General features: G+C 45.8%; 1 protein-coding gene across 2 annotated transcripts; it reads right to left on the reverse strand.

Moving 5' to 3' along the window:
* Positions 1 to 30,950: 30,950 nt before the first annotated feature.
* Positions 30,951 to 34,821, reverse strand: LOC123154079 (uncharacterized protein At1g66480). Of its 2 annotated transcripts, none has more exons than XM_044572879.1 (2): positions 33,881 to 34,814; positions 30,951 to 31,482 (listed from the first exon to the last, which is right to left on the reverse strand). In XM_044572879.1, exons 1-2 carry the CDS (start codon positions 34,685 to 34,687, stop codon positions 31,438 to 31,440), a joined length of 852 nt encoding a protein of 283 aa, XP_044428814.1. In that variant the 5' UTR covers positions 34,688 to 34,814; the 3' UTR covers positions 30,951 to 31,437. The 2 variants fall into 2 exon arrangements, with proteins under 2 accessions (XP_044428814.1, XP_044428813.1); XM_044572878.1 differs by lacking the exon at positions 30,951 to 31,482 and adding an exon at positions 31,495 to 32,418 and having other exon boundaries at positions 33,881 to 34,821.
* Between the last annotated feature and the right edge of the window lie 37,268 nt (positions 34,822 to 72,089).

A 72,089-nucleotide genomic window follows, 5' to 3' on the forward strand; every position in this document is an offset into this window, starting at 1 on the left:
TCTGATATTATATGTGGATGACATATTACTAATTGGAAATGATATAGAATTTCTGGATAGCATAAAGGGATACTTGAATAAGAGTTTTTCAATGAAAGACCTCGGTGAAGCTGCTTACATATTAGGCATTAAGATCTATAGAGATAGATCAAGACGCTTAATTGGACTTTCACAAAGCACATACCTTGACAAAGTTTTGAAGAAGTTCAAAATGGATCAAGCAAAGAAAGGGTTCTTGCCTGTGTTACAAGGTGTGAAGTTGAGTAAGACTCAATGCCCGACCACTGCAGAAGATAGAGAGAAAATGAAAGATGTTCCCTATGCTTCAGCCATAGGCTCTATCATGTATGCAATGCTGTGTACCAGACCTGATGTGTGCCTTGCTATAAGTCTAGCAGGGAGGTACCAAAGTGATCCAGGAGTGGATCACTGGACAGCGGTCAAGAACATCCTGAAATACCTGAAAAGGACTAAGGATATGTTTCTCATATATGGAGGTGACAAAGAGCTCATCGTAAAAGGTTACGTTGATGCAAGCTTTGACACTGATCCGGACGATTCTAAATCGCAAACCGGATACGTGTTTACATTAAACGGTGGAGCTGTCAGTTGGTGCAGTTCTAAACAAAGCGTTGTGGCGGGATCTACATGTGAAGCGGAGTACATAGCTGCTTCGGAAGCAGCAAATGAAGGAGTCTGGATGAAGGAGTTCATATCCGATCTAGGTGTCATACCTAGTGCATCGGGTCCAATGAAAATCTTTTGTGACAATACTGGTGCAATTGCCTTGGCAAAGGAATCCAGATTTCACAAGAGAACCAAGCACATCAAGAGACGCTTCAATTCCATCCGGGATCTAGTCCAGGTGGGAGACATAGAGATTTGCAAGATACATACGGATCTGAATGTTGCAGACCCGTTGACTAAGCCTCTTCCACGAGCAAAACATGATCAGCACCAAGGCTCCATGGGTGTTAGAATCATTACTGTGTAATCTAGATTATTGACTCTAGTGCAAGTGGGAGACTGAAGGAAATATGCCCTAGAGGCAATAATAAAGTTATTATTTATTTCCTTATATCATGATAAATGTTTATTATTCATGCTAGAATTGTATTAACCGGAAACATAATACATGTGTGAATACATAGACAAACGGAGTGTCACTAGTATGCCTCTACTTGACTAGCTCGTTAATCAAAGATGGTTATGTTTCCTAACCATGAACAAAGAGTTGTTATTTGATTAACGGGATCACATCATTAGGTGAATGATCTGATTGACATGACCCATTCCATTAGCTTAGCACCCGATCGTTTAGTATGTTGCTATTGCTTTCTTCATAACTTATACATGTTCCTATGACTATGAGATTATGCAACTCCCGTTTGCCGGAGGAACACTTTGTGTGCTACCAAACGTCACAACGTAAATGGGTGATTATAAAGGTACTCTACAGGTGTCTCCAAAGGTACATGTTGGGTTGGCGTATTTCGAGATTAGGATTTGTCACTCCGATTGTCGGAGAGGTATCTCTGGGCCCTCTCGGTAATGCACATCACATAAGCCTTGCAAGCATTGCAACTAATGAGTTAGTTGCGAGATGATGTATTACGGAACGAGTAAAGAGACTTGCCGGTAACGAGATTGAACTAGGTATTGAGATACCGACGATCGAATCTCGGGCAAGTAACATACCGATGACAAAGGGAACAACGTATGTTGTTATGCGGTCTGACCGATAAAGATCTTCGTAGAATATGTAGGAGCCAATATGAGCATCCAGGTTCCGCTATTGGTTATTGACCGGAGACGTGTCTCGGTCATGTCTACATTGTTCTCGAACCCGTAGGGTCCGCACGCTTAAGGTTTCGATGACAGTTATATTATGAGTTTATGAGTTTTGATGTACCGAAGTTAGTTCGGAGTCCCGGATGTGATCACGGACATGACGAGGAGTCTCGAAATGGTCGAGACATAAAGATTGATATATTGGACGGCTATATTCGGACACCGGAAGTGTTCCGGGTGATTTCGGAGAAAACCGGAGAGCCGGAGGGTTACCGGAACCCCCCCGGGAGAAGTAATGGGCCATATGGGCCTTAGTGGAGAGAGAGGGGCAGCCAAAGGTGGGTCGCGCGCCTCCTCCCCCCTGGTCCGAATTGGACTAGGAGAGGGGGGGCGGCGCCCCCCTTTCCTTCTCCCTCCCCACTTCTTTCCCCCTCCTAGTAGGAGTCCTACTCCTACTAGGAGGAGGACTCCTCCTTGGCGCGCCATAGGGGCCGGCCGGCCTCCTCCCCTTGATCCTTTATATACGGGGGCAGGGGGCACCCCTAGACACACAAGTTGATCCACGTGATCATATTCTTAGCCGTGTGTGGTGCCCCCTTCCACCATAATCCTCGATAATATTGTAGCAGTGCTTAGGCGAAGCCCTGCGACGATAGTACATGAAGATCATCACCACACCGTCGTGCTGATGGAACTCTTCCCCGACACTTTGCTGGATCGGAGTCTGGGGATCGTCATCGAGATGAACGTGTGCTAAAACTCGGAGGTGCCGTAGTATCGGTGCTTGATCGGTCGGGCCGTGAAGACGTACGACTACATCAACCGCGTTGTGCTAACGCTTCCGCTGTCGGTCTACAAGGGTACGTAGATCACACTCTCCCCTCTCGTTGCTGTGCATCACCATGATCTTGCGTGTGCGTAGGAAATTTTTTGAAATTACTACGTTCCCCAACACCCAGTGCCCAGTGCCAGTTTCTGTTTTTTTACCTTGTTTTAGAATATCGCAGAAAAGGAAAATCAAATGGAGTCCAATTGACATGAAACTTCATGGAACTTATTTTTAGAAGGAAAGCAACCCAAGAGACTTGGAATCCACTTAAGGGAAGCTTCAAGGAGGCCACGAGTTAGGGGGCGCGCCCTCCACCCTCGTGGGTCCCTCGTGGCCCCCCTGACGTACTTCTTCTGCCTATATATCTCCATATACCCTAAAAGCACCAGGGAGCACAATAGATCGGGAGTTCCGCCGCCAGAAGCCTCCGTAGCCATCGAAAGCCAATCTAGACCCGTTCCGGCACCCTGCCGGAGGGGGCAATCCTTCTCTGGTGGCCATCTTCATCATCCCGGTGCTCTCCATGACGAGGAGGGAGTTGTTCTCCCTCGGGGCTGAGGGTATGTACCAGTAGCTATGTGTTTGATCTCTCTCTCTCTCTCTCGTGCTCTTGAGGTGATACGATCTTGATGTATCGCGAGCTTTGCTATTATAGTTGCATCTTATGATGTTTCTCCCCCTCTACTCTCTTGTAATGGATTGAGTTTCCCCTTTGAAGTTATCTTATCGGATTGAGTCTTTAAAGATTTGAGAACACTTGATGTATGTCTTGCCGTGCGTATCTGTGGTGACAATGAGATATCACGTGATTCACTTGATGTATATTTTGGTGATCAACTTGCGGGTTCCACCCATGAACCTATGCATAGGGGTTGGCACACGTTTTCGTCATGATTCTCCGGTAGAAACTTTGGGGCACTCTTTGAGGTTCTATGTGTTGGTTGAATAGATGAATCTGAGATTGTGTGATGCATATCGTATAATCATACCCACGAATACTTGAGGTGACATTGGAGTATCTAGGTGACATTAGGGTTTTGTTTGATTTGTGTCTTAAGGTGTTATTCTAGTACGAACTCTAGGGCTGTTTGTGACACTTATAGGAATAGCCCAACAGTTTGATTGGAAAGAATAACTTTGAGGTGGTTTCGTACCCTACCATAATATCTTCGTTTGTTCTACGGTATTAGTGACTTTGGAGTGACTCTTTGTTGCATGTCGAGGGATAGTTATATGATCCAATTATGTTATTATTGTTGAGGGAACTTACACTAGCGAAAGTATGAACCCTAGGCCTTGTTTCCTATCATTGCAATACCGTTTACGCTCACTTTTATCATTAGTTACCTTGCTGTTTTTATATTTCCATATTACAAAAACCTTTATCTATTATCCATATACCACTTGTTTCACAATCTCTTCGCCGAACTAGTGCACCTATACAATTTACCATTGTATTGGGTGTGTTGGGGACACAAGAGACTCTTTGTTCCATGCCAGGCTCAAGATCAATAACGAATTCAACTGGCCGGTGCGGAGGCATTCCTGGAAGCTCTTCTGGAAAGACGTCTTGATATTCGCAAACGACTGGAATTTGTGAGATGGCATCGAGTTCACCCCTTTCATTGAGAGAAAACAGACGGATGGTATTATCCCGAGCGGCAAAGACAATTACATCCTCAAACGAATGAGTCAATTGAATCTGCCTGGCTCCACAATCAAGCTGAGCCTTATTCTTAGAAAGCCAATCCATCCCGAGAATAAGATCAATATCCGAGTCACCGAGAACCGTTGGAGAAGCCAAGAACTTGTAGTCACCCAAAGTGATAGGAACATCCGGAACGATGGAGTTAGCATGCATGCGCTTACCGGGAGAGACAACTGCTAAAGGACTAGGCAAAACTTGCGAAACCAATTCATGCCTATTTGTAAACGGTCTCGAGATGAAGCAATGCGATGCACCAGTGTCAAAAAGAACTTTAGCTGGAATATCATTAACAGGAAGGTTACCCATGATCACATCTGACGAGTCCTCTGCCTGAGCTGCATTCATCAAATTGACCTTGGCATGCTTGGGGTTATGCTTGACCACAGCTTTACTTGCCGATTTGACAGGAGGAGGAGGAGGAAGACGCCTCTGGTTGAGACACTTTTTGGCATAGTGACCCTTCTGTTGGCACTTGTTGCACGTGACCTCTGAAAGCGGACGGTGATACGGAGCACTCGATCTTGGAGCTTGAGACGAAGTCTTGTTCTGAAAGCCAGGGTTGGGTGGGTGGGAAGAACCACTGCCACCTTTGCTCTTCTGCTGATGCGGCTGACGGAACGAAGGAGGAGGAAGCCAAAACTTCTACTGCTTGGCCACTTGAGTAGAGGAAGAAGGAGTAACATCTCTGGCTTGCTTCTTGGAAGCATCACACCTCAACTGAGCAGCCTCTTGCTTCAGTGCCATGTTGTAGAACTCATCGTATCTCAAGGGCTCAAAGAGAACAAGAGCGAGCTGAATTTCTTCTCTGAGACCACCCCTGAACTGATATATCATGCTCTTCTCATCAGGGACGTCCTGCTTGGCAAAGCGGGCGAGCTTCTGGAACAACTTGTTGTAGTCATAGACAGATAAATAGCCTTGCTTCAGATTGCGGAATTCCTCACGCTTGCTTTCAACCACGCTCTGGGGAATATGATGAGCTCGGAAATCTCGACGGAAATCATCCCAAGTGATAACACGTCCACCTCTGGAATCCTTGTACTGCTGGAACCATTTTGCCGCTTGATCTTTGAGTTGGAAGGAAGCGAACTTAACAGAGTCCTCAGGCCTGACGTTACTGCACTCGAAATGCTTGCACAGATCCACTGGCCAATCGTCAGCATCGGTTACCTCAACACAATTGCTGAAAGTCTTTGGCCCATTAGCAAGGAACTGGTTGAGTGAAGCAAAGTGATTCTGATTGCTGTCTTGATTCCCTTGGTTGCCTTGATTGCGCTCTTGAAGAATTTGCATGATCAACTGTGTGTTTGCATTGGTTGCGGCCATCACAGCTTGCCATGCCTCCGGAGGAGGTGGAGGTGGTGGCGGATCAGGATTCGGAGTCGTGCACGTTGGAGGAGCCATCCTGAAGAGGTTGACCACCATTAGCACATTGATAGACAAATATTGAAGCTGAATCCAACGGAATGAAAATTGCAACATATAGTCTTCACATTCGAACAAAATGAACGAATGCATTCCTTTTGAAATGGTCACATATCCATAAATTGGGAAGCCACGTAGAATTAAGGTAGAGAAATAAATCAACAAGGTACGGATCAAGAACGAATAATCGGTAAGAAATCCCAATCTCAAACTAATATCCGTGGAAGAAGAACTAGAGCTACTAGAATTCCCACCTATGAAACTCCCGAACCTTTCCGGTTATGCAATCAGGTGTTGGGGATACAGGGGAAGCATAATATCTCACCCAAACTAGCAAATCCTACATCTAGCTGTATCCATCCTTCAACACATAACCAAGAAAACTGCGGAAACCATCTACCTCAACCTTCGAAAAGCATCCGTTATACAAGTTATGGTGATACTCCCGAACTCCCGCCCCAGTACTGGGTGGCGTCGAGGTTATCTCACCAACGAACTTCAAAAAAGAGATTTTCGATGTCGGCATACTAGACTCAGGTATTCCAGAACTGCAACGATAAAATTATGATGACAACACCTCAGAGCTCAACTCCCCGGGACACTTCCACTAAACCCCTGACAGGAGGCACCAAGACAATGTTCTCATCATAAAACCATCAGAACGATTCCAAGATACCCGCGTGATCCTAAATTTTTTTTAGTGAAATTTGAGAAGAGAAGAGTCAAAACTCTACGTCAGGATACCTTACCAGAGCGATGAGGAGACTGGGAAGTAAAAATAATTCCTAAACTCTCCGATATATAATTCCTAAATGACTCAAAACATTTTTCTAGACACAACTCGGCCGCTAATAACGATCAAGCAATGGGGCTCCTAAGGTCAGGGAAGGCTCTGATACCAACTTGTAACACCCTCGATGCGACTATATCTCCCACGTGTCGAGGCACGACTTAGAGGCATAATCGCATTGAAGGCATATGTCGCAAGTTAGGCAATCTTCACAACATCCCATGTAATATGAATAATAAAGGGGAGATAACATAGTTGGCTTACACTCGCCACGTCAATCAAGTACATAAATAACATTACATCATCGAAACACTCATGGCCCGACTACGGCGCCAAAATAAAAGAGAACCCAACATGCGACAACGGTCCCGTTCACCCCCAACTGGGCACCACTACTGATCATCGGGAAAGGAAACATAGTATTGTTGAGAGTCTTCGTCGAACTCCCACTTGAGCTCATATGCGTCTCCTGGAGCGGAATCATCAGGCCCTGCATCTGGTGTAATAGTAATCTGTGAGCCACAGGGACTCAGCAATCTCGCACCCTCGCGATCAAGACTATTTAAGCTTATAGGTAAGGCAAGGTAAATATGAGTGGAGCTGCAGCAAGCGACTAGCAAGTATGGTGGCTAGCTTATACGCAAAAGAGAGCGAGAAGAGGAGGCAAAGCGCGAGCGAGAAACTAAAGAGCAACCTGCGCAAACATTACTCCAACACCGTGTCCACTTCCCGGACTCCGCCAAGAAGAGGCCATCACGGTAACACACTCGGTTGATTCATTTTAATTAAGTTAAGGTTCAAGTTATCTACAACCGGACATTAACAAATTCCCATCTGCCCATAACCGCGGGCACGGCTTTCAAAAGTTCAAATCCCTGCAGGGGTGTCCCAACTTAGCCCATGACAAGCTCTCACGGTCAACGAAGGAATAGACCTCCTCCCAAGACGTTCCGATCAGACTCGGTATCTCGGTAATTCAAGACACTTCGACAGGTTAAAATAAGACCAGCAACACCGCCCGAATGTGCCGACAAATCCTGATAGGAGCTGCACATATCTCGTTCTCAGGGCACACTCAGATTGTCTAAACTTCCGGTAGGCCAACCCAGAGTTACCCCTGGTAGCCACCGGCGGCTGACAGTTTGGACCAACACTCAGAGGAGCACTGGCCCGGGGGGGGGGGGATAAAATAAGATGACCCTTGAGTCTGCAGAACCCAAGGGAAAGAAAAGGCTAGGTGGCAAATGGTAAAACCAAGGTTGGGCATTGCTGGAAAAGCTTTAATCAAGGTGAACTATCAAGGGGTTCCCATTATAACCCAACCGCGTAAGGAACGCAAAATCTGGGAACATAACACCGATATGACGGAAACTAGGGCGGCAAGAGTGGAACAAAACACTAGGCGAGAGGCCGAGCCTTCCACCCTTTACCAAGTATATAGATGCATTAAGATAACATAGCAATATAATGATATCCCAACAAGTAAATAAATGTTCCAACGAGGAACGGCCTCCAATCTTCACCTGCAACTAGCAACGCTATAAGAGGGGCTGAGCAAAGCGGTAACCAATCAACGGTTTGCTAGGACATGGTGGGTTAGAGGTTTGACATGGCAATTTGGGAGGCTTGCAAGCAAGTGGTAGGCATCTTAGCATTGGCATAGCAAAAGAGCGAGCAAACTAGCATAGCAAAGATAGTAGTGATTTCGAGGGTATGATCATCTTGCCTGCACAGTTGTCAGAGTTGACTGGATCCTCGAAAGCAAACTCAATGGGATCCTCGTTAGAGAAATCGTCTCCCGGCTCTACCCAAACAAGACAAACAAGCAACAAGGACACAATCAACCATGTGCAAACTCAAACAACGCAATGCAAAGATGGTATGCTATGCGGGGTGCGATGCGGGATGCGAAATGCAAGATATGACAGGAAATGCATGAACCTGGCCTCAACTTGGAAAACCAAGTGTGCCACTGGAACGATGAGATGAAATCGCTTGAAAACGATATAAAGAACACCAGAATCGGAGTTACGGTTTGGAAATGGCAAGCGATTCAAAAATGACACCGGTCTGCGATTTACAGCAAGTAGCCATCTAAATGCAATGAGATGAACATGCTACAGCACCCAAACATGACAACAAAATACATGGCAGGGATTCACACAAGATGCTTAACAAAAGTCTAGCACTGAGCTATGGCCAATTCATCCATTAACAGGTTCAAACAAGCATGGCAAAAATGCATATGACAAACAGATCTCAGACTTAGTGAAATCAACACTTGACTGGAATTTCAGATCAGATATCCCTCTTCGGAGCAATAAAACTACATGCTACAGGATCTGATCGTGGCAAAGTAAAGCATGGCACGGAGCTACTCAAAGAGCTTAATAAAAGTTCCTTAGTGACCTTGAGCCAAAAGGGATCAGAAAATACAATTGCAAGCATGTGAACATAGCAAAAACATAATCAGTTTTCAGACTTAGTGAAAAACTGACACATGCTGAAATATAACTCAAGTAGGCATATTTACGAGCTCGATGCACTCACTATGGTGCAAGTAAAGGCAAGACAAGCACACATACATCAAGAAGGCACAAAATGCAAGCTAGACATGGCAAGAACAATAACATAGCATGCACGGATAAACTACAACATCATCGGCAAAATTGCAAACAAGTTGACAATCTGCCCAGATTCACAAAGTAGCAAAAGTAGAGCTCGATTGACTCAAGCTAGGGTGCCCCATAATTGCAGACAAATACATGGATGGATAGAGCACTACAAGATTAACAAAACATCCTTACTGATCATCCTCAAAAGAGACACGGATCACTAGGAAACAACATGAACATATGGCAATATGAGATAAAATTATCAAGGACTTAGTGGAAATGCTAAGTCCCTGAAAACAGAATTATTAAGTGCACCACTTTGCAAGCTTGCATTAGTCACCACACACATCACAAAAATACATGGGTTGCACCTCTGGAAAGATGACAAAACCCTTAACAAAACACATGTAGAGCATCAGGGCATATCATGCACACATTAATCATGGCAAAAATGACAAAAAGCTAAATGGAGTAGCAGATCTGACAATTATCTCAAGTAGCCCTCTTCTAACAGCATTTCGGGCATCAAGATGAACCCAAATGAAAATGATGCAATGTAATGAAATGATGTACTCTCTGAGATGAACATTTCGATATGCTATATGCATGAATTGGAGCTACGGATGCAAAGTTAGGGGACTAGGAAGAAGGGCACATGGATCTGGAATTTTGGGACTTGGAGAAAATTCAACCTCCGGATTAGGGTTTACTGTTCACGGATCTGGATCTGGCGCACGGATCGAGGATCGCCGGATCCTCACCAGAGCTCGTCGCCGGAGTAGGAGGGGCCGGGCCGGTGGAGCTCACCGGAGTGGTGGCGGTGGTGGCCGGCCGACGCGGCGGGGCCGGACGAAGGGCGCGACGAGGTCGGCGCGGAGGCGGCGCCCGTTAGCGGCGGAGGCGCCGGCGAGAGGCGGGCGGCGCGGCGGCTGGGCGCCGGGGAGGCTCGGGCGGCGGCCACCGGAGTGGGGCGGCGCGGCAGGGCGGCGAGAGGCGGAGCGGGGCGGCGCGGGAAGGCGGCGGGAGGCGGCGCGAGAAGTGGGGCGCGGGGCCGGCCGTGGGCTCCCGGGCCGCGCGGTGGGAGTCGGCTGCGGGTGCCACATGGCGGGCGATGGTTGGTTGGCGGTGGCAACGCGGACGCGTCCGGTCCGTCCGGACGTGTCCGGCGGCGGCGGAGGAGAAATTTAGGGTTTCGGGGAGGAAGGAGATCCGAAAATCGGGGGGTGTTTAAATAGGCATAGAGGGAGCTAGGAGAGTCCAAATGAGGTGCGGTTTTCGGTCACGCGATCGTGATCGAACGCTCTAGATGATGGAGCAGAGTTAGGTGGGTTTTGGGTCAAATTGGAGGGGTGTTGGGCTGCAACACACAGGAGGCCTTTTCGGTCCCTCGGTTAACCGTTGGAGTATCAAACGAAGTCCAAATGGTACGAAACTTGACAGGCGGTCTACCGGTGGTAAACCAAGGCCGCTTGGCAAATCTCGGTCCAATCCGGAAATGTTTAATCTCCACACACGAAAGAAAGGTAAAAATGGCCACCAGAGGAGAACGAAGCGCCGGAATGCAAAACGGACAACGGGGAAAATGCTCGAATGCATGAGACGAACACGTATGCAGATGCAATGCACATGATGACATGATATGAGATGCATGACAACGACAACAACACACGGAGACAAAGAACCCGAACCCGAGGAAATAAATTAACTTAACGCCGGAAACGACAAGAGTTGGAGTACAAATAGGGAAAGTTACATCCGGGGTGTTACATCTAGCCTATGTTTAGATGTGGTTTTATGCTTTAAATTAGTGTTTGTACCAAGTAGAACCATTGGGAAGACTTGGGGAAAGTCTTGTTGATCTTGCTGTAAAAAACAAAAATTTTAGCGCTCACGAGAATTGCTGCCATTTTTATTTGGAGAGTGATATTTAGTTAATTCTTTTTGCATATGATTAATAGATAAATTCCTCAGGTCCATAAATTTATTTGATAATTTTATGAGTTCCAGAAGTATACATTTGATCCAGATTACTACAGACTGTTCTGTTTCTGACAGATTCTGTTTTTCATGTGTTGTTTACTTATTTTGATGAATCTATGGCTAGTAAAATAGTTTATAAACCATAGAGAAGTTGGAACACAGTAGGTTTAACACCAATATAAATAAAGAATGAGTTCATTACAGTACCTTGAAGTAGTGATTTATTTTCTTATACTAACGGAGCTTACGAGTTTTCTGTTAAGTCTTGTGTTGTGAAGTTTTCAAGTTTTGGGTAAGGATTCGATGGACTATGGAATAAGGATTGGCAAGAGCCTAAGCTTGGGGATGCCCAAGGCACCCCAAGGTAATATTCAAGGACAACCAAGACCCTAAGCTTGGGGATGCCCCGGAAGGCATCCCCTCTTTCGTCTTCGTTCATCAATAACTTTACTTGGAGCTATATTTTTATTCGCCACATGATATGTGTTTTGATTGGAGCGTAATTTTATTTACTTTTGGTTTTGCTTGATGTTTGAATAAAATACCAAGATCTGAAATTATTAATGTTAGAGAGTCCTCACATAGTTGCATAATTATTCGACTACTCATTGATCTTTACTTATATCTTTCGGAGTAGTTTGTCATTTGCTCTAGTGCTTCACTTATATCTTTTAGAGCATGGTGGTAGTTTTATTTTGAAGAAATAGGTGAACTCTCATGCTTCACTTAGATTATTTTGAGAGTCTTAAATAGCATGGTAATTTGCTTAAAATCCTAATATGCTAGGTATTCAAGATTAGTAAAATTTTCTTATGAGTGTTTTGAATACTAAGAGAAGTTTGATACTTGATGATTGTTTTGAGATATGAAGGTAATAATATCAAAGTCGTGCTAGTTGAGTAGTTGTGAATTTTAGAAATGCTAGTGTTGAAGTTGCAAGTCCTGTAGCATGCACGTATGGTAAACGTTGTGTAACAAATTTGAAACATGAGGTGTTATTTGATTGTCTTCCTTATGAGTGGCGGTCGGGGACGAGCGATGGTCTTTTCCTATCAATCTATCCCCCTAGGAGCATGCGCGTAGTGCCGAGGTTTTTGATGACTTGTAGATTTTTGCAATAAGTATGTGAGTTCTTTATGACTAATGTTGAGTCCATGGATTATACGCACTCTCACCCTTCCATCATTGCTAGCCTCTTCGGTACCGTGCATTGCCCTTTCTCACATTGAGAGTTGGTGCAAACTTCACCAGTGCATCCAAACCCCGTGATATGATACACTCTTTCACACATAAACCTCCTTATATCTTCCTCAAAACAGCCACCATACCTACCTATTATGGCATTTCCCTAGCCATTCCGAGATATATTGCCATGCAACTTTCCACCATTTCGTTTATTATGACACGCATCATCATTGTCATATTGCTTTGCATGATCATGTAGTTGACATCGTATTTGTGGCAAAGCCTCCATCCATAATTTTTCATACATGTCGCTCTTGATTCATCGCAATCCCGGTACACCACCGGAGGCACTCATATAGAGTCATACTTTGTTCTAGTATCGAGTTGTAATCATTGAGTTGTAAATAAATAGAAGTGTGATGATCATCATTTTCTAGAGCATTGTCCCAAGTGAGGAATAAAAAAAGGAGAAAGGCCATAAAAAAGAGAAGGCCCAAAAAAGAGAAAGGACATAAAAAAGGGAAAAGTCCCAAATTAAAAAATAAATAAAAAAGAGAGAAAAAGAGAGAAGGGACAATGCTACTATCCTTTGCCACACTTGTGCTTCAAAGTAGCACCATAATCTTCATGATAGAGAGTCTCTTGCTTTATCACTTTCATATACTAGTGGAAATTTTTATTATAGAACTTGGCTTGTATATTCCAACAATGGGCCTCCTCAGGTGCCCTAGGTCTTCGTGAGCAAGCAAGTTGGATGTACACCCACTTAGTTTCTTTTATTGCGCTTTCATACATTTATAGCTCTAGTGCATCTGTTGCATGGCAATCCCTACTCCTTGCATTAACATCAATCGGTGGGCATCTCCATAGCCCATTGATTAGCCTCGTTGATGTGAGACTTTCTCCTTTTTTGTCTTCTCCACATAACCCCCGTCATTATATTCTATTCCACCCATAGTGCTATGTCCATGGCTCGCGCTCATATATTGCGTGAAAGTTTATAGGTTTGAGATTACTAAAGTATGAAACAATTGCTTGGCTTGTCATCGGAGTTGTGGATGATGAGAGCATTCTTGTGTGAAGAAAATGGAGCATGACTAAACTATATGATTTTGTAGGGATGAACTTTCTTTGGCCATGTTATTTTAAGAGAACATAATTGCTTAGTTAGTATGCTTGAAGTATTATTATTTTTATGTCAATATGAACTTTTGTCTTGAATCTTTCGGATCTGAATATTCATGCCACAATTAAGAAGAATTACATTGAAATTATGCCAAGTAGCACTCCGCATCAAAAATTCTGTTTTTATCATTTACCTACTCGAGGATGAGCAGGAATTAAGCTTGGGGATGCTGATACGTCTTCAATGTATATATAATTTTTGATTGCTCCATGCTATATTATCTACTGTTTTGGATGTTTATGGGCTTTATTATACACTTTTATATCATTTTTGGGACTAACCTATTAACCCAGAGCCCAGTGCCAGTTTCTGTTTTTTTACCTTGTTTTAGAATATCGCAGAAAAGGAAAATCAAACAGAGTCCAATTGACCTGAAACTTCACGGAACTTATTTTTAGAAGGAAAGCAACCCAGCAGATTTGGAATCCACGTAAGGGAAGCTTCAAGGAGGCCACGAGGTAGGGGGCGCGCCCTCCACCCTCGTGGGCCCCTTGTGTCCCCCCTGACGTACTTCTTCCGCCTATATATCTCCATATACCCTAAAAACATCCGGGAGCACAATAGATCGGGAGTTCCGCCGCCAGAAGCCTCCGTAGCCACCGAAAGCCAACCTAGACCCGTTCCGGCACCCTGCCGGAGGGGGCAATCCTTCTTCGGTGGCCATCTTCGTCATCCCGGTGCTCTCCATGACGAGGAGGGAGTAGTTCTCCCTCGGGGCCGAGGGTATGCACCAGTAGCTATGTGTTTGATCTATCTCTCTCTCTCTCTCTCTCTCTCTCTCGTGTTCTTGAGGTGATACGATCTTGATGTATCGCGAGCTTTGCTATTATAGTTGCATCTTATGATGTTTGTCCCCCTCTACTCTCTTGTAATGGATTGAGTTTCCCCTTTGAAGTTATCTTATCGGATTGAGTTTTTAAAGATTTGAGAACACTTGATGTATGTCTTGCCGTGCGTATCTGTGGTGACAATGAGATATCACGTGATTCACTTGATGTATGTTTTGGTGATCAACTTGCAGGTTCCGCCCATGGATCTATGCATAGGGGTTGGCACATGTTTTCGTCGTGATTCTCCGGTAGAAACTTTGGGGCACTCTTTGAGGTTCTATGTGTTGGTTGAATAGATGAATCTGAGATTGTGTGATGCATATCGTATAATCATACCCATGGATACTTGAGGTGAGATTGGAGTATCTAGGTGACATTAGGGTTTTGGTTGATTTGTGTCTTAAGGTGTTATTCTAGTACGAACTCTAGGGTTGTTTGTGACACTTATAGGAATAGCCCAACGGATTGATTGGAAAGAATAACTTTGAGGTGGTTTCGTACCCTACCATAATCTCTTCGTTTGTTCTACGCTATTTAGTGACTTTGGAGTGACTCTTTGTTGCATGTCGAGGGATAGTTATATGATCCAATTATGTTATTATTGTTGAGGGAACTTACACTAGCGAAAGTATGAACCCTAGGCCTGGTTTCCTATCATTGCAATACCGTTTATGCTCACTTTTATCATTAGTTACCTTGCTGTTTTTATATTTCCATATTACAAAAACCTTTATCTATTATCCATATACCACTTGTTTCACCATCTCTTCGCCGAACTAGTGCACCTATACAATTTACCATTGTATTGGGTGTGTTGGGGACACAAGAGACTCTTTGTTATTTGGTTGCAGGGTTGCTTGAGAGAGACCATCTTCATCCTACGCCTCTTACGGATTGATAAACCTTAGGTCATCCACTTGAGGGAAATTTGCTACTGTCCTACAAACCTCTGCACTTGGAGTCCCAACAACGTCTACAAGAAGAAGGTTGTGTAGTAGACATCAACGTACTTAAACGTACCATCCTTAGCCCTCCCCATCACCATAGGGAGGCCTAAGTATCGTTCACTCAGGGCCTCCTCCGTTATTCCATGCACATGCTTGAGCTCGTTCTTGTCTTCATCCGGGGTGTCTTTACCAAAAAAGATCGTTGATTTATGAAGGTTTACTTTCTGGCCCGATGCTGCTTCAAAGTCATGCAATATGGAGCGTAGGGTCTCGAAATTTGCCCTTGAAACCTCCACAAAGACCACGCTATCGTCAGCAAAGAGAAGGTGGGTAACCGTTGGGCCACCACCTCCGAACGACACCCCCTTGATGTTTCCCTCTCTTTGAGCCTCCTTTAGTAATGCAGAGAAGCCCTCCACACAAAACAAGAAAAGGTATGGAGAAAGCGGATCCCCCTGTCGAAGCCCCCTGGTGGGATCAAAACTCTCAGAGAGCCCACCGTTAAGTTTCACCGAGAATTTTGCAGACTTCACACATCTCATGACCATCTCTATCCAGTGACCAGAGAAGCCAAACTTCAACAACATCTGTTCAAGAAAATCCCACTCAACTCTGTCATATGCCTTCATCATATCCAGCTTGACCGCACAGATAGGTTTCCTCCTTTTCCTCTTCTGAATAGCATGGACACACTCATATGCAACCAACACATTATTAGTTATAAGTCTGTCCGGTACAAACGCACTCTGCTCCTCATAGATCATGAAAGGGAGAACAACCTTCAAGCGATTGGCCAGTGCTTTCACCGCAATCTTATACAGTATGTTACATAAACTGATAGGGCGGAACTGCGCCAATAATTCAGGTGACTTTACTTTCGGGATCATTACAATTATCGTGTCATTGAAGCCATCGGGGGCCGCAGTTCTGGCGAGGAACTCACGAACCGCAGCACACACATCGTCCTTAACAAGCACCCAGTGGCGTTGGTAGAACATGGCCGGGAGGCCGGCCGGGCCCGGCGCCTTCGTAGGCCTCATCTGGAAGAGAGCGACCTACGACACCAATGATGCATGCAGTGGAATCCAGTGACACGTAACATGAGAACAACTACCCTGTAGCAAATATTCACAATTCTTTTATAGATAAATCAAACAATCACTGCTTTCTCAAAGAAAAAAGCAAACATTAACTACGGCCTTGTATCTAGAAAGCCCACTCTTTCATTCTTTTTTTACTGGTTTGATTTTTTTGTTGCTAAAAAAGGCAATTTCCTTTTAACCTCTAGCCCTTTGACCTCTAGTTGACCATTTTGACCTTTGGGGGAGAGGGAGAGAGGTCCCCACGGCTTGTTCATCCATGGCCTCCCCTAAGTTCTCCCCTCTGGTCGTTGGCCACCATGGTTCTCAAAGGGGCGGTAGCCTCTGTAAGATTGGATCTCTTTTCTCCGTCTCTCTGTTTTTTTCTCCTGTTTTCTGTCCAAACACTATTTCTTTTATTGACGGAGATCCATAAGTTCGATCAGGCTAACATTTTAAGGGGTTTTTCTCTGGAAATTAGCTTTCTTGCGGCAAAAGAAGGGCTCCAACCGACTTAAGAGCTAGCCACAAGGGCCCATAGCGCGGCCAGGGGGGTGCTGCTACTTGTGAACTGCGTTGGGATTTTCCCGAAGAGGAGAGAATGATGCAGTACAGTAGAGATAAGTATTTCCCTCAGTTAACAACGAAAGTTATCAATTCAGTAGGAGAACCAAGCAACACCTCATTAGTAGCACCTGCACAGAAACAACAAATCCCTGCAACACAACGCGAACAAGGGATTGTCAATCCCTACGGGCAAGATTAAATTGTATGGTGATAGATAGATAGATCAAACAAAAAATATATAAAATAAAATAAAGAAAGAAAAAACGCGGCAAGGTATTTTTTTTGTTTTAATATATGATAAAAGTAGACCCATGGGCCATAGTTTACACTAGAGGCTTCTCTCTTGAAAATAGCATACGATGGGTAAAAAAATTATGGTTGGACAATTGATAGAAAAGCAAATAATTATTATAGCTTTTACGCATGATTATTATTTGAGTCTTTTCTAAACTCTTTTATGCATGATTATTATATCTTTGTATTTTCCTCTGATCTATCTGTTTGGTTTGGCCAACTAGATCGATTTATCTTGCAATGGGAGAGATACTTTGTAATGGGTTCAATCTTGCGGTGATCTATATCCTAGTGACAGAAAGGAACAAGACACGTATTTGTATTGTTGTCATTAAGGATAAAACGATGGGGTTTATTCATGTTGCGTAAGTTAACTTTGTCTACATCATGTCATCTTGTTTAAGGCGTTACTCCATTCTTTATGAACTTATTACTATAGATGCATGCTGAATAGCGGTCGATGTGTGGAGTAATAGTAATAGATGCAGGAAGGAGTTCGTCTACTTGTCTCGGACGTGATGCCTATATACATGATTATTGTCTTGGATATTTTCATAACTATGCGTTTTTCTATTAATTGCCCAATAGTAATTTGTTTACCCACCGTATGCTTTTTGTTCAAAAGAAAAGTCTCTAGTGAAAATGATAGCCTCTGGGTCTATCTTTATCATATATTAGAATCCAAAAATACCTTGCTGCAATTTATTTACCGTTATTTTATTTTGTGTTTTTGTTTATCTATCTACCATTAACATACTTGATCCTTGCAATTAACCGCCTAGGGATTGACAACCCCCTTGATAACATCAGGTGCACGTATTTATTCTTTTGTGTGTAGGTGCTGTTCACGAGGTTTTGTGTGGTTCTCCTACAGGATTGATAGGCATGGTTCTTAACTGAGGAAATACTTATCTCTACTGTACTGCATCATCCTCTCCTCTTCAAGCAAATCCTAATGTAGCTCACAAATAGCACGCATTCCTGTACAAAAGATTTGATCTGCTTCCTCCAGGTCACATCAAACCCTTTCATACATAAGGTTTGTTGTAAGAATGGCCATTTCACCTTATCATTAAGCCTTTTCAAAATCCACTTTGAAAACCACTCCATCTAGTTTCTTCGACTGGATTTCATGTGGTGTTTCATGGAGGACGACCACCCCCTCAACTATGTGTTGTCCAGGCATGAAGGCAAATTGAGTCGGTTAAACCATAGAATGAGCAATGTGTGTCAAACGGTGATAACCCACAAGTATAGGGGATCGCAACAGCTTTCGAGGGTAGAGTATTCAACCCAAATTTATTAATTCGACACAAGGGGAGCCAAAGAATATTCTCAAGTATTAGCAGCTGAGTTGTCAATTCAACCACACTTGGAAACTTAGTATCTGCAGCAAAGTGTTTAGTAGCAAAGTAATATGATAGTGGTGGTAGCAGCAACAAAAGTAAAGACAGCAAAAATAATGTTTTTGGTATTTTGTAGTGATTGTAACAGTAGCAGCGGGAAAGTAAATAAGCGTAAACCAGTATATAGAAAACTCGTAGGCACCGGATGAGTGATGGATAATTATGCCGGATGCGGTTCATCATGTAACAGTCATAACATAGGGTGACACAGAACTAGCTCCAATTCATCAATGTAATGTAGGCATGTATTTCGTATATAGTCATACGTGCTTATGGAAAAGAACTTGCATGACATCTTTTGTCCTACCCTCCCGTGGCAGCGGGGTCCTATTGGAAACTAAGGGATATTAAGGCCTCCTTTTAATAGAGAACCGGAACAAAGCATTAGCACATAGTGAATACATGAACTCCTCAAACTAAGGTCATCACCGGGAGTGGTCCCGATTATTGTCACTTCGGGGTTGTCGGATCATAACACATAGTAGGTGACTATAGACTTGCAAGATAGGATCAAGAACTCACATATATTCATGAAAACATAATAGGTTCAGATTTGAAATCATGGCACTCGGGCCCTAGTGACAAGCATTAAGCATAGCAAAGTCATAGCAACATCAATCTCAGAACATAGTGGATACTAGGGATCAAACCCTAACAAAACTAACTTGATTACATGATAAATCTCATCCAACCCATCACCGTCCAGCAAGCCTATGATGGAATTACTCACGCACGGCGGTGAGCATCATGAAATTGGTGATGGAGGATGGTTGATGATGACGACGCCGACGAATCCCTCTCTCCGAAGCCCCGAACGGACTCCGGATCAGCCCTCCCGAGAGGTTTTAGGGCTTGGTGGCGGCTCCGCAACGTAAAACACGATGATTTCTTCTCTCTGATTTTTTTCTCTCTGAAAGCAAATATATAGAGTTGGAGTTGGTGTCGGAGGGCATGCAAGGGGCCCACGAGGTAGGGGGCACGCCCTAGGGGGGGCGCCCCCCACCCTCGTGAATAGGGTGTGGGCCCCCTGGTCTTCATCTTTGGCGAGGATTTTTTATTATTTTTGCTAAGATGTTCCACGGAGTTTCAGGTCATTCCGAGAATATTTGTTTTCTGCACATAAAACAACACCATGGCAATTCTGCTGAAAACAGCGTCAGTCCAGGTTAGTTCCATTCAAACCATACAAGTTAGAGTCCAAAACAAGGGCAAAAGTGTTTGGAAAATTAGATACGACGGAGATGTATCAACTCCCCCAAGCTTAAACCCTTGCTTGTCCTCAAGCAATTCAGTTGACAAACTGAAAGAAAGAAAGAAAAAATTTTACAAACTCTGTTTGCTCTTGTTGTTGTAACTATGTCAAGCCAGTATTCAAGTTTTCAGCATAGATCATAACTAACCACATTTGCAATAATTCTCAAGTCTCATAATTACTCATATCAATAGCATAATCAACTAGCAAGCCATAATAATAAATCTCAGATGACAACACTTTCTCAAAACAATCATAATATGATATAACAAGATGGTATCTCGCTAGCCCTTTCTGAGACCGCAAAACATAAATGCAGAGCACCTTTAAAGATCAAGGACTGACTAGACATTGTAATTCATGGTAAAAGAGATCCAATCATAGTCACACCCAATATAAATTAACAGTGATGAATGCAAATGACAGCTGTGCTCTCCAGCTAATGCTTTTTAATAAGAGGGTGATGACTCAACATAAAAGTAAATGGATAGGCCCTTCGCAGAGGGAAGCAGGGATTTGTAGAGGTGCCAGAGCTCAGTTTTGAAATAGAGATAAATTGTATTTTGAGCGGTATACTTTCATTGTCAACGTAACAACTAAGAGATGGCGATATCTTTCATGCTAAACACATTATAGGTGGTTCCCAAACAGAATGGTAAAGTTTACACTCCCCCTGCACCAACAAGCATCAATCCATGGCTTGCTCGAAACAACGAGTGCCTCCAACATACATCAGGTCCTAGGGGGAGTTTTGTTTGCAATTAATTTTGATTTAGTTTGCATAAAGCATGGGATTGGGCATCCCGGTGACCAGCCATTTTCTCGTGAGTGAGGAGCGGAGTCCACTCCTCTTGAGAATAACCCGCCTAACACGGAAGATAAGGACAACCTTGGTTGATACATGAGCTATTCGAGCATACAAAACAGAATGTTCATTTGAAGGTTTAGAGTTTGGCATATACAAATTTACTTGGAACGGCAGGTAGATACCGCATATAGGAAGGTATGGTGGACTCATCTGGAATAACTTTGGGGTTTAAGGGATTGGATGCACAAGCAGTATTCCCGCTTAGTACAGGTGAAGGCTAGCAAAAGACTGGGAAGTGACCAACTAGAGAGCGACAACAGCCATGTACATGCATTAAAATTAATAAACATTGGATGCAAGCATGAGTAGGATATAATCCATCATGAACATAAATACCATGAAGGCTATGTTGATTTTGTTTCAACTACATGCGTGAACATGTGCCAAGTAAAGTCACTTAAATCATTCAAAGGAGGATACCACCCCATCATACCACATCATAATCATCTCAATAGCATGTTGGCACACAAGGTAAATCATTATAACTCATAGCTAATCAAGCATGGCACAAGCAACTATGATCTCTAATTGTCATTGCAAACATGTTTATTCATAATAAGCTGAATCAAGAACGAGGGACTCATCATATTTTTACAAAAACAAAAAAGGTCGAGTTCATACCAGCTTTTCTCATCTCAGTCAGTCCATCATATATCATCATAATTGCCTTTCACTTGCACGACCAAACGATGTGAATAATAATAAGAGTGTACGTGCATTGGACTAAGCTGGAATCTGCGGGCATTCAATAATCAGGAGGAGACAAGGCAATATGGGCTCTTGGTTAAATCAACAATAATGCATAAAATAGCCACTTCAGCAATTTAATTATGGTCTTCTCCTACTGATCCCCAAAGAGAAGAAAAGAAATAAAACTATTTACAAGGGAAAGCTCCCAACAAGCAAAAGAAAAATGGGGAATATTTTTGGGTTTTCTTTTTAATTATTACTATTACAGCAGAAAAATAAACTACTACTCATTTTTTGATTTTTCTTAAGGTTTAACTAACACACAAGAAGAAAGCAGGAAAAAGAAAATAAACTAGCATGGATATTACAGTGAAAAAGTATGAGCACCGACATCTAGCAATGAGTGTGTGTGAACATAAATGTAATGTCGGTGAGAAATACATAATAATAGTTGTTGGGGTCGTACTGTGATGAGGAAGAATAGTTGGGATCATACTGATGTGCAGCGGTTATCGCCTGCTGAGCTGCAGCGTGGAGTCGAGCTGCCTCCGCTCTCCTCTCGTACTCTTCTGCCTCCTCTCTGGTAATAACATATCTTCTTTTTGTCTGTGAATCAAAGAAGGCAGGAGCAGGGAGAGTAATACGGAAAACGCGTCGTTTATCAAAAATTAAACGATATAAGAGAGGTGATTCAGGCCTCTCGACAAACTGGTGTGAAGCCATAGAGTCATAATCTAAATATGCAGGAGGCAACTCCGTGTCACCCTCACGAATGTCTATCTCAAGAAGATGGGCTAAGCGAGTTGCATAAATTCCTCCAAAGAAATCTCCATTATGTCTATTATGATGCAACCTACGAGCTACAATGGCTCCCATATGATAAGATTGGTCTCCTAACACAGCACTCCTGAGAATGCTAAGATCAGGGACACACATGTGACATGCTTCATCCTTAGCATTTATGCATCTGCCGATGAAGAGAGCAAAATAATGTATAGTAGGAAAGTGAATGCTCCCTATGGTAGCCTGCGTTATATCTCTAGATTCCCCCACAGTTATACTAGCAAGAAAGTTTCTAAATTCAGATTTAGGGGGATCCCTAACACTACCCCATGATGGAAGTTTGCAAGCAGAAGTGAAATCCTCTAAGTCCATGGTATAAGATTTGTCATGGAGATCAAACATGACTGAAGGAGAATTACGCGAAGATGAATACTCAAACCTCCTCACAAATGAACTTATGAGATCATGATACTGGGGGCATTTGTTAGCCTCAAAATCCTCAAGACCGGCATTGCACAAATATGCTTTGAATTCTTCTTTAATTCCCGCACGGTCCATAAAATTTTCCGACGGCCATTCGCAAGGCCGTACTGGAGCGTCTCTTGGTGGATCCTCGTCAGCCTCGCGTATAGCAATCCTTGGTCCTTGCTTCTTAGAGGAACCACCTTGGAACATCTTCCATAGCATATTGTTTTTCTCTGAAAAATTCTCAAATTTTTAGTAACTTCAAACAAAAGTAAACCAACTTCAATAATATTGATAGCAACTACTCCTACAAGTGCCTAGAGCCTATATCAAGCATTAGAACTACTTGGAACCATATATATTTGACATGGAAGCTCAAGAACATGGTCACTTATGCAGCACAAATTTGCAAAGAATAAAGAACTAGAACAAAAACTAATTGGACCAATGGAGGAGTCACATACCAAGGAACAATCTTCCCAAGCAGTTTTGCGAGAGGTGCTTTGAGCAAGGAGATCGAAAATCACAGCAAAAGTGGCTGGAACTCGTGCTTGAGTTGGTTTTTCGGGTTTGTGTGAGACAAAGGAAGAAGATGGGTGCTGGGATAAGTGGAGGAGGGCCACCGTGGGCCCACGAGGCAGGGGGTGCGCCCTAGAGGGGGGGCGCGCCCACCACCCTCGTGGCCAGGTGGCAGCTCCTCCTGCGGTAATTTTTGCAAAGTAAATCCTCAAATATTCCCGAAAAAATCATATTAAATTGGCATGTCATTCTGAGGACTTTTATTTTCGGGATATTTTTATGTTGCACGGATAAGTCAGGAAACAGACAGAAAAATACTATTTTTTACTTTATTTAATATAAATAACAGAATGTATAGAGAGGGTACAGAAGGTTGTGCTTCTAGTTTCATCTATCTCATGCTCATCAAAAAGAATCCACTAACAAGGTTGATCAAGTCTTGTTAACAAACTCATTCCGATAATCCTGAAACCGGAGAAATTTCGAATAGCACTAAGTTACCTCAACGGGGATATGCACATCCCCAATAATAAGTATATCATATGTCTTTTTGACAATAGGAAGAGGAAATTCAAAACCTCCAAATATAATCGATGGAATTTTTCCAATGGAATTGATACTATGAACTTGAGGTTGTTTCCTCGGAAAGTGTACCGTATGCTCATTACCATTAACATGAAAAGTGACATTGCCTTTGTTGCAATCAATAACAGTCCCTGCAGTATTAAGAAAAGGTCTTCCGAGAATAATAGACATACTATTATCCTCGGGAATATCAAGAATAACAAAGTCCGTTAAAATAGTAACGTTTGCAACCACAATAGGCACATCCTCACAAATACCGACAGGTGTAGCAGTTGATTTATCAGCCATTTGCAAAGATATTTTAGTAGGTGTCAGCTTATTCAAGTCAAGTCTACGATATAAAGAGAGAGGCATAACACTAACACCGGCTCCAAGATCACATAAAGTAGTTTTAATATAATTTCTTTTAATGGAGCAAGGTATAGTAGGTACTCCGGGGTCTCCGAGTTTCTTTGGTATTCCACCCTTAAAAGTATAATTAGCAAGCATGGTGGAAATTTCAGCTTTCGGTATCTTTCTTTTATTAGTAATGATATCCTTCATATATTTAGCATAAGGATTTGTTTTGAGCACATCAGTTAATCTCATACGCAAAAAGATAGGCCTAATCATTTCAACAAAGCGCTCAAAATCCTCATCATCCTTTTTCTTGGATGGTTTCGGAGGAAAAGGCATGGGTTTCTGAACCCAAGGTTCCCTTTCTTTACCATGTTTCCTAGCAACAAAGTCTCTTTTATCATAACATTGATTCTTTGATTGTGGGTTATCAAGATCAACAACAGGTTCAATTTCTACATCATTTTCATTACTAGGTTGAGCATCATCATGAACATCATTATTAATATTTTCATTAGGTTCATGTTCATTACCAGATTGTGTTTCAGCATCAGACATAGAAATATCATTTGGATTATCAGGTGGTTCAGCAATAGGTTCACTAGAAGTTTGTACAGTTCTATCATTTTTCTTCTTCTTCTTTTTAGAAGAACTAGGAACATCAATATTATTTCTTTGAGAATCTTGCTCGATTCTCTTAGGGTGGCCTCCAGGATACAAAGGTTCCTGAGTCATTCTACCAGTTCTAGTAGCCACTCTAACAGCATAATCATTTTTCTTACTATTCATTTCATCAAGCACTTCTTTTTGAGCCTTAAGTACTTGTTCTACTTGAGTGGTAACCATAGAAGCATGTTTGCTAACAAGTTTAAGTTCATCTTTAATATTAGCCATATAATCATCCAAGCATCTAATCATATAAGCATTTTCTTTTCATTGTCTACCAAAATAAGCATTGAAGTCGTCTTGCTTAAACATAAAGTTATCAAACTCATCCAAGCACTGACTAGCAATTTTAGTAGGAGGAATTTCAGCTTTATCATATCTATAGAGAGAATTTACCTTTACTACCTGTGTCGGGATATCGGGATCAGGAGGTTCTTCAGTAAATAAAGAATTGAGATCATATGTTTCTTCAACAGGCAGTGAATTAAGACCATGTATTTCTTCAATAAGAGGTAAATTCTTAACGTCTTCAGCTTTAATACCTTTCTCTTTCATAGATTTCTTTGCCTCTTGCATATCTTCGGGACTGAGGAATAAAACACCTCTCTTCTTCGGAGTTGGTTTATGAATATGCTCAGTAATTGGAGCAGGAGTTGGCTCATGAGCTGGCTCAGGAGGTGCCCAATTATTTTCATTTGTCAACATATTATTCAATAGAATTTCAGCTTCATCCGGTGTTCTTTCCTTGAAAAGAGAACCGGCACAACTATCCAGGTAATCTCTGGAAGCATCGGTTAGTCCATTATAAAAGATATCAAGTATTTCAGGTTTCTTAAGAGGATGATCAGGCAAAGCATTAACTAACTTGAGAAGCCTCCCGCAAGCTTGTGGGAGACTCTCTTCTTTAATTTGCACGAAGTTGTATATTTCCCTCAAAGCAGCTTGTTTCTTATGAGCAGGGAAATATTTAGCAGAGAAGTAATAAATCATATCCTGGGGACTACGCACACAACCAGGATCAATAGAATTAAACCATATCTTAGCATCACCCTTTAATGAGAACGGAAATATTTTGAGTATATAGAAGTAACGCGATCTCTCATCATTAGTAAATAGGGCAGCTATATCATTTAATTTAGTAAGATGTGCCACAACAGTTTCAGATTCATAGCCATAAAATGGATCAGATTCAACCAAAGTAATTATATCTGGATCAATAGAGAATTCACAATCCTTATTAGGAACACATATGGGTGAAGTAGCAAAAGGAGGGTCAAGTTTCATTTTATCTCTAAGTGATTCTTTGTTCCATTTAACTAATAACCTCTTAAGCTCATATCTATCTTTGCAAGCTAAAATAGCGGCATAAGATTCCATATCAAAAAGATAACCCTCGGGAATAACAGGCATATTTTCATCATCACTATCATCATCGTATTCAGATTCAATAATTTCTTTTTCTCTAGCCCTAGCAATTTGTTCATCAAGAAATTCACCAAGGGGCACAGTAGTATCAGGCATAGAAGCAGTTTCATCATAAGTATCATGCGTAGCAAAAGTAGCATCATCAATAACATGCGACATATCGGAACGAATGGCAGAAGGAGGTGTAGGTGTCGCAAACTTACTCATAACAGAAGGTGAATCAAGTGCAAAGCTAGATGGCAGTTCCTTACCTCCCCTCGTAGTTGAGGGATAGATCTTGGTTTTTGGATCTCTCAAGTTCTTCAAAGTGTCCAGCAAATATAAATCCCAAGTGACTCAAAGAATAGAGCTATGCTCCCTGGCAACGGCCCCAGAAATTAGTCTTGATAACCCACAAGTATAGGGGATCGCAACAGCTTTCGAGGGTAGAGTATTCAACCCAAATTTATTGATTCGACACAAGGGGAGCCAAAGAATATTCTCAAGTATTAGCAGCCGGGTTGTCAATTCAACCACACCTGGAAACTTAGTATCTGCAGCAAAGTGTTTAGTAGCAAATTAATATGATAGTGGTGGTAGCAGCAACAAAAGTAAAGACAGCAAAATTAATGTTTTTGGTATTTTGTAGTGATTGTAACAGTAGCAGTGGGAAAGTAAATAAGCGTAAACCAGTATATAGAAAACTCGTAGGCACCGGACCAGTGATGGATAATTATGTCGGATGCGGTTCATCATGTAACAGCCATAACATAGGGTGACACAGAACTAGCTCCAATTCATCAATGTAATGTAGGCATGTATTCCGTATATAGTCATACGTGCTTATGGAAAAGAACTTGCATGACATCTTTTGTCCTACCCTCCCGTGGCAGCTGAAGGAAATATGCCCTAGAGGCAATAATAAAGTTATTATTTATTTCCTTATATCATGATAAATGTTTATTATTCATGTGTGAATACATGTGTGAATACATAGACAAACAGTATGTCACTAGTATGCCTCTACTTGACTAGCTCGTTGAATCAAAGATGGTTAAGTTAGCCATAGACATGAGTTGTCATTTGATTAATGATGTCACATCATTAGAGAATGATGTGATTGACTTGACCCATTTCGTTAGCATAGCACTTGATCGTTTAGTTTGTTGCTATTGCTTTCTTCATGACTTATACATGTTCCTATGACGATGAGATTATGCAACTCCCGTTTACCGGAGGAACACTTTGTGTGCTACCAAACGTCACAACGGAACTGGGTGATTATAAAGGTGCTCTACAGGTGTCTCCGAAGATGCTTGTTGGGTTGGCGTATTTCGAGATTAGGATTTTTCACCCCGATTGTCGGAGAGGTATCTCTGGGCCCACTCGGTAATGCACATCACTATAAGCCTTGCAAGCATTGCAACTAATGAGTTAGTTGCGGGATGATGTGTTATGAAACGAGTAAAGAGACTTGCCGGTAACGAGATTGAACTAGGTATTGAGATACCGATGATCGAATCTCGGGCAAGTAACATACCGATGACAAAGGGAACAACGTATGTTGTTATGCGATTTGACCGATAAAGATCTTCGTAGAATATGTAGGAGCCAATATGAGCATCCAGGTTCCGCTATTGGTGATTGACAGGAGACGTGTCTCGGTCATGTCTACATAGTTCTCGAACCCGTAGGGTCCGCACGCTTAAAGTTCGATGACGGTTATATTATGAGTTTATATGTTTTGATGTACCGAAGGAGTTCGGAGTCCCAGATGTGATCGGGGACATGACGAGGAGTCTCGAAATGGTTGAGACGTAAAGATCGATATATTGGACGACTATATTCGGACATCGGAAAGGTTCCGAGTGATTCGGGTATTTTCGGGAGTTCCGGGGAGTTACGGGAATTCGTATTGGGCCTTAATGGGCCATACGAGAAAGGAGAGAAAGGCCTCAAAGGGTGGCCACACCCCTCCCCATGGGCTGGTCTGAATTGGACTAGGGAGGGGGGCGTCCCCTTCCTTCCTTCTCCTTTTCCCTTCCCTTTCCTTCCCTCCTACTCCTACTACATGGAAGGGCTCCTAGTTCTACTAGGAAAAGGGGAATCCTACTCCCGGTGGGAGCATGACTTCCCTAGGGCACGCCATAGAGAGGGACGACCCTCCCCCTCCTCCACTTCTTTATATACGGGGGCAGGGGGCACCCCAAAGACACAACAATTGATCTCTTGATCTCTTTGCCGTGTGCAGTGCCCCCCTCCACCATAATCCACCTCGATCATGTCGTAGTGGTGCTTAGGCGAAGCCCTGCGTCGGTAGAACATCATCATGGTCACCACGCCGCCGTGCTGACGAAACTCTCCCTCAACACTCGGCTGGATAGGAGTTCGAGGGACGTCATCGAGTTGAACGTGTGCAGAACTCGGAGGTGTCGTGCGTTCGGTACTTGATCAATCGGATCGTGAAGACGTACGACTACATCAACCACGTTGTACTAACTCTTCCGCTTTCGGTCTACGAGGGTACGTGGACAACACTCTCCCCTCTCGTTGCTATGCATCACCATGATCTTGCATGTGCGTAGGAATTTTTTTGAAATTACTATGTTCCCCAACAGCAGCGGGGTCCTATTGGAAACTAAGGGATATTAAGGCCTCCTTTTAATAGAGAACCGGAACAAAGCATTAGCACATAGTGAATACATGAACTCCTCAAACTAAGGTCATCACCGGGAGTGGTCTCGATTATTGTCACTTCGGGGTTGTCGGATCATAACACATAGTAGGTGACTATAGACTTGCAAGATGGGATCAAGAACTCACATATATTCATGAAAACATAATAGGTTCAGATCTGAAATCATAGCACTCGGGCCCTAGTGACAAGCATTAAGCATAGCAAATTCATAGCAACATCAATCTCAGAACATAGTGGATACTAGGGATCAAACCCTAACAAAACTAACTTGATTACATGATAAATCTCATCCAACCCATCACCGTCCAGCAAGCCTACGATGGAATTACTCACGCACGGCGGTGAGCATCATGAAATTGGTGATGGAGGATGGTTGATGATGACGACGGCGACGAATCCCTCTCTCCGGAGTCCCGAACGGACTCCAGATCAGCCCTCCCGAGAGGTTTTAGGGCTTGGCGGCGTATCGTAAAACGCGATAATTTCTTCTCTCTGATTTTTTCTCTCCGAAAGCAAATATATAGACTTGGAGTTGGCGTCAGAGGGCATCCAGGGGGCCCACGAGGTAGGGCTAGGGCACGCCCCCCACCCTCGTGAATAGGGTGTGGGCCCCCTGGTCTTCATCTTTGGTGAGGATTTATTATTATTTTTCCTAAGATGTTCCGCGGAGTTTCAGGTCATTCCGAGAATATGGCAATTCTGCTGAAAACAGCGTCAGTCCGGGTTAGTTTCATTGAAATCATACAAGTTAGAGTCCAAAACAAGGGCAAAAGTGTTTGGAAAAGTAGATACGACGGAGACGTATCAGACGGTTTGTACCAACTTTCGTGATCTCGAAGTTCACACTAATTAGACATATAGGTCTGAACTACTCAATGTGAACCGCTCTTCCTTCTTTTGTAACAACGTAATTGTTCCAAAGTTCAATTTAAAAAGCTATAAGTGACCATTAAACAAATCATGAAACATAGGCATCAAGTCGCCTTTAATAATATCCCAACACCTCAAGCACTTCCATCTCTGAAAAAGGGGCAGTAAGAACCTCATTCTCATCTTTGCCCAGTTGTGGTATATCCTCAACCAAACTCTCGTTTAGTGAGATATAATTGTCTACTCGGGCCCAAACAACTTTTTATGAAAGTTAGTATCTTAAGATTATCATGCCAACAATTGTATCTTCATGCTGTTCAAGTTGTATGATCCTCTTTTTCCTATGTTTCCCATTGGCAATCTTATGAAAAAATTGTGTATTATTATCTCAAGGAACCAGGCGACACACTTTAGCTTTAAGCGCCCATTTGATATCTTCTTCCCGAGAAGCTTCGCCAAACTGACCTTAGCCTCTCTTTTAGCCACCTGCTCATTTAATGTCGAGTGAGTTATTCTTGGCTTTTATATCGAGATCGTTAATGATGTTAAGCAACCTCTTTTTCTGCTGCTTATATATACCACTATTATTCTTAGCCCAACCCCTAAAAAACTGCCGCAAGTGTCTAATCTTAATTTGCCAGTTTTCGATATTCGACGCACCCCCTTGCTCTAAGGCCCATTCCCTTGCAATTAGCTCAAGGAAGTCCTCTCTTGAACCACACAGTTTCGAACAAGAAGATATTTTTGTTTCCATGATGCGCCGCATCACCGGAATCAACAAGAAGGGGTGTGTTGTCAGATATTCCTCTTTGTAACACACGCACTGTCAGTAGAGGAAATTTTTGTTCCCATTCGATACTCGTCAAAACTTTGTCTAACTTCTCATATGTTGGATTATGTAACTTGTTTGCCCAAGTGTATTGCCTACCCATGAGGTCAATCTCTCTCAGATATAGGCTTTCTATGATAGCATTAAACATGAATGACCATCGGGCATCGAAGTTGTCATTATTCTTTTCTTCTCCCCTCCTAATAATGTTACATGTTTATTTCATATTTGTGTTGCTGCTTATTATCAGTCTGGACGATACCGATAGCTATATTTACTAAGTGTGCACCCTTTTATTGTCATACCAAAGCCAATTTATAGTTCTCTTGATTACCGACAAATAGATGTCTATGTTTGGACAAAATTGAATATTTTTCATGTATTTATATATTTACTGTACAATAGACTGGCACGGCGACGCACGCCATCAATGATCTAATCTTCATCTACAAGCACCCATACGCACTTCGCCATGGTGCAGTCCACGAGCGAATTCCCCAATAAGTCGGGTTGCCTCCAAAGTATTGCCACATATTCGCCCAATTCTTCCCTTGCTTCCTAGTATCCGAGCTTGGTTTCGGTACTCCCGGGCATATTGTACGCTGAATGAATGCTGAACGTGCCTTTCTTGTCGAAAAAGCATGCCCAAAAATCACCTTTTCTCCATTGGGACGGGCTCTTGATCACCTCGACTTCCATTGGGATAAACTCTTCTTGCAGCCTCTGGACGTTCCACGAGGCGGAGTTACCGTCCATGAAATCACTAACCCTATCGTTCTCCACACTTTGAATCTGAAGAGGCCATCAACCAGCTCTCTCACTTCAGGCGGACGAAAAAAGTCATGCTATGATCTCATCCGGCAAGGCCACGAACCGCGTTCGCTTCTGAAACACCACAAACGAAATCACAGGAGAAGATGTCAGCAAAAGCGACGGACAATTCGTTTCAAGCCAAACGCTAATCTGTTTGCGCATTACGCGAAAATGATAGGCAAAGATTTGAACAGAAAGTGCAGGGAACCGAGATCGCGTGACGAAGCCAATGTTAATTTAGCGTACTTATTTGTGACAAAAAAATCAAAGGAAATCCTGATGAAAGGCTCTGCTGATGTATTATCCCTTAACTTCGAGCGAGAAAAATTGGCACATATTGAAAACTATTGCTGATGTTGTCATGGTGATAAAGTTAACTTCAAATCTTCAATTAGATAGTTACCCTAGAGAAAACTTCGGTGAGATAGTTATCATATCGTCATGGTGATAAGGTTAACTTCAATGAGATGGCACCCCGGAAAAAGCTCAGTGAGATGGTATCATATCATCATCTAACGGCTGCCCGCTGCTGCCTAAGCTAGTTTGATGGTCTGGATTGCCGGTTTGACGTTGAGGTGCTCAACAATAAGTCAAACAAGTAAGTTGCAACATTAGTGACGGTGACCCGGAAGAATCGGCCGGAGCTACACTAATAGTGGGCATAAAGCGGATCAAGCAACTTGGCTCGTTATGATCCCTGAAAATTTCTCGATCTAGACACTTGGTCAGACATGTGACGCTCAGCTTGTTTCTTCTGCTACCATAAAATTCAGGTAGGCCTAATGTTTTGAAACGGCAATTTAAGATCATCCTTGGTACACATAGACTTTCCACAACTCTGCTGTAGATCAGCTCCACTAGAGTAGTTATTATAAATGTGGAAGGAGCATCACAATTGCTGCTAAAATATCTGTTGACAACGTTTAAGATTCAGAGAACTTGCTCTGAAACTTCAGCATGTGAAGCATTTTCCATGGTAGATCTATGACTGCTACTGCTGTGATTCATCTGCAGCCAGAAAGTGAGAATGGTCTCATGCCGCCAGATATTCAAGTAGGAGTATGACAAGCAACTGTATTTTGTATCATCAATCCACCATTCAAATCCTAGAATTGATCGCCAACAAATAACTAACGTAGTACTCCCTCCGTTTCTTCTTAATCCGCATATAAGATTTGGTCAAAGTCAGGTTTTATTGAGTTTTACTTCCTCCGTCACAGTTTAGAAGGCACAGTTAAATTTGCGTGCGTTTCCATAATAGACAAGGTTTAGGGCGCATTGCATTTATGTCTAGTAGCTAATTAGTACTCCTATATACTATTTCTATATGCATGCATAGTGTGAATGCTATTTTCTAACCCATCTCACAACCAATAGATAACCACCTAGGTCCCAGAGAATTTCCAAGCGCGCCTTCTAAACCGTGACGAAGGGAGTACTAACTTTATATATAAAAATATAAACATTCACAATATGAAATCAATATTATCAGATGCACCATCAGACGTATTTTCATACTATATAGTTTTTGTATTGTAGACGTTCATATTTTTTTATATATTTAGTCAAAATTTGTGTAGTTTGACTTTGACTAAATCTTATATACGAAGTAAAAAAAAACGGAGGGAGCAACGTGTCAGAAAAAACCTCAAACACTCTTCTACTCAATACTACTTAAGACACATCTGCATCAGCCGAAAATACTGGTCACACCGTCAACAGCTCCAGATGGTGCCTCATTGGACACGTACGGATCCGATGGTGTACCAATATTTCTTACTCCCTCCGTTTTATAATATAAAAACATTTTTTGTACTGGTGTAGCGTCAAAAACGTTCTTATATTATAGGACGGAGAGAATAGTTTTTTCAGTTTTGACAGTCCATAGAGATAAACTCATGGCTTGTTTACATATTCCTACATGGACAGAGTGAAACAGAGAAAAATATTTTGCACACCATGTTTAAATTAGATTATAATGGTATGAATTAGTGTAAGATAAATTTCATAAGAAATTTTATTGGGCAAACTGTGTGAATTAAACCAGAGATCCATACAGCATACTAAAGGCATGTCCAGCAGAGTATCGAAAAATAGTACTTCTTTGTATCAAAATATAAGATGTTTTTGCAGAACAACAAAAACATCTTATTGTTAATTTATTAAAAACTGTGTTGGTCAAAATAAATAGTTGTAATACATACTTTTGGGTGAAAGTTTCCGTATTATTTTTTCAACCGGGCAATGAGATACCACCGTTGCTTGAAAGAAAAAACTTAGTTTCCCTTCCCGCAGAACTTTTTATTTAAATGCAGATGAATGAAAAGCAATGCAAAAGGACCAATAGCAGTGATTATTTTTAGATTGGAATCAAGTTATTTGATGCAGACCTTAATAGCATGGCTCTATCAAGATAATAAATACATAAATATATTTTGAATAAAAAACTTTGAAAGAAGCAGTGCATTACCTCCTTGCGGCTGGCATTGACGTCCGCTGATGCATACTCCGGCGTGCGGGGTAGAGCGGACCACCTATCCGGCGTCTTCGCCGTCTCTGCACCCCTCTCCGGCGTCGGCATCATGAACCTCGCACCCCACTCGGGCGTTACGGCGAATCTGGGACTCCTCTCTGGCTTCTCCGCGAACCTGCCGGCGCCCCAGTCCGGCGTAGGCACGAACCGAGGGCTCCGCTCTGGCGTCTGCGCGAGCCCTCCAGTGCCCCAGTCCGCCTTCGGCCATAACCGCGGGCTCCGCTCCGGCGTCAATGCGCCGTTCCCACCGTTGGCGGCGCAGAGCTGCATGATCTTAGCGGCCGCCTCGGCGGCGTCCCGGCTCTCGCCCATGAGCTTGGCGAGCTGCGCCTTGGGCAGGCGCATCCTGAGCTGGACCGGCCCGCCCTCGGAGGCGGTGGACATCGGGGAGGCCGGCGCGGTCGGGAAGGAGAGGTCGGAGGTGGAGCGGCGCGTGAGCATGAGCGACTCGAGCCTCTCGCGCGCGCCGACGTGGAGCGCGCCGGACCAGGCGCGGCGCGGGGGCACGGTGGGGCGCGGCAGCGCGACGAGGAAGTAGAGCCGGCCCGGGCGGAGCAGCGCGTCGTGGTCGAGCGGGCGCGCGCGGACGCCGAGCAGCTTGACCTGCTCCGACTCGAGCAGCTGGAAGCCCGGGTGGTCGCGCAGCACGGCGCCCGCGTGCGCCGGCGGCTTCACCCGGAACGCGGTGCCGTCCAGCTGCATCACCTTGGCGCCCTTGCGCCGCCCGCCGATGCTGTTGCCCATTGCCCGCCGGCTGCTGCTGCTCCTTGCTCCCACGCTACGCTCTGCTCTTCCCTTTGATGGTGTGAGGTGAGGCGGGGCGTGGGTTCGGTTCGCGGGGTTCTTCGCGGCGTTTGTGCTTGGTGGGGTGCCGGGATTTAAAACGGGCGAGAGAAAAGGGTACTACTGTACACAGGGTAGGGGAAGAGTTGGGAGTCAAAGGTTGTGGGGAGTCCACGCGAGTAGTGCTGTTGAGCTTGACGTGGACTGGAACTATATTATTTTCCTTGCTTGGGCGTCTACAAAGCTTCGCTAGCCGCCCACTATGGCTTAGCACTCTGAAAGTGGAAATGGAAGAGAGGAGGTTAAAGTGGGTTCTAGTGCATGCATGTCTAATTAACAATGAGCGAAGGATGAAAACACGTTTTGACCGTCCAATTAAGCTCGCAGTTCCAGAATCAGAGCAAGAACTCTACTTCGAGCGAAGCAAAACTTTGTAACTGCTATCTTTTACTACTGGTCTGAACGCCTTGGTTATTTTAGGGCTGCAAAGGGTAGGTTTGCTTCGTCTGTGCAGAACTGAAGAAGCATGCTGCATGCGTAAAACTTAAATTAGCCCGGTACGTACTTTGTGTGCAAAACTGACTTGGTACCTAATTTGGTGGGAGGAAATTAGCCAGAGACTTTAATTACCACGAGCGGCGTTTGTGGCACAGCTTGGAAAAAAATTATATGAGACCAGGTCAGCTTCTCCTCTCTCATGCTGGTTGTAGTGGGAGTATCATAAGTAGTATCATGCATGCCAACTAGATGTTTTGGATGATGTGGCACACAATTAGATGAGGAAAGAGAGGATGTAGTATCATATCATGATACCGTATCATATTAAATGCTCCGCTAGTTTGTGTCATGCATGGCAATTAATAAGTCAATCTAAGATACTAACTTATGATACTATGCATTACCGAGTTAATATCACACACTAGTATTATATGCATGATATTAGTATATGATACTTCCCATTACAACCAGCCTCAGCATGAGATCACATCATCCCATATTTACCGTGCTAGCAAACATATCAGGTTCCACCAGTCGACTGCCTGCCCTGTTATTTCGTGGCCAAGTTTACGTGTGCTGTTCGCGTTCATTTTAAACCCCTAGACGTAATGTCGAAAAAGAAAAGGGAAAACTAGACGTTGAACTTGCACCAATAACCAATAACCTCCGTTAGTATTAAGTGGGTTCATACGTGTCCTGGTCTCATTGTTCTCGAAGCCATAGCTAGTTAATGGCGGTCCAGCAACAACACGCGTGCCGTACCGCCGGAGTCGCCACGGCGGCCGCCCGCATGGTGCGTCCTTCACGGCACAGATCGGTGCAATCAAGGTCTTCCTTTTTGCATGCGCCCGTCACGGCACGGGATCGGATCGAGGAATGTCCTGCGGCGAGGTCAACCGCGCGCATGCATCGTATTAATGCGGCTATAGCTTAGCCGGCGCTCTGCCAGTCCGTTTCGCGGGATCGGGTGCCGGGAGGAGTCCGGCGATCCACGGCATCCGTCTTGTCGTATGTCGAACTGTAGGCGGAGAGCAAGCATGTCCTGCCTCTGTGCACGTTTGAACCGCCCGTGCTTCCGTCGTGAGTTTCCGGTCGATCGTTTCCTCATACTGTTAGATGTTCGATGTTCTATAAGCGCGTAATTGGTCGATTATCTATATTAAAGATGAACAGTTAGATTACATGGTTACACGTTAATCGCCTCCGAATTTGCGTACTAAAACACTGTATATTGTAAAGGGCTACGGCGACCAACACAAATTACGGTACCGTGAATTGAACTCACACTGTATGCTTCTACCCAGCCATACTGTACACTAACTCTGGACCGGTTTGATTAGGCAGCAACGGAGAACGAGTCTTTGTCTTGCCACCAAATGTGCCACGACCGTCCGAGACTCATGACCTACCAATCCATATACGTAGACCACGTGTTTAGTTTTCCTCTCTCGACCTTCCCAGGATCCTGACCTGGTATCCCACATACATATGCCCGATCGTCACGACGCACCTTCTTTCCCACTTTCCGGCAGGAGCTAGCAAAGCAGAACATGGCTGATACGTATATACAGTATGATAGTAGATGCATGCATGCTGCTCTTTCTGCTGCGGTCGTTGGGCTTATCTGCATATGCTTCCTTTCTCAGCAGGGAATCTGCAACGGCATCCATCCTATTGTAATGTAAAAGGCTAAAAGCCATGTATTGGTTTTGGCTATCCATCTCGTCGTTTTCGCCGGTTGCACTTGCACACACGTCTCCCCGGCCCGAGAGCGCTCGTATCTCCAGCCGTTGGCCTTCAGAGGGTTTGAAAAATCGCCGTTTGGGACGGTCTGGTGGTAAAATCGATTTGAGGCCGATTAGGCAGCCGCCGGCCCCAGGGTCGTCTTCAAAATGTTTTAGAAAAAAAACAAGAATTCGACTATAGTTTGGCAAACGGGCATAAACTTCGGCGACTCAAGCAGTCTTTTACATAGCAAACTTAAATTACTTTAAAAAAAGGCCGCGACTACAGGAAGAACTCGCTGAACTCTGCGAAGTCGCCGCTGTCCCGTCGTCCTTCTCCTCCTTCACGCGTCCGCCCCTACTGGACCCTTGCCCGGAGTCGCCCTGACGGACCGGTGGCGGGGCATCGTCATTGTCGTAGAGGACGACGACGCCTCCCTCGTCGCGGACACGGCGCCGAGTGACGATCTCCTCTAGGGCGCGGCGCGACGCTCCAACTCCAGCCGCGCCCAGTCCATGGCCGCCGCGTCGTCGAGCTCCGTCTTTACGGCGGCGAGCCCCGACTCCATTTTCGACTTGACGAGGTGGGGAGGAGGCGTGCCCGCCCTCGTTGCTGACGATGCCGGCACTGCGGGTGCACCGGCCGAGCGACGTCTCCTTGAGCTCGGCCTTGATGCTGTAGAGCGCCGGCGACCCGGAGGAGTGGGGGGAGGAGGAAGAGGAGCTGGTCCTCCTCGGCATCCATTGGTCGTCGCTCCGGCGGGGGGCTGGGACGGCAGGGTACGTGAACGGCGGCTCGTTGCCGCCCTCGAGGTGCTCGAGGACGGTGTGGAGCGTGCGGCCGGGGGCGCCCCACCACAGGCGGCGACCGTCACTGTTCTTAGTCCCCCGCACCATGGTGCGTTGTTGGTGGAGGCCAGCCGCTTCGCCTGCCGGCATTCAAAGTAGGCCGCCCACGTGTAACGTCCGGATAATTAAGCTGCAGTAATCCTCTTGTAACGAGGCCACGTCACCATTTTTACTGTTGCTAATCTCGTTAGATTCAAAACGGTTCAAATTCAAATTTAAAATTTAAGTCAAAAATAAAATTTTTGAAAATGTCAAAACTAAAATGTGCAAGCTATGGCAAGTAATTCATAAGTATTATTGGTGGTGAAACCAAACTTTTATAAAAGTTTTGATGCATTAAAATGATTAGAACAGTGGCAATATTAATTAATAAAATGCCTTTTATAATTTCTAAAATAGCAAACTACTTTAAATAAAATCGAATCTTTTTTGGCAATGTAAATAATTGAATCTCTAATCGTGGGCCAAGTCACATGTTATGTTAATGGTCATTTGCTAATGGAAAAGAAATTTAAAACAAAAACTATAAAAGAAAAATTATGAAACAAAAGAAAAAGAAGGAGGACCTAAGCTACTGGGCTTGTTAGACACCTAACTAAAGTAGGCCCACATAACCCTCCTCCCACCTCCTGTTCACGGGGGGGGGGGGGGGGGGGGGGTCGTGGAGGGCATCGACCATGGCCTTGGCCAGATGACGCCCATCCACCGCGCCCCCCTGCCTACATGTACTCCCTCCCGGCGCCCGAACCCAACCCTAGCTCCCCCGGCCACTCCTCTTTCCTCCTCGCCTTCCCCTGGATCTAGGCGCCCCTCACCTCTGCGCCTGAGGCCACCGCGCCACCCTTCGTCGCCCGTCACGTCGTCCTCACTGTCGCCATCGCTGTCGTCGCTCTCCACCATCGGCCACACCGAGCCTTCCTCGAGCACGGTTTGCACAACTATGGGCTCCCGGTGAGCCGCGCGTCCCCTCCCCTCTTTCTCCTCTGCTCCCCTTGCCGTAGCCGTCGTGTACAGCCGCCGTCCGAGCACGCCTCCGAACACGCTTGCGTCGCCCTCTCCCGCTTGCTCCCGCTGCTTTGCTCAACTGTTGTTGTTGCTGCTCTCTGCTCCCCTGGCCGCCGCGCGCCGCCCGTGTCCCTCCCCATTGCTGCTAGCTCCGCCGCTGACTGATGCCGCTTCCGCTAGCCTCCCGTGCCGCCTCTGCTCGCTCGCTCGCCGCGCCCCCGGCAAGCCCGTGCCTCGCTTCCCGCGGCCCCGCTCGCCCCTGCCACGCCCAGGTCCCAGGCAGGAGGCCTCGCCTCTTCGGTTGTTGTTGCTTTTGTGCTAGCCTTCTTAAGGCAAAACTTGTTTAACTTATGTCTGTACTCAGATATTGTTGTTTCCGCTGACTCGCTTATGTATCGAGCTATGTATTCGAGCCCTCGAGACCCCTGGCTTGTAATATGAAGTTTGTATGACTTTCATTTGTGTTTACAGTTGTGTTGTGATATCTTCCCGTGAGTCTCTGATCCTGATCATACACGTTTGCGTGTATGATCGTCACACCACGCCTGGTGGTTGCCGACGGCCTACTCCGGCGCCGGGATGTTTGCTTCATGCAGGAGGTGGGCTTCCCACTCATGCAGCGAGCGGCGGTCGAAGCCATTGGCCGTCGCCCCGTCGCCGGGGAACCTCTCGCCCATCATCTGCTGCGGTGGAAAGAGTTCGGCCGCGGCGGCTGTGCATGGGGAGAGAGGGGGGCTGCGGGCGGGTGCGTCCCCGACGAGGGAGGTGCTGCTTTGTATAGCGGCGGGGGGGAGGGGGCGGCGTTGTGTGGGGCGCGTCGCTGCACCTCGCCGCCCATGAGGAATCAATGAAAGGCTGACCGATGGCAGCCTTGGCATTGATTCCCTGCAGGAAATAAGGCTTGTGAGGACAACGAGGTGGGAGTCGTTGACTCGACGGGCCCGCCGTTCGTTTGCGTCAAAATCGATTTGCCCGGAACCCCGGACGCCCCCAACGCGTCGGGTTCGGCTTGAGTTCGTCGGCACAAGTTTTAGGCCAAACAGGAAAAAAATGGGCTCCTCAAGACGCGACCGGGCCGGTTTTTGGGCGCCGGCGCCAAAAAAAGTCTTTGGAGCGCCGTTAGGGGTGTGGGCTCTAAGCACGGCGCAGTACATTGTCCACTTCTTGTCCTCTCTGTTCTAATCAGGGCCCGTTAAATCCCGGCCGGGGTGTCGATCGATAAGCTCTTGTCTCTGGTGTGGGCTGTATGCACTGCAGGCACCTACTAAGGGCATCTCCAGCCGTTGGCCCCCCAGGAGGGGCAAAAAATTGCTCCCTGGGGGCGCACCGGCGCTAAACCGCGCACTGGGGACGTGATGCCCCCCAGTCGCGGCCCCCCACGGGTTTTTAAAATGTTCAAATTCGGCGCAAACAGAACACAACCACGGCCGAGTTCGTTCAAATTTAAACATATTTTACAAAAAAAGAAGAAAAAAACTACCGCGGGCTACCCCCGCCGTCTCCCTCGCCGCCCGCCTCGCCGCCCGCACACGCGGTTCTACATGCCGAGGAGGCTGTAGAACCGCGTGTAGTCACCACCGCCGCCGTCGTCGTCGTCGTCGCCCCCGCCTACGCCTCCGTCGTCCCTGCTGCATCCCTCTCCCGGTTGGCGCGGCGGGTTGGACGGTCCGGGGGCGTCGTCATCGTCGCTATCGAGGACGACGACACCATCCTCGTCCTCGCGCCCACGTTTGCGGGCGGCGATCTCCTCCAGGGCCCGGCGCTGCCGGATCATCTCCTCACGCAGGTAGTCGTCGCGCGACCACCACATGGCGTCGTCGTCGGAGAAGCCGCACTGGGCTATCTCCTCGTACTCCGGGGGGAGGCTGGGCTCCACCTTGGGCTCGACGAGGGCGCCGGAGCTGCGGGTACGCGCGCTGACAGGCGTGTCCTGGGGCTCCGGCTTGACGGGGCGGAGGTGGAGGCAGGGAGAGCCGCCGGACGAGGAGGAGGACACCCCGGTCTCCATGCGCCTCGGCGTCCAGGAACTTCCCCGGCGGCCCCGGCGGCGTGAGAAGGACGTGGGAGCGGGGTACTCGAGGCGCGGCGTGTTGCCGCCCTCGATGTACTCGAGGACGGACTCGAACGTGCGCCCGGGCACGCCCCACCACCGACGCCGACCGGCGGCGTTGAACCCGCCGGAGGGCACGACGCCGTTGGTGGCCTCGAGCTGCTCGTCGTGCCGGCGGCGGAAGTACGGCTCCCAGATTGGGCTGTCGGGGACGTACCGGGGCCCCTCCCTCGCCGCACGCGGCAGGGACGAGCGGATGTGTGCGATCTTCGCACGCTGCGCCGCGCCGATGGGTACCGGGGGCACCGGCACGCCGCCGGTGCTGATCCTCCACGCTCCGGGCACCCGCATGTCCGGCGGGACCGGGTACTCGGCCTCGAAAAGGAGGCGAGCCTCGTCCTCGTGCAGGTGACGGCGCCCGAATTCGTTCGCCGTCGCGCCGTCATCTGGAAAACGCTCGGCCATGCTTTCTCAACTGGTGACGGCGAGAGGAGGAAAGGGGGAGAAATGAGCGCGTCGTCGGTGGATGATCGGGGTGAGTCTCTCCGGCGCGCTTGAAGTCGGCTTTTATAGGCGGAGACGCCGCGTGGTAGGCTTGGCCGGCGCGCTACGCGTGGCGTGATTGCGTGGCAGCCGAGGGACGCGTCGCCCAGCCTTCACTGCGCCGCCCGTAAGGCATCAATGGAGGCTGACCGGCGCGGTAGCGCGCGCCAGCTTTGGCATTGATTCGCCGCGGGAAACGAGGCGATGAGGACGACGAAGGGGCGAGAAGAGAGTAGAGTCGCTGACGCGGCGGGCCCGCGGCTCTTCGCGCCAAAAACGATTTGCCTGATGCCCCCGAGCGACCCCAGCGCGCCGGGTTCGGGTTGGGTCCGTCGGCGCCAATTTCGGCCCGAGCCGGCGAAAATTTGGTTCTTGGGACACGACTGGGCTGATTTTTTAGCACCGGCGGACGAAAAAACGTCTGAGGGGCCTTTTTGAGGCGCGGCTGGAGATGCCCTAACATGCAGACATGTTTGATACCGACATACCGTACGTCGCTCTTGTGTGTGGGCGCTATGGTCAAGTTCATGGACAGTAGGCCTGTAGGTGGCAGATCCTCCAGTTTCAGCGGGGAGCGCTGATTTTGGACTCGATGCACACCAGTTAACGATTTTTGGGGCTGGGAGATGTCAAAGACCGAACGTACATCCGGCACATGCGCGCGGGCGTGAGATGCGACACGCCTTTGCACTGCCAGGGTCGGCTGGATGGGTGCCTGACCAATCAACCGGCCGCCGGTCGCGGTGGCTGGTGCATGCCGCGGGCGCGTCCAAGTCGCAGGGGCACGTAGGTGTCCACGGCGACGTGGCGCGCGGTGGCGGTGCGATCAGCTGAACCAAGTACGCGAGCGAGCTGCGCGCCTCGAGGTCTCGCTGCTAGCCGCTCGAGCTGGTGATTTCTTTTGCCGCATTCGCCCCGCGCCGGTGATATGCGTCGTACGCTGCGTGTGGGTGTCGACTGTCGACGGTGATGCTATATGCATGATTGCTCGGCAAGGTTGAAATTAGCCTGCGGAACAGCCGGGCGGGCAGAAGCGCATGCATGAGCATGACGGCTGGTGCGGGGAAGCGGCGGCGGCGGGGTTGTTGGGGTCAAAGCTCCGTGCCCTGCCTGCAGGTCGTGTTTCGTTGGTCTGAACGCCAAATACGAAACAGACAGTTTGTATTCCATCAATTTCCAGGGATGCAAGCTATCCTGATCCATTTCGTCCCCTTTCAGCCGAGGCTCGTGAATAAGCGAGCACGATCTTCATCCTACCGCTCACAACTTCCCTGATGCATACATACACCTACGTAGACGTACGTCCAACAGTATCGATCAGCGCGTCGGTGATAGCCAGAGTGCTAGAAAAATGCATATGCTCTGTCATCCTTTACTAGACAGATTACTAGTAATCTGGTAACATGCGATCTATTATTAGTATCAATCGGAAACCTAGTCCGAACAAGTAATTAAGAGCATCTACAACCGAACCCTTAAACTCGTCTAAAACGCACGGACAGGCCGCCCGGTCACTACCCGCTCACAATTTTTTGATTGAGACGGGCCTCTCAGACGGTTCTCAAACACTCGGACAGACCGGCACCCCCCATATCCAGTCCAAATGTGAGTGGATATGGGGCGTCCGGGCACGTCCGTCACGTTGGACCCGACAACCCGACCCCACTCCAAGTTGCACCAAATCCACCAAACCCTTCCTCCTTCTCCTGCCACCCTCCAACCATTCCCCCGCCCGGATCCTCACCGGCCTTCACCCTTGCTCCTAATCCTCACCTCCGGTCCCGATCCACCGACGGACATGCCGTCCAGCCCGAGCCACACTACCGTGACGGAGACGCAGTCCGCCTCGTCTGTGGGAGGCGCGGTGTCGTCGTCGGCGACTTGCAAGGCGGAGAACGTCGCCCGCAAGTTGCGCCTACGCCGGCAGCGAGAGAGGGAGGCAGCGGCGGCGCAGGGAGGTTCGGACATGGTGGAGCAGTTGTCTCCTCTTCCCTCCGAGCACCTACGCGGATTACGTTGTCCGCCCCCTTTGGGACACAGGATGATCTGAGCGCAGGCTGGTGTTGGGGAACGCAGTTTTAAAAAAATATTCTTACGCACACGCAAGATCTATCATGGTGATGTATAGCAATGAGAGGGGAAGAATGTTGTCCACGTACCCTCGTAGACCGTAAGCTGAAGCATTATGACAACGCGGTTGATGTAGTCGTACGTCTTCACGATCCGACCGATCCTAACACCAAAGGTACGGCACCTCCGCGATCAGCACACGTTTAGCTCGATGACGTCCTACGAACTCTAGATCCAGCTGAGTGTCGGGGGAGAGCTTCGTCGGCACGACGACTGATGATGGCGATGATGAAGTTACCGATGCAGGGCTTCGCCTAAGCACTACAGCGATATGACCGAGGTGGAAATCTGTGGAGGGGGGCACCACACACGGCTAAGAGAACAACTTGTGTGTCTATGGGGTGCCCCCTCCCCCGTATATAAAGGAGTGGAGGAGGGGGAAGGGCCGGCCCTCTATGGTGCGCCCTAGGGGAGCCCCCCCCCCCTTTCCCTAGTAGGAGTAGGAGAGAAGGAAGGGGGAGAGAGAAGGAAGGAAGGAAGGGGGGCGGGCCCCCACCCAATTCGGATTGGGCTAGGGGGGCGCGCCCTCCACCTTTCCCTTCCCCTCCTCTTTTCCACTAAGGCCCAATAAGGCCCATATACTCTCCTGGGGGTTCCGGTAACCCCCCGTTACTCCGGTAAATGCTCGAACTCACCCAGAATCATTCCGATGTCCAAACATAGGCTTCCAATATATCGATCTTTATGTCTCGGCCATTTCGAGACTCCTCGCCATGCCCATGATCACATCCCGGACTCCGAACAACCTTCGGTACATCAAAACACATAAACTCATAATACCGATCGTCACCGAACGTTAAGCATGTGGACCCTACGGGTTCGAGAACTATGTAGACATGACCGAGACTCATCTCCGGTAAATAACCAATAGCGGAACCTGGATGCTCATATTGGTTCCTACATATTCTACGAAGATCTTTATCGGTCAAACGCATAACAACATACATTCTTCCCTTTGTCATCGGTATGTTACTTGCCCGAGATTCGATCGTCGTTATCATCATACCTAGTTCAATCTCATTTCCGGAAAGTCTCTTTACTCGTTCCGTAATGCTACATCCCTTAACTAACTTATTAGTTACATTGCTTGCAAGGCTTATAGTGATGTACATTACCGAGAGGGCCCAGAGATACCTCTCCGATACTCGGAGTGACAAATCCTAATCTCGATCTATGCCAATTCAACAAACACCATCGGAGGCACCTGCAGAGCATCTTTATAGTCACCCAGTTACGTTGTTATTGCCTCTAGGGCATATTTCCTTCAGTCTCCCACTTGCACTAGAGTCAATAATCTAGATTACATTGTAATGATTCTAACACCCATGGAGTCTTGGTGTTGATCATGTTTTGCTCGTGAGAGAGGCTTAGTCAACGGGTCTGCAACATTCAGATCCGTATGTATCTTGCAAATCTCGATGTCTCCGTCCTTGACTTGATCGCGGATGGAATTGAAGCGTCTCTTGATGTGCTTGGTTCTCTGGTGAAATATGGATTCCTTTGACAAGGCAATTGCACCAGTATTGTCACAAATTATTTTCATTGGACCCGATGCACTAGGTATTACACCTAGATCGGATATGAACTCCTTCATCCAGACTTCTTCATTTGCTGCTTCCGAAACAGCTATGTACTCCGCTTCACATGTAGATCCCGCCACGACGCATTGCTTGGAACTGCACCAACTGACAGCCCCACCATTTAATAAAAATATGTATCCGATTTGTGACTTAGAGTCATCCGGATCAGTGTCAAAGCTTGCGTTGATGTAACCGTTTACGACGAGCTCTTTGCCACCTCCATAAACGAGAAATATATCCTTAGTCCTTTTCAGGTATTTCAGGATGTTCTTGACTGCTGTCCAGTGATCCACTCCTGGATTACTTTGGTACCTCCCTGCTAAACTAATAGCAAGGCACACATCAGGTCTGGTACACAACATTGCATACATGATAGAACCTATGGCTGAAGCATAGGGAATGACTTTCAATTTCTCTCTATCTTCTGCAGTGGTTGGGCATTGAGTCTGACTCAACTTCACACTTTGTAACATAGGCAAGAAATCCTTTCTTTGCTTGATCCATTTTGAACTTCTTCAAAACTTTATCAAGGTATGTGCTTTGTGAAAGTCCAATTAAGTGTCTTGATCTATCTCTATAGATCTTGATGCCCAATATATAAGCAGCTTCACCGAGGTCTTTCATTGAAAAATTCTTATCCAAGTATCCTTTTATGCTATTCAGAAATTCAGTATCATTTCCGATCAACAATATGTCATCTACATATAATATCAGAAATGCTACAGAGCTCCCACTCACTTTTTGTAAATACAAACTTCTCCAAAAGTCTGTATAAAACCATATGCTTTGATCATACTATCAAAGTGTATATTCCAACTCCGAGAGGCTTGCACCAGTCCATAAATGGATCGCTGGAACTTGCACACTTTGTTAGCACCTTTTGGATTGACAAAACCTTCTGGTTGCATCATATACAACTCTTCTTTAAGATATCCATTAAGGAATGTAGTTTTGACATCCATTTGCCAAATTTCATAATCATAAAATGTAGCAATTGCTAACATGATTCGTACGGACTTAAGCATCGCTACGGGTGAGAAGGTCTCATCATAGTCAACTCCTTGAACTTGTCGAAAACCTTTTGCAACAAGTCGAGCTTTGTAGACAGTAACATTATCGTCATCGCCAGTCTTCTTCTTGAAGATCCATTTATTCTCTATATGGCTTGCCGATCATCGGGCAAGTCAACCAAAGTCCACACTTTGTTCTCATACATGGATCCCATCTCAGATTTCATGGCCTCAAGACATTTTGCGGAATCTGGGCTCATCATCGCTTCTTCATAGTTCATAGGTTCGTCATGGTCAAGTAACATGACCTCCAGAACAGGATTACCGTACCACTCTGGTGCAAATCTTACTCTGGTTGACCTACGAGGTTCGGTAGTAACTTGATCGGAAGTTTCATGATCATCATCATTAGCTTCCTCACTTACTGGTGTAGGAATCACTGGAACTAATTTCTGTGATGAACTACTTTCTAATAAGGGAGTAGGTAAAATTACCTTGTCAAGTTCTACTTTCCTCCCACTCACTTCTTTCGAGAGAAACTCCTTCTCTAGAAAGGATCCATCTTAGCAACAAATATCTTGCCTTCGGATCCGTGATAGAAGGTGTACCCAACAGTCTCCTTTGGGTATCCTATGAAGACACATTTTTCCGATTTGAGTTCGAGATTATCAGGTTGAAGCTTGTTTACATAAGCATCGCAGACCCAAACTTTAAGAAACGACAACTTGGGTTTCTTGCCAAACCACATTTCATAAGGTGTCGTCGATTTTGATGGTGCTCTATTTAACGTGAATGCAGCTGTCTCTAAAGCATAACCCCAAAACGATAGCGGTAAGTCAGTGAGAGACATCATAGATCGCACCATATCTAATAAAGTGCGGTTACGACATTCGGACACACAGTTACGTTGTGGTGTTCCTGGTGGCATGAGTTGCGAAACTATTCCGCATTGTTTCAAATGAAGACCAAACTCATAACTCAAATATTCGCCTCCTCGATCAGATCGTAGAAACTTAATTTTCTTGTTACGATGATTTTCCACTTCACTCTGAAATTCTTTGAACTTTTCAAATGTTTCAGACTTATGTTTCATTAAGTAGATATACCCATATTTTCTCAAATCATCTATGAAGGTAAGAAAATAACGATACCCACCGCGAGCATCAACACTCATCGGACCGCATACATCAGTATGTATTATTTCCAACAAGTATGTTGCTCGCTCCATTGTTCCGGAGAACGGAGTTAGTCATCTTACCCATGAGGCATGGTTCGCAAGCATCAAGTGATTCATAATCAAATGATTCCAAAAGCCCATCAGCATGGAGTTTCTTCATGCGCTTTACACCAATATGACCTTGAAAGTGCAACTATCCCTAGGTGGTTTTGGTAATTCATAACAACATATAGCTCATTGAGCTATTGCTATTCCAAGATGATTATTTCAGAAAAGCTCAATGATTGGCATGGCATGGATGTGAAAGTGGAACCCTCAAAATGCTAAGGACAAAGGATTGGCTCAAGCTCAAAAGCTCAAGACTCTTCATTTTATATTTTAGTGATCCAAGATCACATTGAGTCTTTAGGAAAAGCCAATACTATCAAGGAGGGATGAGGTGTTGCTTAATGAGCCTCTTGCTTCATGTCTTAGTGATATGCTCCAAAACCCTCAACTACTTTCCCATATCCACATATGACCTAAACCCTAAGCCAAACTCGGTCCTACCGATTCTTCCTATCCGGCGCCACCGAGTTTCACTTGTCATAAGCCACTGCCAAACCCTAGCAATTCGGTTCTACCGATAGGGATCTCGGTCTCACCGAGATGGGATTGCAAACTCTCTGTTTCCCTTTCGTAACTTTTCGGTCTCACCGAAAGAGCGAATCGGTCCCACCGAGATTGCAATGTAAATTCAGTGTTTCCTTTTTGTAACTTTTCGGTCTCACCGAAAGAGCAAATCGGTCCCACCGAGTTTGCCTGACCAACTCTCTGGTTAGCTAATTACCAAAATCGGTCTCACCGAGTTTGTGTAATCGGTCTCACCGAGATTACGTTATGCCCAAACCCTAACCATATCGGTCCTACCGAGTTGCATGTCAGTCCCACCGAAAATCTCTAACGGTCACTAGGTTTACCTTTTCGGTCCGACCGAGTTTGTTGATTCGGTCCCACCGAGATTGGAAAACTGTGTGTAACGGTTGGATTTTGTGTGGAGGCTATATATACCCCTCCACCTCCTCTTCATTCGTGGAGAGAGCCATCAGAACACATACACAATTCCAACTCATATGTTCTGAGAGAGAACCACCTACTCATGTGTTGAGACCAAGATATTCCATTCCTACCATATGAATCTTGATCTCTAGCCTTCCCCAAGTTGCTTTCCACTCAAATCTTCTTTCCACCAAATCCAAATCCTATGAGAGAGAGTTGAGTGTTGGGGAGACTATCATTTGAAGCACAAGAGCAAGGAGTTCATTACCTACACACCATTTGTTACTTCTTGGAGAGTGGTGTCTCCTAGATTGGCTAGGTGTCACTTGGGAGCCTCCGACAAGATTGTGGAGTTGAACCAAGGAGTTTGTAAGGGCAAGGAGATCGCCTACTTCGTGAAGATCTACCGCTAGTGAGGCAAGTCCTTCGTGGGCGATGGCCATGGTGGGATAGACAAGGTTGCTACTTCGTGGACCCTTTGGGTGGTTGCTTCTTCGGACCCTTTGTGGGTGGTTGCTTCTTCGTGGACCCTTAGTGGGTGGAGCCCTCCGTGGACTCGCGCAACCGTTACCCTTCGTGGGTGGAGCCCTCCGTGGACTCGCGCAACCGTTACCCTTTGTGGGTTGAAGTCTCCATCAACGTGGATGTAGGATAGCACCACCTATCCGAACCACGGGAAAAACATCCGTGTCTCCAATTGCGTTTGAATTCTCCAAACCCTTCCCTTACATTCTTGCAAGTTGCATGCTTTACTTTCCACTGCCAATATACTCTTTGCATGCTTGCTTGAATTGTGTGATGATTGCTTGACTTGTCCTACAATAGCTAAAATCTGCCAAGAACTAAAATTGGGAAAAGGTTAAGTTTTTATTTGGTCAAGTAGTCTAATCACCCCCCCTCTAGACATACTTTCGATCCTACAAGTGGTATCAGAGCTTTGGTCTCCATTTGCTTTGATCTCCATAGCTTTTGGTGGTCATAGCCTTGGTTTCACAACCTAGGAGAGTATGGCGTCTAGCGAGGGAAATTATCACCGTAGAGGTCCTTACTTTGATGGTACTAATTTTGCTAGTTGGAAGCATAAAATGAAAATGCATATTCTTGGACATAACCCCGCCGTTTGGGCTATTGTGTGTGTTGGTTTGCAAGGTGACTTCTTTGATGGGAAAGAACCAAACCGTGAAGCTACCGCGGATGAGTTGAAGATGTTGCAATACAATGCTCAAGCTTGTGATATTCTCTTCAACGGATTGTGCCCCGAAGAATTCAACAAAATCAGCCGTCTTGAGAATGCAAAGGAAATTTGGGACACTTTGATTGATATGCACGAAGGTACCGACTCCGTCAAGGAATCCAAGTTGGATGTGCTTCAAAGTCAACTTGACAAGTTCAAAATGAAGGATGGTGAAGGTGTCGCTGAAATGTACTCTAGGCTTGCTCTCATCACAAATGAGATTGCCGGCTTAGGAAGTGAAGAGATGACCGATAGATTCATCATCAAGAAGATTCTAAGAGCCTTGGATGGAAAATATGATACCGTGTGCACATTGATCCAAATGATGCCCAATTACAAAGATCTCAAGCCAACGGAGGTGATTGGAAGAATTGTTGCTCATGAGATGTCACTTAAGGATAAAGAGGAACTTCACAACAAATCAAGTGGTGCCTACAAAGCCTCATGTGAAGCCCCTACATCATCAAGTGAGAAACAAAACTTCAATGAAGAATTGAGCTTAATGGTGAAGAACTTCAACAAGTTCTACAAGAGTAGAAGCAAAGATAGAAGCTTCAAGTCAAGGTCCTACAATGACAAAAGATCTTCTAGTCGAGAGCGAAACTGCTACAGTTGTGGAAGACCCGGACACTATTCCAATGAGTGTACGGCTCCCTACAAGAGAAGAGAAGATTCTCCAAAAAGAAGAAGCAAAGAATCACCACCAAGAGAGAGAAGGAGTAGAGATGATCGTTATGAACGAAGATACTCACGGAGAAGCAAGGATTCGGAAAGGAAGGAAAAATCATCAAGGAGCTACACAAAACGAAGACATCAAGCTCATGTTGGTGAATGGGTATCCGGCTCCGACTCCGACAGCCACTCCGAGAGAAGTTATCACTCCGACTCCGAAGATACTCAAGATGAAGGTGTTGCCGGTCTAGCACTTGTGTCAACCAACTCCTACGACATATTTGACTCACCAAATGAAGGAATTGGAAGATGCTTCATGGCCAAAGGTCCTAAGGTAACACACCCCGAGTATGTTGATTTCAATAGTGATGAAGATGACTTGTTAGGTGATGATTTGCTTGTTGACAACTCTAGTGATGAATACTATGATGAAACGTCAATTAATCATGCTAATCAAGATAAAACGAATGACAATGATAAGGAGAAGATTGAGGCTCTAACTAAAGAACTAAACACTCTTAAGTTAGCTCATGAAACTATCTTCGAAGATCATCGAGAACTTTTAAGAGCTCATGAGAAATTACGCTTTGAAAAGCTCAATCTTGAGCAAGAGCATGAGTTCTTAAAAGCAATCAATGATGATCTCCGCAAGAAAAGTTCTTCTTACATTGCCAAGCGTTTACTCTTATCCACTTACATGCCTCAAGTCAAGTCTAGTAACAAGAACAAGAAAGATTCTTCCTCTAGCAGTAACAATGATCATGCTAAATCCAATATTGTTGCTTCTAGTAGTTCTCTTGATTCCACTAATGATTCTCTTAGCCAAGTTACACTTGAGCAAGAAAATAGCTTATTGAAGGGAATTATAGAGAAAGGAGTGTACAAAAGCCTTGCCGGGAGTAAGCAATTCGAGGAAATTGTGCGCAAGCAAGGAATGCACCGGAAGAATCAAGGTGTTGGTTTTGAACGAAAGTTCAATGCCAATGGAGTTGAGTGGGAAGAAGATCAATACCCCAAGACAAAGTTTGTTCCTCAACAAGAGAAGTATGATACTTCTTTCAAGGGGACACAAGCTCAAGATGATCTTCCACCACAAGACTACAAGCAAAAAGGCAAGGACAAGCTTCAAGAGGAAATTGATGCATTTGAAGAAGCTCCTAAGACCTTAGTCAAGTGGATTCCCAAGACTACTTCAAGTTCCACTTCATCAAGTACGACTACAACTCCAAGGATTCCCATCAAGATGGTGTGGATCCAAAAGAAGAAGAACTAGAGAGTTCTTGAGGGTGACTCCGCCAACATACTTCACTCTTATCATTTTGGCAAGAACAAGTGCAATCAACTTCCACATCTTGCACTAGTTCAAGGAGTCACAAACCCTCTTGTTGGTAAGACAAGGGACAAGGTAACCTAAAAGTTTTCATGGACATCATCTTGTGTGTGCATCACTCTATGTCTATGGATATCCTTGTTTGTTCCTTGTGGGACTAACCCATGTAGGTATTGAAAGTGCAATTCACTCAAATGGATAGCTCCAAGTGATCTACATCAACATTGAGCATCCACATCTTCAACATCTACATGAAGTCATCATCGACAAAACCCGAGGTTAGTTCATCCCTCTAAGGGGGGATATCACATCTAGGGGGAGCTTTACTCTAAGACTTGAGCTAAAGCAACTCTAAAGATGTGAACACAACAATGCTTTATGTAAAAGTGGTAACCCCACTTGAGCTTAAACGATGAGTATGACCTATGATCAAGTGTTCTCACTTGACTCCTAAGTCAATATACTCATATATAGATGACCTTGTCATCGCAAATTGCTTGATAGATGCTAGAATTGGTTGTGCATGCCTTGTCACATATTTCATTTGCCATCTTATTGTGTGAGCATGCTGGTTGCATATTTTACTCATTCGAGGACATCCACTTGTTGTTTTGATTGTTTGGTTTTATTTCCTTTTGCCAAGTGGATGGACAAGAATGCCTAAGAACCTCCTCTAGCTATCTATGCTTTTCTCGTCTCAAACTCTATTCATGCTACATCACAAAATTTGATCAAGTCAGATTCGAACCACTCTGTGTGAGGAGCGCTCGGAGTCCCCGATTCGTCATAGACTTAAACTTCCAAAACCTCTTTATGATTCTCGGTCTGACCGATACCCTACTTTCGGTCCTACCGAGATCATTAAGTTGATCTATGTTTTCGATCTCGGTGCAACCGATTTGAACCATTCGGTCACACCGAGTTGCAATAATTGTATACAGTTTTGCATCTCGGTGCCACCGAGTCGTTCCACTCGGTCACACCGACAGGGTCGGGCTATATATAGTCACGGGCAAAAATTTGGAAATTTCTCCGAACCCCTTCGCCCGCGCGATAGCCTGCTCTGCCAACTTGGTCTTCGGATCATCTCCTCGCCGCCAGCCGCCTCCAGTCGCTGGTCTCCATCGCCGTCAACGGAATTCTACCCCGCCGTTGCCGCCGTAGCGAGTCTCCGCCGAACTAGGGTATGGACTCGATCTTTGTGCTATTCCCCAATCTGATTCTTAGCACATTGTGATCATCATGATTCTTGCCACGATTGAAACACTCCTATCCAGTCAATGCGTTCGTAGATTAGTTTTGATTCGAAAATTTTAGGGTTAGGTTTCCGCCGAAACCATCTCGGACCCACCGAGTTGAAAAACTCGGTCCCACCGATTTGGCTTATGCCATTGCACAAGTGAGACTCGGTCTGACCGAGAATTACTTATCGGTGTGACCGATTTTGGAACTCTGTGAAACCCTAGCAGTCTCGGTGCCACCGAACTGTGACTCGGTCTGACCGAGTTCACTAGTTTAGGTTCCAAAACTGCTTCGGTATCACCGAGTTTAAAAATCGGTAGATCCGAGATGATTTCAGTGGGAAACTAAAACTAAGTTTTTGAGTCATTCTTTTGCAAAAATCTCTGCATTTTGTGATGCTCATCCACTCTATCTCATCTATAACCTATTCACAGGGTCAGCAGTCAGAGTTTGCAACATGTCTGATCAGAGTGACAGCCAGAACTTGTCAGAGCAGCAAGTGCAGATGAGTGAGGGCACTAGTCCCTCCAGCTCTTCAGATGATGGCAGCAGAAGTACCCCAAGCAATTTGCCAAAAGCTGCCACCAGACAGAGGAAGAAGAGAACTTCAGATTCTGAGGATGAAGATTATGTGGCAGAGGAAGAGGAAGCAACTTCCAAGAGAATTGAGCCAGCTCAGGGCACAAAGCCAGGGTTAAAGATCAAAAGGCCAGCAGGCAGGCAGCCTATGCCAAAGGCCAGAGCTTCAATCAAGATTTCTGAGAAGCCCACTCCCATAGAGCCAGTTGCTGCTGAAGGCAAGAAAAGGAAGGAAAGGGTGAAGAAGACCGTAGCCAGAGTGCTTGGAAAGGCTTCCATCATGGAAGAAGAGGAAGAAGAAGAGGTTGCTGCACCAGCACCTAAGGCACCCAAGCTAATGGGTGATGCTATCAAATCAGGGGCTACTGCATCTAAGCCCAAGGAAGCACCCAAGGCTGCATCAAAGGTCAAGACAGCACCAAAGAGGAATACAAGAAGCATCCCAGCTGCTGAGAAGAACAAGGCCCCAGTGCCTGAAGCTGCTGAAGAAGATGATGAAGAGCAAGTTCTCAGAAAACTCAAGCCCAAGATCCCAGACCACAACGATGCTCATCCTGTGGCTGAGGATATGAAGCTCAGGAGAGACTCAGGGCTGAGGAAGTGGAGAGAAGCAGACCCGTATGCTTCAAGGAGAAGAACTGCTGTGGATTACAGATTTCACACCAAGGAACAGCAGGACTTCTATGAGACAGTGCTGCTTGATAAGAAGCCAATAGTCTGTGATATGAGATGGGTTGACTGGCAATACATCAAGGACAATGAAGAACACTACCCTGGAGTGTATGACAGCTTCAATGCTTGTGGAGTAGCAGACTTTGTTGGGCAGAAGCTCACAAAGTGGAACGAGGAGCTTATCATGCAGTTCTACTCCACAGCACATTTTTATCCAGATGGGAGGATTGTATGGATGTCAGAAGGAACCAGATATCAGTCAACAGTTGCTGAGTGGGCACAGCTCATTAATGCCCCAGAGGAGCAAGCAGATGACTTGGACATTTATGCCAAGAAGAAGATGGACCACAACTCTATGTCCAATATGTACAAGGAAATTCCAAACGAGGCTCTTGAAACTTTCAAATTTGGCTCAGTGCACTATCTTCTGTCAGGGCTGCCAACTATCAATTGGATACTGAGGCACACCTTGTTGCCCAAGTCTGGAGATCACAAGATGATCAGAGGCCATGCAATAAATTTGCTTCATATATTTGATGTGCCACAGAAGTTCAAGGTGATGAGCCTCATGGTAGAGACCATCAAGAGGACTGCAGCAGACCAGAAGAGGAGTTGTGGATATGCCCCACAGATTCAGGAGCTCATCAACTCAAAGATGGGCACAGGCATATACTTATTGGACAAGGAACACCTGCCCATCCGTCCAGATTTTGAAGATAATCAAGTTGTCATGACTGAGAATGAACCATCATCTGCACAAGCACAAGCAAAGAAGGAGAAGGCAAGGAAGGAGAAAGCTGCCAAGATGCCAACTCAAGAGGAGGCATCTGAGTATTTCTTGAAAACCAAACAAGAGCAGCTTGGTTACTGATTGCATCCACACTGAGGATTGAGCAAGGACTGGCCACCCTCACTCAGAATCAGCAGAGCTTAGAGAGAATCATGGAACAAAAGTTCTATGACTTGGATGTCAAAGTAACAGAGATTCAGTCTGCAGTGGAACAACTTCAGGATGACATGCAGGAGAGGAGAGGCAAGACTACAACTGATGCATTTGCCAGAGTGCCAAGAGCTCAGAGATCATATGCAGTGCCAGTTGCTGACACCAGAGCCACCACTTCTGCACCAGCTACAGCCTCAGTTCCACCAGCTCCAGCGTCCACTTCAGCCTCAACTCCAACCACGTCTACAGAAGGCTTCGTCCTTGGAGTGCTCCGGACTCCACCACCACCTGAAGATCAAGCCTGAGTGTCGACTTAGCACTATGCATTTTCTAGGAACTTTTTGGTAACTTGTTGCCAAAGGGGAGAAAATGTATAGATCATAGGCTTCGAGAGAGAGAGTGTTGCTTTTTTCTCTCTTGCTTTATTTGGTGGTTTTTCGAACTTTGTTTGCTTTTGAGTGCTTGAGATACTATGTCATTGCTCGTGAGACATTGATGATCATGTGTTTGATCATAAGCTACACTTATGCATGCTTGATATATCTTATCTATCTTATGTGATCATTCACTATTCTTGGTGATGAGTGCATGTATTTCATTCTTATCATTTTAAGCGCTCCACCAAGATGTATGTGACATGGAAGAGTAACCCATGACTCTAACTCTTTGTGCATTTGCAGTCCAAAGCAAATTTTAAATATGCACAAATTTAGGGGGAGCTCTTACTTGTCACATACTTCTCAAAGCGACGATATATTTCATGCTTATTATCATTTGTCGAAGCTTTGATCTATATGTTGTCATCAATTACCAAAAAGGGGGAGATTGAAAGTGCAACTATCCCTAGGTGGTTTTGGTAATTCATAACAACATATAGCTCATTGAGCTAATGCTATTCCAAGATGATTATTTCAGGAAAGCTCAATGATTGGCATGGCATGGATGTGAAAGTGGAACCCTCAAAATGCTAAGGACAAAGGATTGGCTCAAGCTCAAAAGCTCAAGACTCTTCATTTTATATTTTAGTGATCCAAGATCACATTGAGTCTTTAGGAAAAGCCAATACTATCAAGGAGGGATGAGGTGTTGCTTAATGAGCCTCTTGCTTCATGTGCTTAGTGATATGCTCCAAAACCCTCAACTACTTTCCCATATCCACATATGACCTAAACCCTAAGCCAAACTCGGTCCTACCGATTCTTTCTATCCGGCGCCACCGAGTTTCACTTGTCATAAGCCACTGCCAAACCCTAGCAATTCGGTTCTACCGATAGGGATCTCGGTCTCACCGAGATGGGATTGCAAACTCTCTGTTTCCCTTTCGTAACTTTTCGGTCTCACCGAAAGAGCGAATCGGTCCCACCGAGATTGCAATGTAAATTCAGTGTTTCCTTTTTGTAACTTTTCGGTCTCACCGAAAGAGCAAATCGGTCCCACCGAGTTTGCCTGACCAACTCTCTGGTTAGCTAATTACCAAAATCGGTCTCACCGAGTTTGTGTAATCGGTCTCACCGAGATTACGTTATGCCCAAACCCTAACCATATCGGTCCTACCGAGTTGCATGTCAGTCCCACCGAAAATCTCTAACGGTCACTAGGTTTACCTTTTCGGTCCGACCGAGTTTTTTGATTCGGTCCCACCGAGATTGGAAAACTGTGTGTAACGGTTGGATTTTGTGTGGAGGCTATATATACCCCTCCACCTCCTCTTCATTCGTGGAGAGAGCCATCAGAACACATACACAATTCCAACTCATATGTTCTGAGAGAGAACCACCTACTCATGTGTTGAGACCAAGATATTCCATTCCTACCATATGAATCTTGATCTCTAGCCTTCCCCAAGTTGCTTTCCACTCAAATCTTCTTTCCACCAGATCCAAATCCTATGAGAGAGAGTTGAGTGTTGGGGAGACTATCATTTGAAGCACAAGAGCAAGGAGTTCATTACCTACACACCATTTGTTACTTCTTGGAGAGTGGTGTCTCCTAGATTGGCTAGGTGTCACTTGGGAGCCTCCGACAAGATTGTGGAGTTGAACCAAGGAGTTTGTAAGGGCAAGGAGATCGCCTACTTCGTGAAGATCTACCGCTAGTGAGGCAAGTCCTTCGTGGGCGATGGCCATGGTGGGATAGACAAGGTTGCTTCTTCGTGGACCCTTTGTGGGTGGTTGCTTTTCGTGGACCTTGGGGTTGCTTCTTCGTGGACCCTTCGTGGGTGGAGCCCTCCGTGGACTCGCGCAACCGTTACCCTTCGTGGGTGGAGCCCTCCGTGGACTCGCGCAACCGTTACCCTTCGTGGGTTGAAGTCTCCATCAACGTGGATGTAGGATAGCACCACCTATCCGAACCACGGGAAAAACATCCGTGTCTCCAATTGCGTTTGAATTCTCCAAACCCTTCCCTTTACATTCTTGCAAGTTGCATGCTTTACTTTCCGCTGCCAATATACTCTTTGCATGCTTGCTTGAATTGTGTGATGATTGCTTGACTTGTCCTACAATAGCTAAAATCTGCCAAGAACTAAAATTGGGAAAAGGTTAAGTTTTTATTTGGTCAAGTAGTCTAATCACCCCCCTCTAGACATACTTTCGATCCTACAAGTGGTATCAGAGCTTTGGTCTCCATTTGCTTTGATCTCCATAGCTTTTGGTGGTCATAGCCTTGGTTTCACAACCTAGGAGAGTATGGCGTCTAGCGAGGGAAATTATCACCGTAGAGGTCCTTACTTTGATGGTACTAATTTTGCTAGTTGGAAGCATAAAATGAAAATGCATATTCTTGGACATAACCCCGCCGTTTGGGCTATTGTGTGTGTTGGTTTGCAAGGTGACTTCTTTGATGGGAAAGAACCAAACCGTGAAGCTACCGCGGATGAGTTGAAGATGTTGCAATACAATGCTCAAGCTTGTGATATTCTCTTCAACGGATTGTGCCCCGAAGAATTCAACAAAATCAGCCGTCTTGAGAATGCAAAGGAAATTTGGGACACTTTGATTGATATGCACGAAGGTACCGACTCCGTCAAGGAATCCAAGTTGGATGTGCTTCAAAGTCAACTTGACAAGTTCAAAATGAAGGATGGTGAAGGTGTCGCTGAAATGTACTCTAGGCTTGCTCTCATCACAAATGAGATTGCCGGCTTAGGAAGTGAAGAGATGACCGATAGATTCATCATCAAGAAGATTCTAAGAGCCTTGGATGGAAAATATGATACCGTGTGCACATTGATCCAAATGATGCCCAATTACAAAGATCTCAAGCCAACGGAGGTGATTGGAAGAATTGTTGCTCATGAGATGTCACTTAAGGATAAAGAGGAACTTCACAACAAATCAAGTGGTGCCTACAAAGCCTCATGTGAAGCCCCTACATCATCAAGTGAGAAACAAAACTTCAATGAAGAATTGAGCTTAATGGTGAAGAACTTCAACAAGTTCTACAAGAGTAGAAGCAAAGATAGAAGCTTCAAGTCAAGGTCCTACAATGACAAAAGATCTTCTAGTCGAGAGCGAAACTGCTACAGTTGTGGAAGACCCGGACACTATTCCAATGAGTGTACGGCTCCCTACAAGAGAAGAGAAGATTCTCCAAAAAGAAGAAGCAAAGAATCACCACCAAGAGAGAGAAGGAGTAGAGATGATCGTTATGAACGAAGATACTCACGGAGAAGCAAGGATTCGGAAAGGAAGGAAAAATCATCAAGGAGCTACACAAAACGAAGACATCAAGCTCATGTTGGTGAATGGGTATCCGGCTCCGACTCCGACAGCCACTCCGAGAGAAGTTATCACTCCGACTCCGAAGATACTCAAGATGAAGGTGTTGCCGGTCTAGCACTTGTGTCAACCAACTCCTACGACATATTTGACTCACCAAATGAAGGAATTGGAAGATGCTTCATGGCCAAAGGTCCTAAGGTAACACACCCCGAGTATGTTGATTTCAATAGTGATGAAGATGACTTGTTAGGTGATGATTTGCTTGTTGACAACTCTAGTGATGAATACTATGATGAAACGTCAATTAATCATGCTAATCAAGATAAAACGAATGACAATAATAAGGAGAAGATTGAGGCTCTAACTAAAGAACTAAACACTCTTAAGTTAGCTCATGAAACTATCTTCAAAGATCATCGAGAACTTTTAAGAGCTCATGAGAAATTACGCTTTGAAAAGCTCAATCTTGAGCAAGAGCATGAGTTCTTAAAAGCAATCAATGATGATCTCCGCAAGAAAAGTTCTCCTTACATTGCCAAGTGTTTACTCTTATCCACTTACATGCCTCAAGTCAAGTCTAGTAACAAGAACAAGAAAGATTCTTCCTCTAGCAGTAATAATGATCATGCTAAATCCAATATTGTTGCTTCTAGTAGTTCTCTTGATTCCACTAATGATTCTCTTAGCCAAGTTACACTTGAGCAAGAAAATAGCTTATTGAAGGGAATTATAGAGAAAGGAGTGTACAAAAGCCTTGCCGGGAGTAAGCAATTCGAGGAAATTGTGCGCAAGCAAGGAATGCACCGGAAGAATCAAGGTGTTGGTTTTGAACAAAAGTTCAATGCCAATGGAGTTGAGTGGGAAGAAGATCAATACCCCAAGACAAAGTTTGTTCCTCAACAAGAAAAGTATGATACTTCTTTCAAGGGGACACAAGCTCAAGATGATCTTCCACCACAAGACTACAAGCAAAAAGGCAAGGACAAGCTTCAAGAGGAAATTGATGCATTTGAAGAAGCTCCTAAGACCTTAGTCAAGTGGATTCCCAAGACTTCTTCAAGTTCCACTTCATCAAGTATGACTACAACTCCAAGGATTCCCATCAAGATGGTGTGGATCCAAAAGAAGAAGAACTAGAGAGTTCTTGAGGGTGACTCCGCCAACATACTTCACTCTTATCATTTTGGCAAGAACAAGTGCAATCAACTTCCACATCTTGCACTAGTTCAAGGAGTCACAAACCCTCTTGTTGGTAAGACAAGGGACAAGGAACCTAAAAGTTTTCATGGACATCATCTTGTGTGTGCATCACTCTATGTCTATGGATATCCTTGTTTGTTCCTTGCGGGACTAACCCATGTAGGTATTGAAAGTGCAATTCACTCAAAGGGATAGCTCCAAGTGATCTACATCAACATTGAGCATCCACATCTTCAACATCTACATGAAGTCATCATCGACAAAACCCGAGGTTAGTTCATCCCTCTAAGGGGGGATATCACATCTAGCGGGAGCTTTACTCTAAGACTTGAGCTAAAGCAACTCTAAAGATGTGAACACAACAATGCTTTATGTAAAAGTGGTAACCCCACTTGAGCTTAAACGATGAGTATGACCTATGATCAAGTGTTCTCACTTGACTCCTAAGTCAATATACTCATATATAGATGACCTTGTCATCGCAAATTGCTTGGTAGATGCTAGAATTGGTTGTGCATGCCTTGTCACATATTTCATTTGCCATCTTATTGTGTGAGCATGTTGGTTGCATATTTTACTCATTTGAGGACATCCACTTGTTGTTTTGATTGTTTGGTTTTATTTCCTTTTGCCAAGTGGATGGACAAGAATGCCTAAGAACCTCCTCTAGCTATCTATGCTTTTCTCGTCTCAAACTCTATTCATGCTACATCACAAAAATTGATCAAGTCAGATTCGAACCACTCTGTGTGAGGAGCGCTCGGAGTCACCGATTCGTCATAGACTTAAACTTCCAAAACCTCTTTATGATTCTCGGTCTGACTGATACCCTACTTTCGGTCCTACCGAGATCATTAAGTTGATCTATGTTTTCGATCTCGGTGCAACCGATTTGAACCATTCGGTCACACCGAGTTGCAATAACTGTGTACAGTTTTGCATCTCGGTGCCACCGAGTCGTTCCACTCGGTCCCACCAATAGGGTCGGGCTATATATAGTCACGGGCAAAAAATTTGGAAATTTCTCCGAACCCCTTCGCCCGCGCGATAGCCTGCTCTGCCAACTTGGTCTCCGGATCGTCTCCTCGCCGCCAGCCGCCTCCAGTCGCTGGTCTCCATCGCCGTCAACGGAATTCTACCCCGCCGTTGCCGCCGTAGCGAGTCTCCGCCGAACTAGGGTATGGACTCGATCTTTGTGCTATTCCCCAATCTGATTCTTAGCACATTGTGATCATCATGATTCTTGCCACGATTGAAACACTCCTGTCCAGTCAATGCGTTCGTAGATTAGTTTTGATTCGAAAATTTTAGGGTTAGGTTTCCGCCGAAACCATCTCGGACCCATCGAGTTGAAAAACTCGGTCCCACCGATTTGGCTTATGCCATTGCACAAGTGAGACTCGGCCTGACCGAGAAGTACTTATCGGTGTGAGCGATTTTGGAACTCTGTGAAACCCTAGCAGTCTCGGTGCCACTGAACTGTGACTCGGTCTGACCGAGTTCACTAGTTTAGGTTCCAAAACTGCTTCGGTATCACCGAGTTTAAAAATCGGTAGATCCGAGATGATTTCAGTGGGAAACTAAAACTAAGTTTTTGAGTCATTCTTTTGCAAAAATCTCTGCATTTTGTGATGCTCATCCACTCTATCTCATCTATAACCTATTCACAGGGTCAGCAGTCAGAGTTTGCAACATGTCTGATCAGAGTGACAGCCAGAACTTGTCAGAGCAGCAAGTGCAGATGAGTGAGGGCACTAGTCCCTCCAGCTCTTCAGATGATGGCAGCAGAAGTACCCCAAGCAATTTGCCAAAAGCTGCCACCAGACAGAGGAAGAAGAGAACTTCAGACTCTGAGGATGAAGATTATGTGGCAGAGGAAGAGGAAGCAACTTCCAAGAGAATTGAGCCAGCTCAGGGCACAAAGCCAGGGTTAAAGATCAAAAGGCCAGCAGGCAGGCAGCCTATGCCAAAGGCCAGAGCTTCAATCAAGATTTCTGAGAAGCCCACTCCCATAGAGCCAGTTGCTACTGAAGGCAAGAAAAGGAAGGAAAGGGTGAAGAAGTACATAGCCAGAGTGCTTGGAAAGGCTTCCATCATGGAAGAAGAGGAAGAAGAAGAGGTTGCTGCACCAGCACCTAAGGCACCCAAGCTAATGGGTGATGCTATCAAATCAGGGGCTACTGCATCTAAGCCCAAGGAAGCACCCAAGGCTGCATCAAAGGTCAAGACAGCACCAAAGAGGAATACAAGAAGCATCCCAGCTGCTGAGAAGAACAAGGCCCCAGTGCCTGAAGCTGCTGAAGAAGATGATGAAGAGCAAGTTCTCAGAAAACTCAAGCCCAAGATCTATACCACAACGATGCTCATCCTGTGGCTGAGGATATGAAGATCAGGAGAGACTCAGGGCTGAGGAAGTGGAGAGAAGCAGACCCGTATGCTTCAAGGAGAAGAACTGCTGTGGATTACAGATTTCACACCAAGGAACAGCAGGACTTCTATGAGACAGTGTTGCTTGATAAGAAGCCAATAGTCTGTGATATGAGATGGGTTGACTGGCAATACATCAAGGACAATGAAGAACACTACCCTGGAGTGTATGACAGCTTCAATGCTTGTGGAGTAGCAGACTTTGTTGGGCAGAAGCTCACAAAGTGGAATGAGGAGCTTATCATGCAGTTCTACTCCACAGCACATTTTTATCCAGATGGGAGGATTGTATGGATGTCAGAAGGAACCAGATATCAGTCAATAGTTGTTGAGTGGGCACAGCTCATTAATGCCCCAGAGGAGCAAGCAGATGACTTGGACATTTATGCCAAGAAGAAGATGGACCACAACTCTATGTCCAATATGTACAAGGAAATTCCAAACGAGGCTCTTGAAACTTTCAAATTTGGCTCAATGCACTATCTTCTGTCGGGGCTGCCAACTATCAATTGGATACTGAGGCACACCTTGTTGCCCAAGTCTGGAGATCACAAGATGATCAGAGGCCATGCAATAAATTTGCTTCATATATTTGATGTGCCACAGAAGTTCAAGGTGATGAGCCTCATGGTAGAGACCATCAAGAGGACTGCAGCAGACCAGAAGAGGAGTTGTGGATATGCCCCACAGATTCAGGAGCTCATCAACTCAAAGATGGGCACAGGCATATACTTAGTGGACAAGGAACACCTGCCCATCCGTCCAGATTTTGAAGATAATCAAGTGGTCATGACTGAGAATGAACCATCATCTGCACAAGCACAAGCAAAGAAGGAGAAGGCAAGGAAGGAGAAAGCTGCCAAGATGCCAACTCAAGAGGAGGCATCTGAGTATTTCTTGAAAACCAAACAAGAGCAGCTTGGTTACTAGATCGCATCCACACTGAGGATTGAGCAAGGACTGGCCACCCTCACTCAGAATCAGCAGAGCCTAGAGAGAATCATGGAACAAAAGTTCTATGACTTGGATGTCAAAGTAATAGAGATTCAGTCTGCAGTGGAACAACTTCAGGATGACATGCAGGAGAGGAGAGGCAAGACTACAACTGATGCATTTGCCAGAGCGCCAAGAGCTCAGAGATCATATGCAGTGCCAGTTGCTGACACCAGAGCCACCACTTCTGCACCAGCTACAGCCTCAGTTGCACCAGCTCCAGCGTCCACTTCAGCCTCAACTCCAACCACGTCTACAGAAGGCTTCGCCCTTGGAGTGCTCCGGACTTCACCACCACCTGAAGATCAAGCCTGAGTGTCGACTTAGCACTATGCATTTTCTAGGAACTTTTTGGTAACTTGTTGCCAAAGGGGGAGAAAATGTATAGATCATAGGCTTCGAGAGAGAGAGAGTGTTGCATTTTTCTCTCTTGCTTTATTTGGTGGTTTTTCGAACTTTGTTTGCTTTTGAGTGCTTGAGATACTATGTGATTGCTCGTGAGACATTGATCATAAGCTACACTTATGCATGCTTGATATATCTTATCTATCTTATGTGATCATTCACTATTCTTGGTGATGAGTGCATGTATTTCATTCTTATCGTTTTAAGCGCTCCACCAAGATGTATGTGACATGGAAGAGTAACCCATGACTCTAACTCTTTGTGCATTTGCAGTCCAAAGCAAATTTTAAATATGCACAAATTAGGGGGATCTCTCACTTGTCACATACTTCTCAAAGCGACGATATATTTCATGCTTATTATCATTTGTCGAAGCTTTGATCTATATGTTGTCATCAATTACCAAAAAGGGGGAGATTGAAAGTGCAACTATCCCTAGGTGGTTTTGGTAATTCATAACAGCATATAGCTCATTGAGCTAATGCTATTCCAAGATGATTATTTCAGGAAAGCTCAATGATTGGCATGACATGGATGTGAAAGTGGAACCCTCAAAATGCTAAGGACAAAGGATTGGCTCAAGCTCAAAAGCTCAAGACTCTTCATTTTATATTTTAGTGATCCAAGATCACATTGAGTCTTTAGGGAAAGCCAATACTATCAAGGAGGGATGAGGTGTTGCTTAATGAGCCTCTTGCTTCATGTGCTTAGTGATATGCTCCAAAACCCTCAACTACTTTCTCATATCCACATATGACCTAAACCCTAAGCCAAACTCGGTCCTATCGATTCTTTCTATCTGGCGCCATCGAGTTTCACTTGTCATAAGCCACTGCCAAACCCTAGCAATTCGGTTCTACCGATAGGGATCTCGGTCTCACCGAGATGGGATTGCAAACTCTCTGTTTCCCTTTCGTAACTTATCGGTCTCACGGAAAGAGCGAATCGGTCCCATCGAGATTGCAATGTAAATTCATTGTTTCCTTTTTGTAACATTTCGGTCTCACCGAAAGAGCAAATCGGTCCCACCGAGTTTGCCTGACCAACTCTCTGGTTAGCTAATTACCAAAATCGGTCTCAGCGAGTTTGTGTAATCGGTCTCACCGAGATTACGTTATGCCCAAACCCTAACCATATCGGTCCTACCGAGTTGCATGTCAGTCCCATCGAAAATCTCTAACGGTCACTAGGTTTACCTTTTCGGTCCGACCGAGTTTTTTGATTCGGTCCCACCGAGATTGGAAAACTGTGTGTAACGGTTGGATTTTGTGTGGAGGCTATATATACCCCTCCACCTCCTCTTCATTCGTGGAGAGAGCTATCAGAACACATACACAATTCCAACTCATATGTTCTGAGAGAGAACCACCTACTCATGTGTTGAGACCAAGATATTCCATTCCTACCATATGAATCTTGATCTCTAGCCTTCCCCAAGTTGCTTTCCACTCAAATCTTCTTTCCACCAGATCCAAATCCTATGAGAGAGAGTTGAGTGTTGGGGAGACTATCATTTGAAGCACAAGAGCAAGGAGTTCATTACCTACACACCATTTGTTACTTCTTGGAGAGTGGTGTCTCCTAGATTGGCTAGGTGTCACTTGGGAGCCTCCGACAAGATTGTGGAGTTGAACCAAGGAGTTTGTAAGGGCAAGGAGATCGCCTACTTCGTGAAGATCTACCGCTAGTGAGGCAAGTCCTTCGTGGGCGATGACCATGGTGGGATAGACAAGGTTGCTACTTCGTGGACCCTTTGTGGGTGGTTGCTTCTTCGTGGACCCTTTGTGGGTGGTTGCTTCTTCGTGGACCCTTCGTGGGTGGAGCCCTCTGTGGACTCGCGCAACCGTTACCCTTCGTGGGTGGAGCCCTCCGTGGACTCGCGCAACCGTTACCCTTCGTGGGTTGAAGTCTCCATCAACGTGGATGTAGGATAGCACCACCTATCCGAACCACGGGAAAAACATCCGTGTCTCCAATTGCGTTTGAATTCTCCAAACCCTTCCCCTTACATTCTTGCAAGTTGCATGCTTTACTTTCCGCTGCCAATATACTCTTTGCATGCTTGCTTGAATTGTGTGATGATTGCTTGACTTGTCCTACAATAGCTAAAATCTGCCAAGAACTAAAATTGGGAAAAGGTTAAGTTTTTATTTGGTCAAGTAGTCTAATCACCCCCCCTCTAGACATACCTTCGATCCTACAGACCTAAATGGCAGTGCCACAAATAAGTTGCACTATCATTATTAAACTTGTATATTTTGGCTTCAATACTATGAATATGTGTATCACTACTATCAAGATTTAGTAAAAATAGACCACTCATCAAGGGTGCATGACCATAAAAGATATTACTCGTATAAATAGAACAACCATTATTCTCTGATTTAAATGAATAACCGTCTCGCATCAAACAAGGTCCAGATATAATGTTCATGCTCAAAGCTGGCACCAAATAACAATTATTTAGGTCTAATGCTAACCCCGAAGGTAGATGTAGAGGTAGCGTGCCGACGGCGATCACATCGACTTTGGAACCATTTCCCACGCGCATCGTCACCTCGTTCTTAGCCAATCTTCGCTTAATTTGTAGCCCCTGTTTCGAGTTGCAAATGTTAGCAACTGAACTAGTATCAAATACCCAGGCGCTACTGCGAGCATTAGTAAGGTACACATCAATAACATGTATATCAAATATACCTTTCACTTTGCCATCCCTCTTCTCCGCCAAATACTTGGGGCGGTTCCGCTTCTAGTGACCAGTTCCATTGCAGTAGAAGCACTCAGTCTCAGCTTAGGTCCAGACTTGGGCTTCTTCACTTGAGCAGCAACTTACTTGCCGTTCTTCTTGAAGTTCCCCTTCTTCCCTTTACCCTTTTTCTTGAAACTAGTGGTCTTGTTGACCATCAACACTTGATGCTCTTTCTTGATTTCTTCTTCCGCAGCCTTTAACATTGCGAAGAGCTCGGGAATCGCCTTATCCATCCCTTGCATATTATAGTTCATCACGAAGCTCTTGTAGCTTGGTGGCAGTGATTGAAGAACTCTGTCAATGACACTATCATCAAGAAGATTAACTCTCAGTTGAGTTAAGTGGTTGTGCTACCCAGACATTCTGAGTATATGTTTGCTACCTCTTGAGCATGCATTGGTTTTCCCTTGAAGAGGAAAGGGTGATGCAGCAAAGTAGCGTAAGTATTTCCCTCAGTTTTTGAGAACCAAGGTATCAATCCAGTAGGAGACTACACGCAAGTCCCTCGTACCTGCAGAAACAATCAAGAACCTTGCAACCAACGCGATAAAGGGGTTGTTAGTCCCTTCACAGCCACTTGCAAAAGTGTGATCTGATAGAGATAATAAGATAACTATTTTTGGTATTTTTGTTGTATAGATTGAAAACTAAAGATTGCAAAATAAACAACGACAAAAATAGCTAGTTCATGAGAAAATAATATAATGGAGAATAGACCCGGGGCCATAGGTTTCACTAGTGGCTTCTCTCAAGATAGCATATTCTATGGTGGGTGAACAAATTACTGTCGAGCAATTGATAGAAAGGCGCATAGTGTCGTGGTTCTAAGCCTGACAGTAGAGTGGGGGTAGGTATGGAGAGGCAAGGTCCTAGCTATGGAGAGGTTGTAAACGCAAGAGATGTACGAGTTCAGGCCCTTCTCGGAGGAAGTAAAAGCCCTACGTCTCGGAGCCCGGAGGCGGTCGAGTGGATTATATGTATATGAGTTACAGGGTGCCGAACCCCTCTACCTGTGGAGGGGGGTGGCTTATATAGAGTGCGCCAGGACCCCAGCCAGCCCACGTAGGAGAGGGTTTAAGGTGAGTTAAGTCCGGGGCGTTACTGGTAACGCTCCACATAAAGTGTCTTTACTATCATAAAGTCTACTTAATTACAGGCCGTTGCAGTGCAGAGTGCCTCTTGACCTTCTGGTGGTCGAGTGAGTCTTCGTGGTCGAGTCCTTCAAGGCAGTCGAGTGTGTCTCTCGTCAGTCGACTGGAAGGTGACCTCTTCTAAGGGTGTCCTTGGGCAGGGTACTTAGATCAGGTCTGTGGCCCTACCCTAGGTACATGACCCCATCATTAGCCCCCGAATGGATTGAGGTTTCGAGTGAGGAAGGAGTTGATGTTGTTTCCGATTAACTTTTGCACACTTGTCGTGCGTTGTTCTGGACCAAAGAATCTCTTCGTTGGTAGTGAGCAACTTGTCTTCAGTCGACTCGATCCATTCTCTTCTTTCGTCGAGTGATCTTTCGGGCTTCGACGATTTCCGAGCGATGGATCACAGGAAATCCCGCGTCTGACAAACCGATCTGCCGTTCGCGGATTCCGCGAGATGCGAAATTTGGGGAAGCGCGCGAAGCGGAGCGGACCGCGGCGTTCGGATGGGACGGGACATAGACGCCTCGATCCCCGCGCCGCTTTCTTCGCCACGTATCCCGCCTGCATAACTGTTCCTGGATATGATTAGATCGACCGGGCCCACCTGTCATCCACTCGGAAGGGACCTTATAAATACGCCCGGCGAGGGTTTTTTGTACAGTGCCTCAGCATTCTCTTTCTCTGCTCCCTTCGTCTCCGTCCAGTGCGCTCGCTCTCGCCTCCGCACAACTTCTCCTCGCGCGTCTCACCGGCAACCATGGCCAAGGAGAAGACGGCGGCGCTGGAACGCGTGAAGAAGGCGTCGGCAACGGAGAAGGCGAAGGGGAGATCCACCAGCCGCGGCGGGTCTTCGTCTAGATCCCGCCTGCCGAAGGGCTGGATCCAAGGAGATTGGATCTAGTCGACCATCACGGAGAAAGATCTCCTCGACATGGCCAACGAGGGTCTGATCCCTCATGGAGCTGCGAGGCTTCCGGGGAAGGAGTGGCAGCCCCAGCCAGAAGAGGGTGAGTGCGTGCTCCTGGCTACCCATGTCGACCGTGGATTTTCTTTGCCGCCGAGTATTTTCTTTCGTGGTTTCTTGAACTTCTTTGGAGCGCAACTCCATCACTTTACCCCAAATTCTATCGCCTATCTTGCCGCGTTCGTGTCCATGTGTGAGGGTTTTCTGGGCTGTCGACCGCACTGGGGCTTGTTCAAGCATATATTCACGTGTCGCTCTCAGACCGTGAAGAAGGCGAGCCCAGGCGACGAAAGGACCCGAGTTGTCCAAATGTGTGGGGGCCTGGGGATCTAGGTGAGGAATAAGAGCACCTTCCCAGCCATGACTTTTCCCGAGTCAGTCAGAGGCTGGCAGTCGACCTGGTTCTACTGCCAGGATCAGTCGACGTTGGGGCAGTCGAGTGGACTCCCTCAGTTTACCATGGACCGAGTGAACAAGCCCTCCTCTCTGAAGTTGATTCCGGAGGAGAAAGCTAACGTGAAGATGTTGATGGAGCGCGTAGTACAGTTGGTTCGGGAGGGAGTGACGGGCATGGATCTCCTGGAGGTTTTCCTTAGGCGTCGTATCCAGCCCCTTCAGTTTCGGAGCCACTGCATGTGGTTGTACTGTGGGACTGAGGACGAGACTCGGGTCCATCTAGAAGCAGTCGACGATGTCACTCTGGAAAGGTGGATGGCCGCCGTTACCGGAAACAAGGATAACCCACGCGGAGCCAGAAGGATTCCTCCACTCGACCACCACAGTGATCCAAACAAAGTATGCCTGCTCTGCTCTCCACTGTGTTCTTGTCATATTCATTTTTGTTTATTCTGCCAATCGGTCGATTGATCTTTGTCTTGATGTCTATCAGGCCCTCACCGAGCTGTACTCGATGCCCAATGGAGCACGGGCTCCGACTGAGGAGGGTGAGGCGAGTGGGGGCGAGAGCCAGGAGGAGGAGTGGGACTCGGACGTTGCTGAGGATGATGATGACGATGACGACGATGATGGTGATGAAGATGATGCTGAAGACGAGGAAGAAGAGGAGGAGGAGGTCGTACCACCGCGCTCAGAAAGGCGGTCGAAGCTTGTCCACGACCCTGCGACTGAACGTGGCAAAGGGGTTGCGACCGTTGCACAGTCGACCAAGCGCCCTCGGACCACCTCTCCGGCGCCGACTGAAAAGGCGTCGAAGCAGCCCAGGGCGGCTCCGTCAAAGCCGACCAAGCTCCTGCCGAAGATGAAGGTGTCCATCCCCATCATATCAGGGTAATCGTGCTGCTTAAGTCTTCTTATTTTGTACGAACTTTATCTCTGGCTGGCGCTGGGGTTAGTCGACTGATTCTTTGGAGTTGCACTGCTGCTACTTCCGAGACCTCAGCCCGGGCTGATGACCATGAGATGGAGGACGCAACAACCTCAAAGCCAGGTACTATACTCTTAACGTCGTTTTTAGTCGACTGACTTATGACCTATAATCCTGATTCTTCTCTGTAGCTCCACCCAATGTTGTTATCACTCTCCCAGATGATGATGAAGATGAGGAACCGTTGAAGCACAGAAGGAGTAGGAAAACGTCTGCCAGCAGGGTGCCCCAGGATGTGACGGCGCCTGAGACTCTGGTTGCGGAGGAGGAGAACACCACTCGACACACTGTGTCCTTCGCAGATCCACTGACGAGTGCTCAGCAGCCCTCCCTCTTCACGACGCACCACGTCCCAGAGGACCAAGCTGGCGCCGCGAAGGAGGCGATACGCCAGGCAGGGATCATGATGGAGCAGTTGAGGACCATCCGGGATGCGAGCCAGGCAGCTTACGACGCCAGTTCTGCCCTTCAAAGCAATGTTCAGGTCAGTCGACCATCGTCTGTTCTGTTAGGATATGCTATCAAAAACTTTTCTTTCCAACATCTACGGTAGTCACCCAGTGGGTGTGTCGACTTAGACTCCGTGTTAGCGGGGGCACGCTGAGTGCAGCCGCTGGGTGTAGTCCCCAAGGCTAAGGTCGACTGCTGGCAGTCGGCCTTAGGCTTTATAATTTTAGTCTTTGCGTCATTCGACTATGTCGACTGGATTTCGCAAACTGGTCGACTGGTCGACTCTGTCTTCAATAGGATTAGTGGGGGCATGCTGAGTGCACCCACTGGGTGTAGTCTCCAAGGCTAAGGTCGACTGCTGGCAGTCGGCTTTAGGTTTTATAATTTCAGTCTTTCCGTCATTCGACTATGTCGAATGGATTTCGCAAACCGGTGGGGGCACGCTGAGTGCACCCACTGGGTGTAGTCCCCGAGACTGTGGTCGACTGCTGGCAGTCGATTACAGTCTTAAAGAATACATCTCTCCTTTTTTTTGAGGTCGACTGGTCGACTCTATCTTCGATAGAATTAGTGGGGGCACGCTGAGTGCACCCACTGGGTGTAGTCCCCGAGACTACGGTCGAATGCTTGTATTCGGCTGTAGTCTTAGAAACGTGTGATTTTTCCTTTTTCACTCGGAAGTGAATTATATTTGACATTTAGTCGATTGGTTCTTCGCAGAACTCCTGTGATCTTGTGGCTCGCTACTCTGAGCTGGAAAACAAGCACGTTCAGCTCGAGCTGAATTTGAAGCTGGTTCAGGAGAAACTGACGAAGGCAAAGGAGGAGACCGAAGGTATGTTTGGTGAGACCTTGACGACTGATTTTTCCCTTCGTTTGTTTCAAAATCTGATCTTGCTGTAACTTGCAGGTAAGGTAAGGGAGGCCCAACAGAAAAAAGACCTTGAACTAGCTGAGAAGATCAAGCTTGCTGACGAGAAGTTAGCTTCAGTCATCAAGCTTGAACAAGACAATACCAATCTGAAAACTGCTCTTGGGATCGCCAACAAGGAAGTCAGTCGACTGAAAACTGATAAAACTGCCCTGACCGACCAAGTCAGTAAGTTGACTGGGAAGAAAAATGATCTGGAGGCCTTCCTGAGTGGTCTTGCCAAGAAGCTGTTTCTTATGCTTGAAGGTAAACCTCTATGCTCGGCAATCATTTCCAATCGTGGTTTTTCCATTCGACCATCGCTTTGACTCGGTGATCGTCCTTGCAGAATTTCCTCAAAACTTTGAAGAAGAAACTAGCCGGCTGGAACCAAACCTCGACCCCGTCAATTCTCCGGTGAACGACGAAGTTGCCATGAATGTTTTCCGACTGGAGTCCCGTGTTGCAGCTGCCGTGGACTATCTTGCAAGGCTGAAGGTCGCCACATCTCGCATCGACTCGACGCTCTGGCCCGGGGGGACACTTCAAAATGACCTTGAGTCGCTGATGGCTCGCTTGAACACGATCCCTGGTCAAGTGCAGGAGTGGAAGAAGTCCTCGGCTCGATGCGGTGCAGATGTCGCTCTGTGTCTGGCCCGAGTCCACTGCAAAGATGCGCGAGAAGAGAAGCTGGCGGCCCTCCGGGTGGCCAACACCAAGAAACATGACTTCAGGTCCTTTATG

The sequence above is a fragment of the Triticum aestivum genome, chromosome 7A, assembly GCF_018294505.1.
Source record: "Triticum aestivum cultivar Chinese Spring chromosome 7A, IWGSC CS RefSeq v2.1, whole genome shotgun sequence".
Classification (NCBI taxonomy): Eukaryota; Viridiplantae; Streptophyta; class Magnoliopsida; order Poales; family Poaceae; genus Triticum; species Triticum aestivum.

What these genes read in the sequence shown, in the direction of transcription:
- LOC123154079 (XM_044572878.1), bottom strand. Translation starts at nt 34,687, where the DNA reads ATGGGCAACAGCATCGGCGGGCGGCGCAAGGGCGCCAAGGTGATGCAG. An exon ending in TCAATGCCAGCCGCAAGGAG is followed by an intron (nt 32,419 to 33,880) that starts GTAATGCACTGC and finishes TTCTGGCTGCAG; the next exon opens with ATGAATCACAGCAGTAGCAG.